Raw genomic sequence first — 72,089 nt, 5'->3', positions numbered from 1 at the left:
CACCCAGGCATCCCTGAACACCATGTGTTTTCAAGAAGTTTAAATTTAGCTCAATATTAGCAAGAGCAAAAGAGCGACATGGAAGTAATTACACTCAAGAAAATGCTCCTCTACAACAGGGTACTTCTTCTTCTAAATCTCATCTTCCTTTAGAAGCAAATTGCTTGCTTTTTAACACTTTATCTTACCAACACAGGATGGTCTTATTGTCAGTTAAGTTTCTCTTTGACTCTTTGACTATAAGAGCACTTTGGGAACAAAGAAAAGACCCTGGTTTTCTTTAGTGGTATGGGGGCATTTCAACAAAGTACACTGACACCCTGAGAAAAGGGGAAAACAAAACACAGAAGAAGTATGCCAAGAGGATGCTCTGGTTACGAATTGCTGTATAACAAACTACCAGAACCTTAGTGACTTAAAACCACAACCATTTAATTACATTTGACAATTGTGTGGGTGAGGAATTTGGGTTGGACTCAGATAGATGATTCTTTTGTTCCTCATGGGATCAGTAGTAGTTACTTGGTGGTGTTCAGCTGGAGGATAGGCTGGTCGAGTGAGTCCAGGATGGTTTTATTCTCAAATCTGGTTCTTTAGAGGAAAGGATTGGAAGGCTGGACCCAGGAGCGTCAACTGGAGCATCTAACCATAGCACCTCCAGTACGGCAGGTTGAGGGTATTTGAAATTCCCCGTGGCAGCTCAGGTTTCCAGAGAGTGTTTCAAGAAACAGAAAGAAGAAATTGCCTGTTCCTTAAGGACTGGGACTGGAAACTGGCCCACTGTCTCTTCTATTCTATTGCTCAAAGCCTGACAGATTCAAGCAGAGAGGACAGAGCCTACTTCTCAAGGAGAAGAGTGTCAAGGAATTTGTACCTAGACATCTTAAATCTACCACAGAGAATGTTGCAGAAATGCATGTAATGCATTTCTTTCTTTGCTAGCACATCAAGGGTGGCAGATCATGTGATCATTAATTCCTTTATTCCCACTGCCCAAGGTAAAAAGGTCTTCAAAGGATAAACTAACAGAATCAGGATTCATATGATTCACTCTCTGGCCTTGCTGATATGGTATGGAGTTCTCTAAAGCAAGGATATGAAATTTTGCTTGGCATAGTGACCAATTGGTATATATTAATTTGTTTTGTAGTATATCACAAAGAGCTATATTGCTAGTAGTAACTAAAAGTGACTTTTCAAATAATTTGCTGATTTTTAAAAATAGAGTTGAGTTCAATGTCACCCTCACATGTGGAGTTACATGTAGTTCCTAGAAATCTCCTCCAGAATGGGATAAGCCTGTGTGAATGTTCCAAGCAGGTAGAAATCACTAGGCATTACTGGTGATAAGGAAAAAATTCCTTGAAGATTTAGCTTTGCACCTGAGACCCAACAGATGAGTGGGAGTTAACTGTGCTGAGTGGGAAGAGTATTTCAGGCAGAGGGATCATGTGTAAAGGTCTTGAGACTGAAACAGGATTGTCTTAAACATCATGGAAGAACATCAAGACCAAGCAGAGCTAGGGGCACCTGGCTGGCTCAATCAGTGGAGCATGTGACTCTTGATCTCAAGGTTGTGAGTTCATGCCCCACATTGGGTGTGGAGCCTACTTAAAAAAAAAAAAAAAGAAAGAAGAAAGAAAGAAAGAAAGAAAGACAGACCAAGGATAGGTAAGTCAAGTTAGGCAGTGACTTAGAGCCACCTGGAATCACTGGGGTAGGGACTGAATACTCAAAACCAAAACACAACAAAAACACAAGAAATTGACTTTGGTAATTACTAATGACAACCTTCTCCAATGAAATCTTATCATATTTGCAAATAATTGGCAGAACTGGCTAGGTTTAGTCTAATTTTCCTTCATGTCTCCTGTGTACCTTTTAAAGACCTGCATGAACACGCAGAAACAGCTAACGCCCAGTGAGTGTTCCAAGGGAAGACAAGATCTTGAGACCGTTAACAAAAAGATAAGCTGGATTTCAGTTCCTTTTAATTTCTAATGAGTTTTATCATAGAGTTGTAAATTTTTTCTTCTGGAATATCTCATTTGATTAAGTCTCTCCTTACTGTATAGATGATTGAATTGAGAACCCCAGAGTAGTTAAGTGATTGTGTCCCATGGCCAGTTAAGAAGCAGGGCCCGGGAGAGACTCATCATTACCTGATGTTTCTAGACCATCACGACCCACGACAGGTCATTGGATGAGAGGATGAAATTCCTGAAGTACAACTTTCAATTTTAGACAGATGAAGAAAGAAATCAACTTCTATTGCAAAGCATTGTAGATTGGGTTCTTCAGGAAGCAGATTCTGGGACAGAAATTAGCATTTATTAGGGAGTGATTTTAAGATCAATGCCTGAATGGGGAACGGGGGAGAAGTAGATCCACAGAGAGAGAAGTTGCCGGGCAGTCACGAGGCCTTAGCCAAACTTGCAGGGAGCTGTAAGACTGGAATGACCCTTCAGAGTTGTCCTGTGTTCAGTTCCAGGAGCCAGGCCTTTATACCCCTGCATCAACCTATCATTGGTTTGGGCTGCCCCCAAAAAAGGAGCAAGGGGCTTTTTTGGGAGATACAGTTCCCAAAGATGGCTGACAGCTGAGTGCTGGCAAACAAACTTTCCCTGCAGTGAAGGGTACAAGTCCCTTCCGCCCCCCCGGGGGGGGGGGGTACATCTGAGGTAGCACATCACATGGCCCAGGTCAGAAGTAGCACCACTTCTCATCACTTCCACTGTGATCACCTCCACCAAGTCAACATGGATTGGGTCATTCCTTGACTATCGCAGTCACCCCCTGGGTGGTCTCCCTGTTTCAGGTGAGCTACAACACATTGGCCATATCTCAGACAGAGTCCAGAAAACAGAACTGAGATCATGTCACTCCATGGCTAGAAAATCTTCAATGAATGTGCTTCTCAGATACAGTGAAATCCAAATCCTTTGCTACAGCCTATGAGGTCCTACTTGACTTGGCACCTCATACTTAATTGTTTTCTCTTTTAAAAACACAATTTACAGTTAGAAATCTAACGAAGACAGAAAATTTTTCGTCACTGCAGAAACTCTCTTGCATACTTTTGCAGGGGCCTGTCCCCCACCTGCCACACCTATGACAGAGGTAGCCACCATGTTCTTACTTTAAAAGTCTTGCAGCAATTTCAAACAATAATAAATAGAATTGATTAAGGATGTCTAATTTTTCTAGTAGCAAACTGAATGATTGAGCTCTCTGAGAAGGGAGAGAGGGAGGGCAAATCACCAGTATTCCGAACCACCTCACAAAGAGCACATGTTAGACCTCTGTCACCCTACAAGCCAGTATTTCGAGTAAGGTGGCATAATAGTCATAATTAGCATTTTGCAATGGTTACAAAAGATTCAGGTTTCATTTCCTGGTGTGAGCATGTATGCTTACATTTGTGCCTAATAAGCATCTTCTGGTTTGAGTTTGCTTTGCTCGTAGGAATGTAAATGTAAAAGAATTGAATGTATTCCTTTAATGAGAATCATGCCGCAGCCAGTAAACAAAATGGATGCCACTGTGCTTAATTTTGAGCAAAAAGAATAACTTTGGAGTGAATTACACTCGAGCCAGTACAAAAATAATGGTTTTAAATAGGTGCAGATGTTTAAGGAGCTTGTTGTTGTAGTTCTTGTTGGTGATCCCTCAGCATGCACTAAAATATATTCTTTCATAAGACTTATTTTGGCAAAGGTATTTCCCTTTAGCTTTTGAGACTTTTTTGGTTGTTGTTGTTATATGGGATAGGTTACAACTTAAAGCTAAGAGATTTCAAATGCTTCAAACTCTGGATGTTTTCTACATAACAAATCTTCTTAAAATAACTTTGATTCCAACCCAGGGTATGCCTTAGCCAATCTTACTGGCACTCATCCAAAGATTCCCAAAGGAGCTTGGACAGGTTGGGGAGAAGAACCAAGAAGGGGAGGATGATAGGGCCACTGGTGGTGGTGCTGAATTCTTGGTGCTCCAGCACCTTGTTTAGGAAGTCACTGAGCTTGCAGTCGGGGAGGAGTTGAGTTGCCAACTATCTAAGAAATGGAGGACCATAGGTGGTTCTTCCTGGCAGACTCCTTCCTCCAGCTCTTTCCGATGACTGCTCCATTTTGATGGCCCCTTCCGTGGGGAATTCTGGGACATTAAATAGCATCTTATTATTGATAGGCAAAGTTGTACCAAATCCACAGAGGAAACAGATCAAGTTTACCTATTTCAAATGCAAACTCCTGTGAAAAATTAAATTTGTTGTATTTGAATATTCAAACAGTTCCCACCAATATGAAGTTCAATCCCGCACTTGATAGAAACATGTTTACAAGGATCAAAGCTGCTAAGGAACTCCTGAAGCCATCACTCGGGAAGAATTACATACTCAGTTCCTTCTTGGGAGCATAATGGGACTCGGTATATTTCTCAGTATTGTCCAATGGCACGGTCCTGAAAACAAAAATGCCTAATGTAATGAATATGCTAATATTTAAATGTAGTTACTGTGCAAGTTGAGTGCACAGCCATTAACCTAGTGACACTGAGGTCTCATGTCAAATTTGTATTCAGCTAGAGAATGTTCAGATAGAGTTTGGGGATGAGGTCTGGAGGACAATACAGGAACAAACCCTCCAGTTTTAAGATGATTGAGGTTTACATTGTTTTTACTTTTATTTCATAAGTTTCATGACCCAGTATTTAAATTTTCAGCAATAGGAAGTTTCCGAATTTCCACACAAAATATAAAAAAAAAATTATACAATATTGTTTGGAGATATACTTCATGCTATGTAGAGTATCATATAGCTTTTGCTGCAGACCAAACTTAGTGGCTTGACCGTTTTATTAGTTGACTTTTCTACTGGGTGGATCTTTTTCTGGTTCAGGCCAGACTCCTGATCTCATCTGCATTCACTCATGTGTCTGTGGTCATTTGGCAGGTTGTCTGGGGCCAGCTGGTGTCAGATGACCTCACTCACAGGTCCGGTAGTTGTGTTGCAACATGTCAGCTGGAACAATGAAAGTCTCTTGGCTATCTGATTCGGTTCACACGATAAGTTAGGCCAGGTCTATTCATATGGTGACACTGGCTGGGGCTCCAAAACCCAGTGTGAAAATAAACTTTAAGTCTCATTGTCAAGTTCGATTGGTCAAAATATTTGTGGTGAAGCTCAAAGTAATTGTGGGTGGGGCCATACAAGGTTATGGATATAAGAACAAGTGAAGGGGCGCCTGGGTGGCTCAGTAGGTTAAGCGTCTAACTCTTGGTTTCGGCTCAGGTCGTGGGATCCAGCCCTGCACAGGTTCTGCGCTCAGCATAGAATCTGCTCAGGATTCTCTCTCCCCTCTCCTCACCTCCCTCCTCTAAAATAAATAAATAAATCTTAAAAATAAAAAGAACAAGTGAAAACTTGAGGACCATTATTTTATTAATCTACCACACATAAAAAGTATGAATTCAATGTTGATAAAATATTGGGAAACATAGAATTGAAAAACTGAAGCATTAATTAGAAGAGCTTTTGAATGATAGAGCTGCCTTTAAGGGGGAACATTCTTTGAATAATGCCATAGTATTTTCTCATATCCTCCTATATCTTTAGGGGTTCAACCCTTCCCTATTCCAAGATGTTTCTTCCGCTGTGGAAAGAACTCCACTAGGATAACACTCTTGGCCTCTCTACAGACCCTCACTTACTGCTCCTCATGGAAGGTGGAACAAATTTTCTTTGGTATGTTCAAGAGGAATATACTGGGAAGCTCTTTTCTCTCACCATGGGGGTGAAATTGATTGAAGACAGCACCTGTTTTTTGCCATGAGGTAAAAGCAGAGATCTGTTCAGTGTGACTGGGTAGGTGAGTGTTTAATTTTGTAACTTAATATCGTGAAATTCACCTATCCACAGACCTAAGCCACACCTTCCAGTATCAGCTTTATTACCTATGTATATGTAATTATATGATACTGTTATCTCCCATTCACCTTAGTCTTTGGTTTTATGTCTCATTTGGATCAGAACTTGGGCCCTTTCAAATCCTAACACTGGTTGAGGGATGGACGTATGCAATTAACATTTTTCCCGCTCAGAAAAGTAAGTAATATATGGAACACAGCTTGAAAACTTATTTATTAGCTTTCGGTTTCTTGAGGGCAATGTCTGATGTGCCATATTAGAACCATCCAGAGCACTTGTTAAAAATTCTTATTTCTGGACCCACTCCAGACCTACTAAATTTCTGACGGTAAAGGTCAAAGAATGGACCATCTTCAACAAACACACAAGATGGTTATTTATTTTAAATTGCTTGTAAATTATATAAGGACTAAAAATATATTATTTCCAAGTACAGCTGCTCCCTTCTTCTCTCCATATAGCCACATATCACATTTTCCACCTTGTCTGCTAACCAAGACAACTACCATTTTTGCTTTAATATGAATCCTTGTAGACCTTTTTCTTTGATATTAACATATCATATGTGTATGACCTAGATAGTATTTGCCAGATTGTTCCACCGTAAAGTTCCATCATTCCCTCCTTTCCATATTCTGTTCTTTTGAGGCAAGTCACATGGAGGCTGGGGGAGGGGGAACAGTGAAGTCCCGCCTCCTGGGGGAGGGGTACGATTTACATCAAGTGGAATTCTTCTCTCCTATTTATTTATTTATTCAATCATTTATATCAGCATGGACTCCTGTATATTTATTTTACGCTTTGGGTTATAATCCAGTAATATGTTATTTTATTGTTTATAACATACTGTTAAAACATGTTTATTTTATTGCTCAAATTGTTCCAGCTTTGCCACTGGAAGCTCCTTTATGTTGGTTCCTCTGGCCCTTTGACAATGCTATCCTCATTTGGTTTCTGAGCTTTTCCTTATTTTCAGACACCACAAGATGCTCCAGACTCATTTTGCGTTTTCCCTCTTTTCTTTTATATTTAATCAATTTCCTTATAAATTTCAGGTGACTTTTTATTATATATTTTAGATGGGTGTTGTGTAAACATTCACAAGTGCTTTTTCCAGTCTTTTGCTTGTCATATAATTTTGATATCGGGATAATTATTCATATCTTTCTTTTAGTTTTTTTGTGTGTTTTAAGAAGATGTCCTTTACTCTTTCATAAAAACACGCTCCTATTTTCTAGTAAATTTACAGTCATGTTTTTACTTTTGCATTTTTAATCCATTCAGAATTTATCCCTGGGTATGATATGAGAAAAAGACATGGCTTTATTTTTTCTCCACATAGATAACTACCTTCACGTCATTCTGCCTTGTGTGGGATTGTTGCTTCTAGCATCCTCCACATTCAGAAAAAGTGAATTCGTTTTGAGGTTCCCTTTTTTGTTCCATTGATCTATTTGTCTATTCCTTCACCAATAACACACAGTTTCCATTACCAGAGCTTTAAAATATGTCTTAATTTGTCTGGGCATGGACTTTCTTATGGACGCCAGTATTGAGAAACCCAGTAATCTAATGCAGGGTTTCTCAGTCTCAGCACTAGTGACATTTTGGACCAATTAATTCTTTGCTATGGGGGTTGTCCTGTGCCTTGTAAGGTGTTTAGCAGCATTCCTGGCCTCTAACCACTAGATGACAGTACCACCCTCTCCACAGTGGGACAATCGAAACTGTCTCCAGACATTGCCAAGTGTTTTCTGGGGGGCAAATTTGCCCCAGTTGAGAGCCACCGGCCTATGTGATGAACAGGACTTTTGGGAATCTTGATGTAGATTATTATGTTCCTGGGTATGGTAATGCTGGATACATGGGGGAATTGCACTTCCCTGTCCCCTGGAAATTAGCTTAGATACATGCCTTACTCGAACAATGACAAGGAAGAAGACGTTTTATGTGTCCCCACTAAGTGGAAGCATTTAAAAGTCAGTTTTGACATTTCCACGTTCCCCTTTCTCCTGTCACGGAGAGTTTGAAAGCAAGTGTTAAATGTTAATGTTATCTTCCAGTGACTTCGTTGAGCAGGGCCCCTACTAAGCCATGTTGACTATACAGTGGAAGATAGAGATAAAATGAACATTTTAAGCCAGTGGGGTTTTTGAATTTTTGTTATCATAGCATAATTCAGACTATCCTGACTGATACACTGAAGTCTGCAGGATAAAAGAAATAATGGTGTTGCCTCTGTATTGTGACTTAATTAGAAAATTATTGCTCTCCTCTCTTTGCCTTCTGTCACTCAATGCTGGCGGGGGTGGGGGGCGGGGGATGTGAGCAAACAAGCTATCTAGGCAAGCGAGGTTGGCAGAAACTTTTGTTCTTCTCTATTAGTACTTCCAGATACCAATTAAAGAACTGGGAACTAAAGGCTCTGGTGACATGAAGAGAGGGTCCTATTCCAATCTCCATCAGAAGCAAGAGCATGGGTTTTCCTGCATCTATTTGATGGTTTCACTTCTGCAAAGATGCTTCATATTACTGGATATTCTTTTAAATACCGTATCCCTAGGAAAATCCCCAAAACAACAAAACGGGGTCAAAGCAAAATATATAAATGCCTTCATAATCTTGGGGAAAAAAAATCAACAGAGAACAGCATTTAAACTTGAAATTCAGTCTAGTCTTGGGCTTGCTTTTACCTGTATTTGCTTTTATCAGTACATCTAAAAACATTTCGTGATTTAGTCGTTAGATGCATCGAATTCGAGGCCTTGCTTAGTGACCATTATTCTCCAAGTCTAAGGAATAAGTCACATTCAACAAAACAGTGCAATGACCTCTTCAGGTTATTTATGGTGGAGGCTCACATTATTTTACCATGTTCTCTGCAGAGCACTTCTTTCATACTGTCATCAAAGGCTTGTATAATACAGTGTCTATATTTAAATGTTCTGTGTTCTCTGCAAATCACTCCTAATGCCAGTGAAACAAATTCTAAGGAGTTGCTCTGTGGAGAGTTTGGATTATTTAAAGAGCCTCCAGCTCTCCACACACCCTTTGGAGCCATTTCCCCGGAACGGAAACTCTCTCTCTCTAATTTTCTAAATTGGGAGGTGTGCACCATTACTCACCAAGCAAATTTATTGCCTGAGAAAGTGGAAATAAATATCATTGGCTCATGCCACGTATAACTCCAACAGGTGTACAGTTCTCCTCCCCAGCGACACCAACCCATGTCCCTTCTTTTGGCACCCATTTGCCAGAGACTACTTATTTATGTTACAATTGTTTGCACCCCAGTTCCAGGGGATCCTGCCAAGCCATGTCATTCTCACTTTAAGTGACTTTTGTAAACAAATGAAGTCAGTTCTCTAAAGGGAGGGTTAATGGCACTGAAATTCAACTCCTCGAATGTCAACATTGGCACTTTTGATCACCAATATTGAATGGGTCCTTCATGGATCAAAACATTGGGAGCATTTACACTCAGGAGCAAGGTCGTTTCTTTGAAGTTGTTCTGGGAACAATCTGAGAACAAAAAAGATGTTAATAATGGGAAAAGTCTTTCCAGACTCCCCCTAGTGCAAGTCTGGCACCTCATTGGTTCTCAATCCCTCAGTGAAAACCCCTGAATGCACCATCATCTTTGATTGCCAAAACAAAGACTTGATGGTTTTACAAAAGTATCTGCACCGAGAAAGCGGGTAGTCAAATTTCTAAACTATGCTTGTCTGGAGAGTGTCATACCGTTGTTTAAAATAACCCTTCTGTTGCTCTTCTAGATGACAGCATGGAATATCTTCAATGGGAAGTGTGGAAATGCGACTCCGCATACTTTTACTACAGTAATTATGATGATAATAGCCAATTTACGGTGTGTTTACTATGTGCCAAGCACTGTATGCTAAATGCTTTCCTGGATTGATCGCTGTAGGCTCCATGAAAGCAAGATACCAGCGCTCTATCCCTGACAGCTAGCGACACACGCAGTGCCTGGTACATGGACCTGTTTCCTAAGCACTTGTTGAATGAATGAATGATTACAGGATCCCATTCAGTCTTCATTATTATCACCAGTTTGCCAATGAGGAAATGAAGCTCAAAGGTCACCCCTCTCCATAGATGGAGGAGTAGGATTTGAACCCAGGTTATCCGTCCATAAAGCCTATGCTCACGACCCCTATTGTGTCCGTTTACTCTTTCAATTTTAACCTGCACAAGAACAGAAGATTCAAGGGAGTTTCACAAGGATTCACTGTCTCCTAGTTTCCCCCCGACTTATTACAGTAATTATAGAGGGGCCAGGGCAAGTCTAGTTTCCCTGCTCATTCTGGAAAGAAGTAGAAGTGCAGGGTGAATAAAGGGTGTCATGCCTGAGGAACTAGGACGTGAGGGATTAGAAAATGATAGACATCTTGTGCAACTTTGATGCGATTTTCCTCGTAGTATCACACCAATTATACAGGTCCTTCTATTCACATAAAGTGCTCATGTAATCACTGACACCTACAACTGACCTCTTCTTGGAAGATGACAAAGAATTCATTGTGTGGGGCTTTATTAGACAATTACAACAGGTGAAGACTTCTGCATTCCTTTTTCATTATGCCTTTGGCATTTCTGGGAACAGGAAAGGCACTGGGTTGCTTACATACCTGACCAGGGCCATGCAATTTTGAGCCGGCCAGGGTAGGTACTCTCGGGTGAAGCAGTAGAGAATAATGCCTTCATTGTCAAGTGAGCAGGAAAGCCTGCGGCTGCCCAGCTGAAAGGTAAATAGGAGGGGAGATTCTCTTCACCGAAAAACCAATTCTAATGCACCCTACATTCCTTGGACCATCACATCAAACCACACGCAGCATGAAAAAGTACAGATTTCAATTTAGGTAATGTACTCGCCGTTGAAGGTTAGTAGAGGACCATGACCAGGCCAATTCATCTTCAGTAGATTAATGTCTGGGTTAGGCAGGTATGTCATAAAACATGGCCAATGCAGGGAGACGCTCAGGGCTTGCCTCCTTTCTCTCTAATGCACTGCGATGCTTGCCTGTAAGAGAGCTTTGGTCCTAGTAGGGCTATTGCTTTTAAATGTTGCCTCTGACCCAGATAATGTCAAGATGTCTGAATGCATGTGATCCTCTTTTTCCAAAAGAGCATCTCTAATGTAATGCAAATGCACATTGTAGGGGAAATTCCAGCTGAGAAAATGAGGCCTTATATTTCTAAAACCATATACATGTCAATAGCCCATTATTCTCCTGTTTTAAATGTAATTGCAGCCCGGCTTTGAATGAATTCCTGAAATAATAAAATATATTGAGTAGCAGTCACTGACTCTTGCAGTTATTTTATGCCTGGTCTTCCTCCCCTCGGTCCCTCCCCGGCCTCAGAAAGCAAGAAGAGGCGGTGGGGAAGGAAGGGGAGGAGAGAAAAAAGCGAAAGTCAGATTCCTTGTCTCGACTGTGTTATCGGAACGCTCTGCGCAGAGAAACTCTGCGCATTACAACATGGGTTCCTCCGAGCCATTTCTGTAAATGTATCGCGCCCGGTCCGATTTCGCATGACAAATTATTTCCAGGCAATTAAGAATACTTATAATTGTTTTCTTGGGTAGGAACTTCCTTCAATTTCCAATTTTCATTTAAAGCTAATGTTTCCTGTAAAGCCTCGACAGCCATGGTTTTGAAAGAACACTTCGAAATGGCTTTCTTTCTAAGCCTCTTCTTGATGAATTTAACAGGTGTGTAGTACAGCCTTTATCGCCAGAACCGGCGAATTTAAAGGGACCAGTAGTTCATTCACACGCCTTCTGATCTCCTCTCCGCTCTTCCCACCCTCGCCTTGTCTCACAGATTGTCTACGAAATACTTATGTGGTTAAAGGGAACGTGAATTAATTTTACATCTGGGGGACTCACAGTGATCTTGCTCATGCTGTTCTCTCTTCAGAAGGTAATTGAGACCATGTCTCATTTTAATAAGTAAAATTCAGATATCTCAACTTCCTGGAATGCAGGTGTGAAACTTACCAAAGATATTTCCCAAAAGAGCAAGCGAGACCATTTTCGAAAACTAAATAGAATGTTAAGGCAGCGCATCCTACACGTTTGCGGGAATTCTGACTTCTCAGTTACTTTTCCCTTCCAAAATATCAGAGCGAAATATGATTCTCTTATCTGAAAAAGTTATTGAACTCAACTGTTCCTTTACCTGTGAGTTGGGTTAATTTTTATAAGGGGAAGATTGCTCCGGTTTAAATTCTTCTCATAATTGCCTGTAGGGAAACACCTTGGCCCCAGGCTCTCAGATCTGTTTTCTAATCTTTGATTTCTGAGTTCCATGATGGAGCATGGTGTCGCCCAATGGAAGAGAGTCTATTGAGTTTATCATCTAGAATGCTTTTTGCTGACTGCAGCAAAATACTCCACCGAAAGCTGCTTAAAATAGAAAACATTTTTTGTTTCCAGAATAAGAAGGCCAAAGGAGGTGATTCCTGGGTTGCATTTGGGACTTACTGATTGCTGAGGGCCCTTCTCTTTCTGCTCTGTGTATCCTCAGTCCTGTGCGGAGGTCTCCCCTGATGATCTCAGAATGGCTGCCGATGTACCAATCATCACGACTTTTTGGAACCGCGTCCTAAACAGAAGGGGGCTAAGGAATGATGGCAGCAAAAAAGTCTTCTTCATGCTTTTTATATCATCTCATTGACAAGAGCTGCTCTTATACCTACTCCTATAACCAATAACTAACAGAGAGGAAAGGGTTATCTATGACTCATTTATTACAGCAGGAGGCCCCTCCTGGGACTGAGCACATGACTACCCAACAAAACTGGGGTTTTCTTAAATAAGGAAGAAAGGTGGAATGGTGAACAAACACCTCATAACATTTGTCCCATTAAGGTATAAAAAAAGTAAAGCGCTGTCTTCTTCCAATTAGCCATTCGATCCTTACCATGAAATCTACTGCCCTCTCAGGTAAATGTAATGACTCTCAATCATATTGGGAAAACTTGACAATGCAGTCTGGTTAACGGGTATTTCAGTCTTCGGTCAGAATCAACTTTCCAGTCCAGTGAAAAAAATCGGATCATATACTTGCATCAAGTAAGACACTAGTTTGTTTCCTCCGGACAAGTCTGGCATTGCAAAACACAGATCGCTTGGAAAAGCTAGTTTGTAAGTTGGCTGTATAGCACTGTGATCATATGTTTCAATAGAAATTATCAAAAATTGTGGTTGGTCTTCTAGCCAGCCCCCCAAACCCTATACGTCCCAGGAGCTCCCCGGAGTATACTGCTGACTTGTACCCCTGCACTTACATCTTAATTGTTTCCTGAACAATAGTTACAAGTTAAGCAGCTGTAAGTCTTGGGTCACCTGTATAAGTACTTGGAATTTACCCCTAAACTCTGGTGTTATGCCAAACAATTTGTGTCCTAAAGCAATCAAATCAACCCTTTGCTATAGCTACAACTTATGTCTTTGATGTCTCTATGAGATCATCCTTAAATATTTGAAAGAGATGCAGTGCCCTTCCTGCAATTGTCACTTGGCTTGGAGCCATATGGATTTGCTGCTTCTGATCGTGTAATCCGCATAATCAAAAGTTTTTCCACCTCAAGAGTCAGCCCATTCCATCTTATTATTCCATGCTGATTGCATCAGCCTAGGAACAATCGATGCCATGTGGCACCCCTTGCTTCAGTAGCAGCCTTTAGATGGTCAAAATAGGAATTTTACGTCTCTGGGGGCCTTACATATTTTAAGTAATTTTAAAGATAAGGGTTAAAAGATTTAAGAATATTTGCAAGGTCCTTTCTATCATTAAAAAATCTTGATTGTATAATGGGATGCCTTGATAATCAGTTAGAAGGGTTGGGCTACCAGTAATAAGCACCTGAAAACTAGTGGCCCTAATGTCTTATTCTCTGTCATCAATGAGGTCTGGCAAAAGAGTCCAAGACCAGTATCACAGGCATCCAGTGCACGTGATTTTCTTCTCTTTCCTGCCTTTGCTTCAGGATCACCAATTCCGTCCTCTGGTATGCAGTTAGAGGTGGGATATGATGACAATGGAGGATGAAGAGGTGCTAGAAATAGGGAAAGGGGTCGGAGAAGAGAAAAATCCTCCTGGGGACAGCAGGAAGGAATGGGGAGACATTAGCTCCTAGAGGTAGCTAGAGGATGTAAAAATATATTAACAAGAACTGTCTATAGCGGAATCCCCAAACATTATTTACCAAGGTGTTACCAAGAACCTCAGAGATTTCATCTTTCTTTAATTTGTGTCACAGATTGGATTCATATAAATTCCACCTCTTATCTGTTTCTCATCAAGCTGAATTTCTATCAATGTTTGTAACCCTGAGGATAGACAAAACTAAAATTAGCTCCACTTCAGTCTGAAGGGGGAATTTTTTGCAGATAAAAACAGTCTCTTTAGGTCTTTAAGTCTATAGTAGTTGATTAGTCCCTGCAGTAGGGAAAATTAAATTTTGTGGTTGAGACCCAGCGTGCTTGGATGGTTTAATAATACGATGGCCATCATCCAATGGCTAACAACCAAGAACTAAGGTACACTCTGTACTTTACTCCCTCATGCAACACCTGAAAATCCTGGGGCGAATCAAACAGCAAATTAAAGCTCAGACAACCCTCACCTGCAAACCATGTACGGTATAAGGAACTCATTTTAATGTTTTTTGGCTGAAGTCATAGGGGAGAGGGATACAAAAGAATGGCCATGAAGGAATCCTGGTAAGTTCTTAAAGCACCTTGGTTTGTGATGTTTTTCCCCTTTCCAGTTTCTTGTTATTTTATGCTTAAAAGTTAGTGATTTTTTTTTTCTCCAAATTCCAGGAAGTACAAGGGCCAAGTTGAACACTGGGTAGAAAAAAAAAAAAGTCTTCTGAATAGATGTGTATGCGAAGGGTTGGAACCATTTGGAAAGAGCAGTATTTGAAAATTAACTTTGTGTCTGTGGAGCCCCCCTGGTCCTAAGCTGAAACTCCTTGGTATGGACAATTCAGGGACTCCCTTGACTCCAAGTAGTGTCAAGTTGATGAGAAAAACCAAACAGGCAAAAGTACTACTTGCAGATGGATCTTGGATTTTTTTTAAAGATCAAATCTGAACCTCTTTACAGGTACTAAAATGTTTAGTTTGACAATATGCATTTATATTCTCAAAGAAATCCCAGGAGAAAAATTTGGGTATTTTAATATATTTAAAATGGGTGTGGGTAGTGGGTTAGGGACAGAGATTGAAAATACGCTAAAAACAACAGTGATGGAGGACAGGTGTTAGTTTCCTATCATCGATGTAACAAATTACTGCAAACTGAATGGCTTATAACAATACAAGCTTATTACCCGACAGTTCCGGAGGTCAGAAGTCCTAAGATCAAGGTGTTGGCAAGGCTGCGTTTCTCTTGGAGGTTCTAGGGTGAATCCTGTCCTTCTTCAGCTTCCAGAAGCTACATTCCTTGACTGGTGGCCCCTTCCTCCATCTTCAAAGCACTTCACTCCAATTTCTGCTGCATACCTCTCTTCTCTCTGATTTTGATGCTCCTGCCTTTTTCTTATAGACACTTGTGATTACACTGGGCCCACCTGGATCATCTAGGACACTATTCCCATCTCAAGATCTTTAATCGCACCTGCAAAATCCTCTTTTTCCACATGAGGTAACATATTCACAACTTTTGGGGATTAAAATGTGAACATCGATGTGGGGGGTTGTTATTTAAGACTTCCACAGAATATTTTTAGTCAACCTCCAATTCAATTGTTGATTCTGGGATGTGTGCTCTAAATTCCTTCTCAACAGGGGAGGGAGAGTGTGCAGTTTCTATACCACTGTGAGAATTCTTTTCTAAGACTCCATTCTGAGAGGAGAGAGATGAGGGTGCTTTTGCTTCCAGTTGAAAAAACTGTAAGAACTTCCCATGATGTAAAATAAAATGTAAATACATGCTGAGCAAACCATCCATCCAGTTTTTCCCATATGGTCCCAACCCATTTTTCACTATTATTTCTACTTAAACTCATTCACCCTATGGTGCATTTTCTTTCCCGTGAAACTTCACTTAAGCTACTCCCTCAGCCAATTCTTATAATACGTGGTCAACATCCAATCCATTCCCTAACAGCTATTTCATATCCCACTACCTCCACAAAGGGTTTCCAGCTAGTTAAATTTGGAATTATCATTAGTGAAATAACTAACAAATGCAAAGGATGTTAGAGCCCAAAGAGATTTCATATACATGATGTCATTTGTTTCAAAACTCTATTAATATTAATTGACTTCCTTCATTTCTCGATGAAGAAATTTAGTCCCAAAGAAGTTTGGTGACTTGTGAAACCCGGAATCTCTGAATCGAGATCCAAGTTCATGTTCACTATTTTACATCCCCTCTTTAGACGATCTCCATTGTCTCTCCTTGATCTTTCCTTTCAAACTTTGTTTCTCTTTGATGGTATTTGTCACAGACCTTTGTATCATAGGTCCTAGTATTTACCTGCTCATATCTGCTATTCTGTAGGCTCTGAGAGCAGGAACCCTGTCCTGCAATTTTGTATTCCATCTAGACCTCAAGAAAAAGAAGTAACATTTATTGAGTGCCTATTGTCTACCAAGAACTTCCTATTTTTTATATTGTTGGTACTTCATAATTTGTGAGAGAGGTATTATTATTTTCATTTAATAAATGAGGGCATTGGGATTTAGAGAAATTACACACAGTTTTCCTGAATACATAGCAGGTCAGCATGATTCTCAAGCCATATTCTTTCCATACGCCCTGCTACGTACACACTCAATAAATTTTTGTTGAAGTGAAAGAAATACCACTGTAGTATAACTATTGTGAAATGTGTTTTCCTTGGGGAAACGGTAAGGGAAGTGTGGAATTTGCCTTAAGGTGAAGCTCCAGGATTACATCCTGAATGCCAAAAACCATGGGAAGAAGGAAAAGGGAGAGAGAGCTTTGTGAGTCCACCTTACATTTTGAGGCCATCAAAATACCCTCCCCTATCAGAAAAGTGACACTTGAAACCAAAGCTTGCTTGAAAGGCATGATTTCACCCTTCAGTAAATAAAAAGTACCTTACACTCAGTTAGCCAGGAGAAGTGATTTAAGTTTTATTTCTGGATAATAATTGAGTAACACTTTGGTATGTGATTCACTGCCAAGTGGACGCTGTTGGTTTCACACAGCTGTAGTTAGGGATGACAAGAGCTATTTACTGGGAAAATGATAATGCAATTGGATGTTGTACTGAACCCAAGGGCAAGATAATTTCTGTTATGCTGTATCACAGCCTTGCAGTTAGAGTCTGTTTGGTCAGCCTGTTGGTAGGGCCTTTGTGGTTGATGTTAATTCATAGGATTCAGTTATAGAAAAAGAAAGCTTACCTTTATTTCAAATTAAATCAAATGGGGCAGAGATTCAGACCCAGCCAATTGGTATTTTCCAGATTCATAGTTTACTTTTCGAGCATATAGAAAGTGTTTTTCCCTTTGGACTTGTTTAACTAAAATGTTTACACTTTTGACTCACTAATCTCACTCTTGGGAATGTACACTAAGGAAATGATTTAAAATGAGAAAAGAAGCAATAGGCATATTTTTGCAACATTATTTGTAATCATGAAACATTGGAAAAAACCTAAATGTCCAGCAATCAATGAATGCCTCACAAATTATGGCACATCCTCTTAAGGGAAACATTATGCTGCAATCAAATCGTAATTATGAAGGCCATTCACTAAACAAATATTCAAAACCATGTTGCAATATGGGAAATGTTTGTGATGTACAAGTAAGTGAAAAAGTGGACTGCAAGCCTCGTTAAGATATCCCATTGTATGATTCGGGATGCGATTCACGTATCCCGGTCAGGTCCCTCTGGCCAGTAGTGTTATAAAGTCCAGGCTAGTCTACACAGTCCTCAACACCTCCCCATTATAGGACCAGAGGTTCCCAAGTGCTTTCCAGTGACTGAGAGATGGGAGAAATCTGGTCTATTTCAGTCATCTCTCCATGTGCTGCCTGTGGCTGAAGGTTTCTGGCTACAGAATAGAACATTGTCTTTTCTGGACATGTCCAAAAGAAAGTAGCCAAGGAGAAGTCTCCTGCTCCAGTAGGTGTCAGAGGGGCCAAGGTGACAGCTGCTCTCCAGTAACACTTGACAATGGGGATTCCCCAGCAAAATGGACAGAGTCCTTGGTCTCCATGTTCTGTCCATTACCTCACCCACCTATCCCCCACGGGACCCAAAGATGCCCAGAGAAGTGGCGTTGTAAAAGTTTATAGTCTCAATTCCCTCATGAGCCAATGTTGGTGGAGAAAGGGGCTATAGCGGAATTATAGCAATGCCTACTGGAAACTATGTAGCCAAATGGTCCCCAGTAGAAAATTCAGGCTATAGGAACCAGTGCTACTTCTGAGCAGAGATGATGGAAATTGCCAAATACCAAGGAAACTGAAGGGGGACCTAGGCGGGAGGTGAACATTGTTCTCAGGATATAGCTGATTTCCCCTGCTCTGTTCCTGACCACGAAGGTCACATTACAGCCCTGTTCTAATCACAGCAAGTTCTTCAAGGGAAGACAAATACCTGATGTCATGCTCATTTAAGAGAACGCATTCATTAGTAGCCTGAACCCCAAGCATACAAGTCCATGGTACACTTAGTTCTTTCTTCACCCAGACACACAGTTCTCTCCTATGGAACAAGACTGGGACAGAATAAGGTCCTCGCTGATATAGAACCAATGTGCCCTCTTCTGTCTCCCTCTTTGCTTAGGCCAGGCGTAGTCTTTTGGTTTCAATTCTCCGACGTTTTCATCTGTTTTTATCCTCACGGAAATGAGATTTTAGGAATTTATGGCCTTTAGGCTTTGGTTGTGGCCAACTTAACCCACCTAATCTAACTTCTTCCTTACAAATCTCAGGATACACTTGTTAATCTGTTTCTCCTGTCCCCACCTCCAAATCCCTGATCATCACAGGCAGATTTGTACATGAGAAAGGATCAATTTTGATTTGTTGAAAAGTTCCTCTTACTCCCTTTGTTCAAAAAGAAGGGAAACCCAGAAGACAGACAGACCTTGGTTGCTTCAAACCCCTTGCCGGCATGGTGTGCTGTCAACTGAGTCTTGAGTGAAGGGGGAGGAAGAGAAAAAGAAGGATGAAAAAAAAGAAGGGGAGGAAATAAAGAAGAGAAAGAAATGGGAGATGAGAAGAAAAAGAAGGAAATGGCAGAAAGGGGAGGTAGAGGTCTCTCTTGCAAAAATTATGACTATTAAAAAAGTACTTGTGTATGAAAGAGGTTATGGAGAGGATATAGAAAAAGGAAGATAGTAGATGTGTTAGACCTTTGGGTTGGATCTTATTTTTCCTTTTAATATTTCTTTCACTTTGGTACTATTTGTCTAATGGGGTGGGAAAACAACACTTGGTGAATAATTTTAAATTCACTTGGTGAAATGTAAAGGGCTTAAAATGGAACGCTGGAAAATTTTGCCTAAGAGAATGAAGACCCTGTATTCAGCCCAACTCTGCCATTTAATTATGTGACAGACAAGTCATTTAATCTCTCTGTGTCCAAACTCATTACAAAATTTGAGTATCTCTAAGAGAAATTGTTAGAACATTTTCATCAGTAACTGCTATGATATTCATGATGAATGTTTATGATTCGAAGTGAACAGAATAGGCAGCAAACTTGGTTAGCATCTCATTAGATTTGTTGACATGAAGTTGTAACCAAAACCCAAAATTTAGTTATTCCGAGATACCAAAAGAGCAAAGAGATTTCCAAAGGGATGCAAAGTAGGGTTTTGGTACATAGGGAATAAAGGACCAAGAAGGGTTAATAAATGGTACAGAAGCAAAGCCTGGAGAAGCAAAGAACTCACCAGTTTCAACCCCCCATCCAATGTTTCGGTGGCTTCTGTAGGACCTTTATCATGTAGTTACTTTGAACAGTGACTTATAAATACTGCTCTGTGGAGAATTAAGATTCCTCCAACTTGCTCCAGAAGCCACTGTAAGGGAGCTTCTTTAGAGGAGAGAAAGAGGAAATAGGAGACAAGGTAAAAGAGGTCCCTGCTACCCAAATTATGAACTACACAAAGGAAGGAAAAAGGAAATCCACCAACCAGAGGAATTTCATATACAGCCTTATTATATATAGGAATTCTACCCTCCTCCTGACCAAACACCCAAAAAAGTCTGGAACAAAAAGAGAGTTCCTTTACTTTAAAATAGTTTTGCAAATCCCTGGTCTGTATTATGCTTGTGTATTTTCACTACTTGTTTATGTTTCATATTAAATTATGGTATCATAAAACAGAAGACTCCTCCAATGTGACCCATTAGAGGACAATAATGGCCCTACAGACCCTTCAATGTTTCACTCAGAGTGAGTGTTTGGTTTTTTTCTTCTTGTTAATTTGCTTGTTTGTTTGGTAGCCACAAAACTTGTCCTCCTACCCCTGTACAAACCTGTTATTGAATTAAACTGCACTTTGGAAAGAGTTGTAAATTGGGGGGAAGCAGTTACTTTCAGCCTAGGGCAAGCCTGAGAAGAGCCTCAGCTCTGACCCTTCAGCAGGAACAGTCCTGGTGGCTGGAGAATGGGAATCTTGTTCCTGAAAGGGGTTATGCCACACAGCATGGACTACAGCCTACCCCTTGCATCACATAGGTCACTTTGTTTCCTAGAATGAATTCACTCCATCCGGGGTTAGCTCTTCCAGGATTCTAGTTGGTCTCTTCTCCTGGGAAAACTTACAAGAAAAAGGACAGTGAACTAACTGGGCCTAATCCTCAGCTTTTTCCACCCTCCAGCTATAGGAGGTGAGAGCCTTTTTATATGTTGCCAAAGGCCCCTGGTTTTCACATTCAGCCTTCAATTGGTGGTTAACCACTCCCAGGCATTTCTCATACTTTCCCCAATGGATTGGTTGTCCCAAGAAATAGCCATCTAATTTCTTAGTTCTTGTAAGAACTACCTCTCTCCATTCCATCCCCACATACCGAGTGTTAAATACTAGTAATATTGCACCAGCCCTGCATTTCCCTCCACAGTATCCCTCCTGGTTCAGCACTGGTAAAATTTTTAAAATTCTATTGTACCATATCCCAGGGGCTATTAAGACTGCCCCTATCATCAGCGATGGTGTACTCATTGCCAGCCAGAGAAGCACAGATCCAACTCCAAAATCTCATTCAGAATATGCTTTAAAAAAACAGTCCTCGTACCAACTGTGAGAGAATGGGAGCCCTAGGAGACAGACTCTATGATGGAGATTCGCATATAAGAATTTTCTTGAGAGGGGCACCTGGGTGTCTCCATTGGTTAAGTGTCTGCCTTCAGCTCAGGTCACGATCTCTGAGTCAGTCTCCCTCTCTGTTTCTCCCTCTCCCTCTGCTCCCCCCCTGACTTGTGTGCACTCTCTCTCTCTCTCTCAAATAAATAAATAAAATCTTTTTTAAAAAAGAAGTTTATTGAGGAAATAATGTTCTTGGTAACTACAACTGTAAGGAAGTCAGGGGAGCAGGACTGGACACAGGGACAAGTTGAACCATGACACAGTTTCAACTAAGATTTTAGCCAGTTCCACAGGGAATGCTGAAGTGGGGTTGGCCCTGCAGAGAGGTCCCAAGTTAGACAATCGTAGCCCCGCATGAGCAGTCATTGGATGTGCCTGCCCCATGAGAGAGAGCATAACTTTTACCAGCCCCCCTCAGCAGAGAGCAAAGCTTAGGGAACTGCCCAGCTGTGAGACATTCGCCATCACTCCCTGCAGCTGGGGGAACGAGCGGCTCCATCCTCATTGGGGAAATTCAGGTAGAACAGGACTGTAGCTACTACAGCATCCCTGTCATACTTGCATGTTTCTAAAAGGGTATCACGAGTGACCTAAGTCATTGGGAACCTCCTCCAGTTGAAAAGTCAGAGCTGTAAACTTTTCTGATCACATGCAACCTGATTTCCACCTCCAGTAAATGTTTAGTAAATGCCTATTGGTATTCTGCAAAATACGTTTTCATCTTAAAATGTCCTTTTCCTCCCCTTTTTAGTAAGTGCTTCAAACTTCTTTGTTTTCTATTTCCAGTTTTGCTGCTAGAAATACCGTCTCTAATATCTCTACTAATGAAAATAATTAAAATAATCACATTAATAGAGTATAAAATTCAAGAATTTCCTGTGGTTACCTTTAAGTAGAGAGGAAGTTTAAATTTCTCCTCCAATATTTAATGAAACACATGTGCGTGTGCAAACGCATGCATGCAAGGATTTTTTCCCCCAGTGTTCTTAATGATATGCTCTAATTATTGAAATAAATCAACTGTCTTGAAAGGGAGATCCAGTTGTGAACTGAAATTCTCAGAAAAGAATCACAAAATTATAATTTCAACAACTGTCACTGCATGAAGGCTAATTTACTAAATTATGTGTAGGAAATAATTGGCAAGTTGAAAATTAAAATACTGAAATTTCAGGAAACAACCAATATCTTTGTTGAATACCTTTTTTTCCCTGGTTCTCTGTGTAAAGGAAATACTAAAGACAAATAAAAATGAAGTCAGATGCTTGGTAAGTAGAAGTAGTAAAGTTTAAAAGTTGAAAGACCATAAAACCAAAGTATAATAGACATCTGTTTTATCTGACTGCCCAAAGCTCCTTGGTGGGATCATTTGTCTCCTTTCTCAGTCCATGTAGTTCTGGTGGAGTCGAAGCTGCCAGGCCAGGTCAAAGTATTCACTCATCCTAATCATAGTGACAGGTTCAAGGATGGACACTTGACTCTAGCCAGACCATTGAAACACTCCTTCTAGAACAAATTCCTGACTTTCTTTGGACATCTGAGCCTAGCTATGCTGGAAGTCAGGCTAATGAGAAGTCAGCGAGTGAGGGTCCTCCTGACGACTATCCCACAATTGCTTTGTGAACACTCATGCCATAGATTTTGCTTCTTTTGTCTTCTAGTTGTAGAATTGACAGATCACAATCAAAAAGAATAATAATCTCTACACTTTACTTTCCATGCATTTCTCAAACTCTCAGCCACATCTGGAGGCTCCTTCACAAAGGTAATTTGCATATTGGTTGGAATGATGTCTACTACGTGACTCCAACTTAAGATGTGCTTGTTCTGAATAAAGAATCTTCTCAGCCTCTTAAGAATTTATCCAGAGTAATTAGATACACCCTGATTCATCCAAATATTATCCAAAGGCTAAATATCTGTGGCTTTAATTGTAAAAGCTCATTAACTTTAAATACAGCTAAAGTTATTGAGGGGAAAAAAATCTCAGTAGAAATACTCTAATAGATGGTCTAGTAAGACTGAAAAGGAAAGGTTTGTATATCTTAAGCCAATTAATCTTGACGTTGTCTACATCATTCCACTTACTTTGGAACTGAATCTAAGTACTTCAGAAAGAAAACATATGCAGGCATGCTGGCGGAATTCTCTCTTGCAAGATATTCAACAGACTTTAATATTTTCAATCATCTCTCTGGGTGACCAAATAAAAGATGAAGGGAAATTTCTCTTTATAGAATTTTTCCAGCTAATAAATGAAGAAGAAATGATACAGTTAGAATATTACCCTTTTGGGGCGCCTGGGGGGCTCAGTTGGTTAAGCGACTGCCTTCGGCTCAGGTTATGATCCTGGAGTCCCGGGATCGAGTCCCACATCGGACTCCCTGCTCAGCGGGGGGTCTGCTTCTCCCTTTGACCCTCTTCCCTCTCGTGCTCTCTGTCTCTCATTCTCTCTCTTTCAAATAAGTAAATAAAATCTTAAAAAAAAAAAAAAGAATATTACCCTTTTGCAACTCCTAATGAATTTGTGCTTCTGAATTAGTGCTTCTGGTTGTTGATTATCAATAGATCCTTGTATCACTAACAACCAGAAGGAAGCACTCAACACGGCTAGAGTAGTCTTGCTGGAAAAATGTGAACCTTAATCTGACCAAGCCTCTAGATCAGGGTTTCTCAACCTCTATATGACACTTTGAGCCAGATCATTCGTTGTTGTGTATGTGTGCGTGTTGGGGGGGGGGGTTTCCCCACGACATTCGCCTGCATTCTCAGATGGTTAGCATCATCTCTGGTTTCTACTCACTAGATGCCAGAATCATCCCTGTTTTATGAAATCCAAAAGTCTCTGAAGACACTGCCCAATGTCCCCTGAAGAGGCTAACAAAATCACCCCCTGTTGAGAATCACTGTTCTAGATTCAACTACCAATTTACAGGAAACACATAAGATAACCAGACACGGAGGAATTATAAAAGACAAATAGCTTTTCTGGTTGCCTGCAAGGGGAAAAAAAAAAAGGAAATGGAAGGAAACCCCATAGATTTAAAAGTGATTTAAGAGATATATCAACTAATTGCAATGTGTGGACCTTATTTGGATTTGACTGAAAAAGTAAAACAATACAGTGAAACAGTAAAAACAAATAAATAATTTGAATACTTATTATTTTTAAGAATTATTGTTAATATTTAGGTGTACAGATGCTGCAGTTATTTTTTTAAGAGTTCTTAGCTTTTAGAGAAACGTATAGAAATAGCCAAAGATGGAAGAAGATGATGTCTAGGGTTTGCTTCAAAATAATATGCTAGCGGGGTAAAGTGGGTCATGGGGGAATCAGTGATACAGATTGGCCATTAATAGATAATTTTAAAACCTGGGTGGTGGACAACTGAGAGATCTTTATACAATTCTGCCTATATTTGTACAAATTTTAAAAACTCTGTAATAAAAGATAAAGTGAAATATTTCTAGGAAAGATGGTTTCTTTGGAGAAAGGATGATGCAAAACATTACAAGAACAAGAAAATACATATATGCATAACATTCATAGACCTGGGGGGGGTGAACAACTCTAGAAATTTTTTTTTCATCTTTAAGACCAGGTTTTTTGTTTTGGGGGGGTTATTGTTTTGTTTTTGTTTTTGTTTTCCTTTTGAGAATGCCCTCCTTGTAATGACCCCTCTTATGGTCAAAAATATCAAAGATTATAAACTCGTTTAACCAGATATGCATTAGGGCCAAATGCATTTTCACTTCCTCACAACGAGGTTGTGTTAAGACCACTGTCTAATGAATTTAGCTACAAACGTTTGCTAATCAGCTTTCCATTTCTCCTGCCCAAATTCCCAAAATAATTTTTAAGTTTTCTTATGGTCTCCTCTTTGTCGATTCATATGCTGGCACTTACATTGCCACAGCAGTAAATCAGCAGCAGCTGAATTGCTGCCTTAAGCTCTTAATGGCTCTTTGTGCCTGCAGACTCTTCCCTCACCAGTTCATCATGCACCCAGTTATCTTTCTAAAGCACAGACGTGACTATATCACCTCCTTACCTAAGCACCTCAGTGTCTTCCAAATTCATCCACCCTACTTCTTACATCCTCAGTCTGGCAGCAGCAACTGTCCATGAGCTACATGTTGGATATTTCTAGTCATTACTCACTGTATTAAGTCTGACCACCTCACAACACATTCGCACGTGAACTCCAGGCTCCAAGGGTCCCCTTTCCTTGAATCCACTCTGCAATTCCTTCTTTACTTACATTTATTCATTCTATACCTACATTGCACATCTCTTCCACTTTTATCTTTTGTATTCACACACCTGTTGCAATGCTTAACCAATCACCATCTACTCTACAAATCATTACCCTTTTTGACCAGTTGGGGTTAATCACTCTCCCACCTTCCCATTGCTCTGTATTTGTCCCACTACTAGCCAGTGTTTCGGTCATTTTGGATTAAAGGATATCTGTCCAGGGGTGCCTGTGTGGCTCAGTCAGGTAAGTGTCTGACTCCTGATTTCAGCAGGTCATGATCTCAGGTTTGCGAGATCAAGGCCCATGTTGGGTTCCGTGCTCAGTGGGGAGTCTGCTTGAGATTCTCTCCCTCTCTGTCTCTCTCCCTTTCCCCCCATGCTCCTCTCTTTCAAATAAATAAATAAATAAATCTTAAAAAAATAAGCTATATCTATCCAGTTTTACCACTGCACTGGAGTTCCCAGCAAGACAGAAACCGTATTTTATCTAACCTTTATGGTTATGAAACTGGTTGCATACAAGTTGCACAAAATATTTGCTGAATTAAGTATGGTGATTATTTTGACCCAAAAAAATCACTAAATCGATCACCCAAAGTAGAAATGCATGCGAAAAGATCACATAATTCACAACTGTCATTTTGAAATAAATAGAGCAGAAATCCCTGTAAGATGATCCAATCATCAGAGGAAAGCATTCATGATAAGTTAGAAGTACAGGATGAGGTTTGGTTCCTAAATCCTGCCATTCTCACCTCTCCAAGAAAACTCAGCAACAAATGACTAGAACAGAACTGCCACTAGAATATTCCCTTATCAATAGCTAGATAAACACTGACAATCTTTATCTTAGCCCAGTTTCTCTAGAAAACAGGAGTTGAAGCAAGACCTAAGGATTAATGCTTTATTGACAGTTAAAATATTTGGGGCAGGGGAGGAAGTGAGGAAAAAGAAGGGAGACAGAGAAGCATGAGAGGTAAATACAAGATAAAGGTGCCCCACAAAGACTCCCAGCTGGTCACTTGGCTGGAAATCTCTGGATAACCTATTGAGCTTTGCAACAGTACACGGAATGAGATGTAAAGGGAATATTTCTTCCTTTCCTTCCCATATGCTGTTCCCACTGATCAAACTTTGCTCCAGGTTATGTCACCTGGCTACTTCCGCAGCTTCTGGAAAAGCCATATTCAATTGAAAGTAATAACAATAATAATATACATACCCTATGGAGTTGTGGCTCTTTATTTGTGTCTAGAAGTGGTAAGATGAGGTAATATTTAAAATATTATGAATCTGTCTGTAACACGTGGCTCCATGATACCCTCAGACTGACCAATACAATGAGCACTCCTCCTACATTTCTCTAAGATAGCTGGGAGGTCTATGTGTAGGGAAAGTATGTGTGGAGGGAGGGGGGATGACAGTCCTTGATTCTAACAGTCAGAAATTCCCCAAAGTTTCTAGCAGTAGTGAGAACAGCAATCTCTCTACTGAATCAGTCAAAACTGAGTTGGAGATCTGCAATTTATAACCAACGTCAGCAAATTCCCCAAACCCCTCTCCCAGACCGAGACAACCATTAATCTATCTCCTGTTTATATAGGGCTTGTCTATTCTGGACATTTCATATAAATGGAATTATACAATGTGTGGTCTTTGGTGAGTGGTATATTTTACCAAGCATACTGTTTTCAAGGTTCACCCATGTTGTGCCACATGTTAGTACTTCATTTCCCTTAATTGCTGAGTAATATTCCATTATATCAATATACCACACTTTATTTATCCATCAGTTTGTTGGTATTGGGTGGTTTCCACTTTTGACCCTTTTGAATAGAGTTGCTATGAGCATTCATGTACAAGTTTTTGTGTGAACATATGTTTGCATATGTCTATACTAAGTAGTGGAATTGCTTGGTCATATGGTAGCTTAACTTATCATTGAGGAATAGCCAGGCTGTGTTTCAAAGTTGCTGCACCATTTCACGTTTCAACACCTATGTATAAGATTCCAATTTCTTGTTACTTGTTATTATCTGTCTTTTTTATTATAGCCAGTCTAGTGAATTTCATAAAGTGAAATCTCATTATGGTTTTGATTTACATTTCCCTAATTACTAAAGATGTTAAACATCTTTTCATGTGCATATTGGCTATTTGTATAATTTCTTTGGAGAAAGTCTATTCAGATTCTCTGCCCATTTTTTTTTTTTAATTGGGTGAGAGTTCCTCATATATTCTAGATTCATGTCTCTTACCAAATATATAATTTTCAAATATTTTCTCCCATTTTGTGAAATTGGGAAATGTGAGTCCTCCAACTTCACTCTTTTTTTTTCAGTATTGTCTGGCCATTCTGGTTCCTTTCCATATCAATATGAATTTTAGAATCAGTTTGTTAGTTCCTGCAAGAAAGACAGCAAGGATTTTGATAGAGATTTCATTAAATTTGCAGACCAATTTGGGGAGTATTGTCATCTTAACAATTTAAGTCTTTCAATCCATGAACATGGGATTCCTTGTCATTTATTTGGGTGTCCTTAAAATTTTTAAAGAAGATTTTATAGTTTTCAGAGTATAAATTTATTTCTAATTCTCTTGTTATTTCTAATTCCAAACTATTTTTATTAAAACCAAACCTCCAAACATCCACTTTCTAGTTTGTTTTTGTTTTTCCCTTATAATCTCTGCATATTGGTATAGCAATATGTAAAGCAATTGAACCAGTAGTAATATACGTAATCCTCCCCAAAACCCATGAAGGCTATAGTGGGGAACTGGTGTGGTAGAAAAAGCCTGAGCTTTCAAGTTCAATTTCCTATTTTTCTCCCATTCTTAACTAACCTTGGGTTAGTTATGTAATTTCTGGGCCTTGGTTTTCTTATCAGCAAAATAGTAATAGCTGACATTTATAATATCTTTCTTATATTTAAGCACTCTTCTGAGTGTCTTACACATAGTAAGTAATTTAATTTTTCAACTCAGTGAATTAGGCACTAAAATTGATCTGCATTTCATAGTTGAGGACACTGACATTCCAATTGGCTAAGTGGTTTGTGCAGTCACATGGTAGATTAGCAAAACCACATGTCTGACTAAGACAGTTTGGCCTCTGAGGAGATGCTCTTAACCACAATAGTAGATTAATACCTTCCTCATTGGTAGCAAAGGAAATTAAATGAGAAAAAAAATGCTTAATATCTCTGACACATGGTAGACATTGTATAAAAATTGTTCTTTATTAGACAACATTTTCCCTAATTAATCATGGAAGCCTGTTGATCTTTTCATTAGATAAACATGATTTACATGAGTAAATTCCCTCTACTTGTATTAAAATAGTCAATACAAAGGTGGATTAATAATGAAACCAACAAAATATAGGCTTCAGTTTCCCCCATTTGCACCAGCCCATTTCCAAGTCCCTGTATCTGATTTGTAAGTTTACAATCTTTGAAAAACAAATTTTCCTCGGCCTGCATAAGCTTTAGATCTCAGAAAAGCTAGAACTGCTCCTGAATATATATTATCAAGAAAATTAGAGAATAACCCAGAGATTTTTAGTTTGGCAAAGTGAAGGTTGAGGGTCACCTATAACTAAGATGACAAAGGAGAAGGAGGAAGAGGAGGAGGTGGGGATGAAGATGAGAGGGAGATTTGGGGAAAGAAGAAAGTTCAGTTTTAGGTAGGTTCAATTATGTGTGTAAAAGGAACAGTCAGATGGAGATGTCCTGTTGGAGGAGTGCTGAGACAAAGATACAGATTTGAGAGCCATCAGCAAGGATGATAGTTAAAGCCACTGTTATGAATTACATCACCTCAGGAAGGTATGTAGCATTAGGCCAGTAGCCCTCAACTAGAGGCAATTTTGCCCCCCAGATACCTGGGGATGCTACTGGCATCTAGTGGGCAGAGGCCAGAGATGTTGCTAAACATCCTACAATGAACAGAACTGTCCTCCACAACAAAGCATTACCTGTTCCAAAATGTCAATAATGCCGATGTTGAAAAACATCTGTATTAGATGAAGACCAAGGAGGAGAATGAAGAAAACCTTGTTGAAAAAAGGATGAGAAAAACTAGAGTTTCTGAGACAGAGGGAGGGTCGAAATGCATTCTGAAGAAACTATACAGACATGCAAGAAATACAAAATGCCTCTTATTATTCCCCCTTTTTTAAGCCACCCCAAAAAGGCCATCATACTGTTGTCAATGGTATCCACCATCTTCCCTCTGTAACTGGCTTGTCAGGGTGATGATTCTCAGATGAAGTAATGCAACTTAATTATGTCCAGGATAATAAGGGTGTGAATAGCATGCAGATGCTCAACATCTGCTAATCCCAAATTGAATAACTCTTCAAGTTAATGCCTTTTCATGGGCCCTGGAAGAGTTGCTGACATATAGAGTCCCAAATGTCTACTCTGCAGCTTCAGTTTTGCATCGAGTGTTAGGGTGTGTCTGGATTGGTATCATTCCATGATACTTATGGTTTATATTAGTTGTTTAGTTAAGGAAAAACTGAAAATAAATGATCACTGTGCTAATATGCACAGATAATAGCCCGGATTATTCATGTGACTTTTGTGAATGAGTAATTTCTGGGGAAAGATGCATATGCTTACAAAAAAGTAAATCATATATCACTTTTTGTCGATCCCTGAATAGTTCCTTTAAGCCTCCAGTGGTCTGCATTAAGCACTGTCCAAGAATTCATGTATGGGGTAGAAGAGGGGTAGGGGTGGGGAGTGGGCAGGGAATCATGACACATTCTGTCTGTACATAATCTTAGTCATGATCATACCTTACAGTCCTTTCAACTCTCCCCTTTTCTCTGTAATTTCTCAAATTAGCTTGTTAACATCTTGTCTGCCATATTTGACTCATGCTATTGCCTTTCTTCCAACTGTGATCTTGGATATTCTCAACCACATTTCTGATTCCCCACTGTATGGGGATATCTAGTTGTCTTTATTTGTTTTGTTTTTTGTTTGATTGGTTGTTTGGTTAGTTGTTTGGTTTTGTTTTCTGCCCATCATTCATTACCCTTTATTCTGTTAACACCACCTTGATTTTCTTTTGGGGAATCGCCTGTTTAATCCATATGATTTAGCTAGGGCAGCCCATACTCTACACTCCAGAAGGGGACCTTGGACCTAGCCTAGCTAGTTTGTGTATTATATTTCTCTGTTCATAGTGATTCCTCTGGTCATGGCTGAGCTTATGACCCAGGATAGCCTGGAAAGATTCAAATCCAGGGCATTTTCTGAACATTTGAGGAGATGCTTTCTTTCTTATAGATTTGTTCAACTATAAGGATTTCACTCCGAGGATTTCAGCAGCTATTTTTCTTGGAAAAGTCTGGTTGGAAATGAAGCTGCCAACAGAGAGCAGATCCCCAGAATGGTGGGAAGGTGAGAAGGAAGAGTGAGGGGAAGTAACAGAGAAAAAGACAAAGACAAAACGATAGAGAGAGTAATATGGAATTCTGATAACATAAATTGAGCTCCAAGATCTAGATGGACCTGACAATCCATCTCCAGATTTTTTTGTTACTACACAAATGGTTAAGTTTCTACTAATTGCATACAAAACCAATTGAACTTAAAGGCTTTACTTATTTAATTAATAATTCTCAAAGGCATTGGGAATAGAGCATAAGAAGGAGGGTAGTGGTCCTCATAGAGCTTGTAGTCTAGTTAGGAAGGCAAATTTTAAACAACAGAACACAAGGATAGTAAGTGCTAAGGAAGATGTACAGGGTGCCCCGGGTGCAGAAAGCATGAGGGCTAAGTCTGATAAAAAGATAAGAGAAAGAGTCTCTCAAATAAAACCCTAATAGCACTGATTTACACCATTGTCTCAGATTGTGTACTAGTTATCTATCACTGTATAAAAATTATCCTAAGACTTGGCAGCTGAAAATATAGATTATTTCTGATCTAACAGTTGACCCTGTGTGGGTCAGGAATCCACAAGCATCTTAGTTGCATGGTCCCTGGCTCAGGTTCTCTCATGAGGCTGCAATCAAGGCTTGTTTGGGTGGGGTGCAGTCATCCCAAGGCTCAGCTGGAGAAGGGTCTGCTTGCAAGCAGCTTTACAAGATTTGCTTCCAAACTCACTCACCTAAACTTCTCCGCAGAGCTGCCTCCTAACATAGCAGTCGGTTTCCCTTAGTGTGAGGAATCCAAAAGAGAGTATAAGAGAGCTCCCAAGACAAAACCCACAGTCTTTTTATAACCTAAGCTCAGGAGTCACATATCCTTACTTCCACCGTGTTCTATTCATTAGAAGCAAACTACTAAGTCACGTTTACACTCGAGGGGAAGGGTTACACAAGAACATGAGTACCAGGAAACAGGGATCATTGGGGCCATCTTAGAGGTTGCCTACCACAGTTTGGGTTCTTCTAAAAGCAGGTTCTAAGATAAGGATTTAGGTGCAGTTTATTAGAAAATTGATCCCCAAAAATACTGTGAAGAAGCATAGATACAAGACAGGAAAGGGAAGACAACCAGTAAATGGTTGCCATTGACTGAATCTTTGTGTCTCCCCAAAATTCATATGTTAGAATCTAATCTCTGATGTGATGATATCTGGAGGTAGGGCCCTTGGGAGCTGATTAGGACATGAGGGCTCTGTTGTCATGAATGGGATTAGTGTTCTTATGAAAGAGGCATAAGAAAGATCCCTTCTCCCTTCTGCCATTTGAGGAAGCAGTGATAAGAAGGCTGTCTGTGAAACAGGAAGTGGGTCCTCATCAAACACTGAATCTGCCTAAACCTTGATCTTGGACTTCCCAGCCTCTGGGACTGTGAAAAATAATTATTTATTGTTTATATGTCCTCCGATCTATGGCATTTTCCTTCAGCAGCCCAAATGAACTAAGATAATGAGTGTGTGTGATAATAAGTGTGTGTCACTGGCTTTATCCCACTAGGATCACTCCGAGAGACTGTGTGGAACACTGCCCAGACATATCCCACTAGAAGTAAGAAAGCCGGGGTATTTATTCACCATCTGTCTCACCTTGCTTCAGGGTTACCTGGAGTGGTCTGCAAGGATATGGGCAGACACCAGCAGCACCTGCCACAGCACCTTAGTGACTACCCTTGTCTATTTGACCTAGCTCCTGGGACTTTCTCTCCTTGGTGCTTTCACCTCACTCACATGAGCTTGGTTGAGATCCAGTCAGTTTTGACATACAAATCATTTTATTCAATTCATAAATATCCACAATGCATTACCTACATGTATTTGGTCCATTCAAAATTACAAAATGGATCAAAATACAACCCCAGCTTTTAACACGTGTCTACTTTATTGGAGGAGATAAAGTAGATACAAAGTAGCCATTACATTAAAAAGTTTATGGGCGCCTGGGTGGCGCAGTTGGTTAGGCATCTGTCTTCGGCTCAGGTCATGATCCCGGGGTCCTGGGATTGAGTCGCACATCAGGCTCCCTGGCTTCTCCCTCTGCCTGCTACTGCCCCCATTCATCCTCTCTCTCTCTCTCTCTCTCTCTCCCTGCCTCTCTCCCTCCCTCCCTCAAACAAAAATAAAAATCTTTAAAAAAAAGAAAGTTTAATACTAGTGGTATACATTAAATATCATGGGAGAGAAATGGGAGGTCTTTATGCATGAAGATTTTGTCTGGATTTTGAACAGCAAAAAGATGGTAATGCTTAGATGCCAGAAACAGCCAGAAATATGGTTTGACAAGAGGCATGGTGTGCCAGAGAGGTTAATGGGAGAAGAAGTTGGAAGTTGGGGCCAGATACTAGAAAGTTCTAAATACCATGTTATGAATTAGATTTCATTGGCAGTGGAGGATTGATTAAGGTGTTTGAGATAGATATGATATAGTCATATATTATAAAAATAATATCTCATCCCAATGAGCATTCACATCTCACATTGACAATGAACAGGATACAAAATGGGATTTTTAAGGTTTAAAACAAGTTATGGTTGAAGTGACTTGCTATTGCAATTATTATTGTATATTACATACTATTACTGGTAAGCTCTTTCTTAAGCACACCATGTGCTCTAGATCAGAGGTCAACGAACTGATTCTACAAAGGGTCAGATAGTGAGTATTTTAGGCTTTGTAGGCCATATGGTCTCTGCTGTAATTACTCAGCTCTTCTGCTGAAGCATGAAAGCAGCCACAGACAATGTATAAATAAATGGATGTGACTTTGTTCCAATTAAACCTTATTTACAAAAACAGGCAAGATTTGGCCTTCTGGCCATAATTGCAACTAAAAATATTGTTTCTATATTTGACTTTTGGTATATCTTCTCCAACTTACTCCTAAAAATGTATACCTCCTATAGAGTGGAGATAGATTAAGCCTGCACCCCCAAGCTTGCCCAATTCTGGGAGTCACTGGGGTACTTGCTGTCTGTACAGATCCTCAGACCCCTCTCCCTGGAGATCCCAACTCATCTAGGAGTCTGGGAGGGGGCTCCAGAGTCTGTGCTTTAAAAGCCCCGGATGATTTTATCATCAAGCAAGTTTAGGAAGCCCTGAGTTGACCATCCCAGTGTTGTTCCCCACATCCCACAGGTTTTCATCACTCTCAGGAGGGGCTAAGAGTATTGAGGTCCTGCCATGAATACGGTACAGTGGGAAGCCATGGAAGGAGAGATAAGTTTCTGTCTCTGGCCTAAAGGATCTTTGGTCCAAAGCATCAGGGCTCTACGCAGGACTTGCCCTTAGAGGATTCAAAGGACCAAACCCTTAAAGCATGTATTATTTATGGAAACACAGTCACTCAACCTCCTCCCCAGTGAATGTTGCTTTACTTTCTTCTTCAATTAAAGCCAGTCTAGAAAGAATTGGGAGTGATATTTACACTCCCCTTAGGAAAATAGGGGTAAACACACCTAATACTTTCTCCTTAAGGAAAACACTTAACTAATAGAGCCAGGAATTACTGTACACCCTTGGTACTTGGGGCAAGAGACTTGGTGACCCATGTCCAGAAAAAAACTTTCTTTAGAAAATGCTTCTTTCAGACAAAGAAGTACTTTTTCTGACAAGTCAAAAATTAATATGGAAAAAAATCACAGGTTTTCTTTAAGAGAGATTTTTTTATTCCAAAATGTTAGGGCCTTAAAGAAAAATAAGTGAATTTATTTATCTGAAAAGAAAAAAGAATTTAAAAAATCTATCAATGGTATTTTTCAAACACTATTGGCTCAAAGAAAGCCTAGGAAAAGAAGCATTATTGCTAGAGTGGTTCTGAGCTTTTTGATCTATAATGTTCTCAATTCCTGGGGGAAGGGGGTCCTCTGTTTTTTGCTTGTGATGCCTCTTTAAGGGTCTCTGGTCACTACAGCTCCATCTAGTAATTGCTTGTTTACCTACTCAAAAGGATAGCTCAAAAGTCCACGACTGCCCTCGGAAGACTTTCTCTGACTTTCAGTTCACGTGGTTCCCGTCTACACAATCACCCAGTGACTCACCATCATCCACCTGATAAAATCTAAACTCCATAGAACGGAGCGCAAGCCCCTTCATGATCTCACCCTCCCCAGCTCTTCCAGCCTCATCCGTGACTAACCTCCCTGCCCCAACCACCACCAGTCCTTGACTACACAGCAATACCAACTTCTTTGATCATTCCTCAGCACTTGCGGGTCTCCCTGCTTGGAAAACCTACTCCTATACCATTCCTCCTCTCCCCTCTGTCTGCAAACTCTGAGTATGCTTCAAAATCAGCTCAAGATGACCTTCTCTGTGACGCTATCTTTGACTTAGGAGCATGGTACTCTACACCTCCACTGAGCCTCATACCTACTTCCATCAGGGCATTATCATATCATGTCATTTCTGTTCATTATTTGCTTTAAATCTATTTCCAAACAAAACTAAACTAAACCCTGCTTGAGAACAAGGACTATGCCAACTCATCTTTCTAGCTCCAGTTTTGCTTCAAAATAGAGTACTCAATGCAGAGCAAATGCTCAATGCATGTCTGAAAACGCCCACGACAGTGAAAGAATGAATGAATCAACAGGGTGAAGATAATTTACAGGGAAATAGCTGTCAGAGCTGACCCTAGCTAATTGGATGGTGAACATGTAAGCAATTAGCCTATAGTTCCTATAATACCCCTACTTAGGAACAAGATCTTGTTTCCAGGCTTTTAATCCATTAAATCTATCCTTGTACCAAGCAGCTGGCATCACATAAAAACAGGTTTCCAATACCCTCTGATCAGTCACAATCTTAGTCCTGAGCCACTTGTTCGAACCTATTTCATACACTAAACCCCATGTGTTTCTGATCCTTCTGGCTTATGACCTCATTACACAATCTCCTGTTTACAACCTTATTACATTCTTTAGTCCTGAACTTGGTCTTGCTTTTCTGGCTATGGTCTGAGTTCTTCTCTTTGACTAGAACTTGAATTCTGTCTTTGCATTCATGGTTCCCTATGAGTACGTACCTCTTGGCATCCAGCCTGTCCTGAGAAATCCTTTGGTTAGAACTCTTGCTGGACTCACCGCAGGCTTCTGAGTGGAAGACAAATACAAGGAGTGACCTCAAACCACTAGTTGAGGGAAACTGACCCCTACTGCAAATTATTAGGAAGAAAGGGGAGAAAGTGGAGTCAAAACCAATCTATACATCATGTCAACTGGTACATATTATTCCACTGTAGAGTTATTTGAATTCATCTCATCAAAGATTTAACCTCTGATAGTCAAGTTGTTCAAAAAAAAAGATGCATTGAAATGAGGAAAGATAAACATTTCTTAGAAGAGTGTAGAGACAGGTGATAAAGCGATAAAGGAAAATGGTGAAAGAAAAGCAATTTGGGATAATTACCTATGTTGAGGATTTAAGGTAAAACTGTTTTGCACCTGATGCTGAACCTACCTAGAATCTTACATAGGCTGGCAAGAGTGAAGGAGTTAGGTTTGACGAGTCATTGCGCTAGAAATGGGAAGGAGAGAAGGAGATACTGGTAGTTAAGAGTAAAAATAATTCAAGTCAGGAAGACCTGGGTTTGAATCTGAGATCTGCCCTTTTTAGGCAGTGAGACCTTGGAGAAGTTGCTTAGCTATGCTCTTTGCCAATTTGACATCTATAAAATGAAAATAAATATATTAAACTCATAAGTTGTTTTAGGGGTTAAATATAATAATTAATGGAGAGTAGTTGATGCAATATTATTTGAGAATGTGCCTATTGTGCTGATGTGTGCTATGTCCTAGGAAAAGATGGAGGCTTAATTTCTATTATTCTCGACAGTGTCCATGTATAGTTTATAGGCTCAGAAAAATGTCGGACTCTCCAATGGCCATAGCTATTAGATTATAACTGATGAACCAGAATATAATTTAACTTGTTTGTAGTTTCCTTTTCTTCAACTCAGCTTCCCTCCACTTTGCTCAGGTCTGCTTTCTTGGATGCTGTTATACTTTTCATTGCAACTATTTAGACAAAGAACTTGGGGACATCCTCAATTCCTCTCTCTCACTCCATATCCAATCCAAGAGTCAGTTCTCTCAGTTTATCACCTTCACTGATATCACCAGAGTCCAAGTTGCCTGAATTATGGCAAAAGCCTCCTAACTGGTCTTGCTGTTGATTCTACTATAGTCTTTTCTGGAAAAAGGAGCCAAAGTGAATCTTCCAAGACATCTTTCAGATCCATGTACTTCCTCTGCTCAAAATCCTTCATTGGCTTCCCTTTTCACTCTGAACAAAAGCCAAAGTTCTTTTGATGGCCTACAAGGCCCCACATGGTCAGGCATCCTGCTCCCCCTCGCACCCTATCACCTTCCACTCTCCTTCTCCCCTCCGCCCCCCGCGCTCACTCCACACAAGCCGCACAGGCTTCATGTTGAACTTGGAACATGCCAAACACATTCTGGCCTCACAGAATTTGCTCTTGTCTGGAACACTCTTCATCAGGATATCTGTGTGGCTTCCCTCCTCATGTTTCTGACACCTCTACTGAAATACCACCTTATCATAGAGGTCCACCATCTTAGCCTGGGTTTCCCCAAAAGCAGAGCCTGAGACAAAGGTTTGAATGTGGGTAGTTTGGGGGAAAAATTGATCCCAAGGAATGGAGTCAGGGAGGAAGGAGAGAAAGCTCAACCCAGGGTACATTAGTAACCTGGTCAATGTGGGCAACCAGAGCTCAGTCTGGCTAGGTCCCTCTGGGGATCACGAAGAATGCTCCACAGAATTTTCTGTTCAGAAGAGAAAGAAGAAAGTATTTATCTACCAGGTATCTTTTTAATTGGTCAACTGTTGCTGAATGGAATGTTACTTTCCTTGAGTAAGTGAGCTCATGCATGTCCCGGGATGATGAAAGGGAATAAACTCAGTGGGGCAGAGAAGCCCCTGTACAGAGAGTAGAGATACAAGGTACAACTAAGTTGAGGTGCTGTTAGATGATGCCTATGTGAATCTGGCTATTGCAGCAAAGAGTAAAATAAGAAAGATGATTGAGAACATATGAGACAGGGCTCAAGACTTATCTATACTTCCCTAACCCCCTTATCCAAAATAGCACCCTGCCCCTACCCTGTCACTCTCTATCCCCTTATTACCACCCCACGTATTCACTTGCTTATTGGCTTGAAGTTCTCCTTACTAGACTCTAAACAGCATGTGATCAGGGGCTTAGTGTATTTTGCTTACTAATAGTACTCTCAATTTCTGGGATGGTGTCTGATATGTAGAAACAAATATTATTAAATGAATAAATGGTTTAGAATCTATCAATTGATATGTCTATATCAGAGAGAGAGAGGGAGAGATGTGTCTAAATATCAAGCTATTCATAAATAGTTAAGATGTGTTGATGCTTTTTTGCTGTTGTCTTCTCTGCCCATCCAACTTTCCTTGCAATCCCGGAGTCTGCATTTCCCCTAAGTGAAGTTAAACCAGGCGTAAGCCCGTGAGTGTCAACAGAAAGCTTGTTGATGCACTAGACCAGTGGTTCTCAAATGCTAGCTTGCATCAGAATCAATGGAACAGAGTGCCGGGCCCCGTGTCAGGGCTGGCTGGGACCTGAGAATGTGCATTTCTAACAAGTGCTGCGGCTGCTGCTGGTCCAGGACCATATTTTGGGAACCACCACATTAGACTGTTCTTACAGCCCCTTAAAGTGGGCATCTTGCCCATTACATAGCCTGGCCCACGATTGGTGAGACCCAAGGGAAGAAGCAGGTTTGTTTCATTTAAGCTGCTACAAAGCCCAACAGAGCCCTGCTTTTTGGAGACTTTACAAGGTCACCATTCAACATGGGATTTACTTACTACATTCAGCTAATCCCGATGAAGAGTTCAGGCCTGTTTAAGAGCTCTCTTTACAGTCAGCACTAGGACCATATTTTTCAAATAAACCATATCTTTCTTTAATTGGCATGTCTAAGTAGAAGCAGCAAAACAGGATATGAAGACCAGAGTAACAACAGTGAAAATCTCAGAAATCATGGGGAAAATGCAAAAGGGCAATCGTGATTTGGGGGCAGAGTTCTTTTATGCTTGATAACTTTGGAGGAATCAAACTGACTTCCTTTGAAGAGGGGAAGAAATCTCAAGACAAGTAATTAGCTCTCCATTCTACAGGAAAAGGTAGTTCACTATTGGTAATGGCCGGCTGCTACTATTGCTTTTAATGTCATAGTTCTCAATCAAAACCAGCTGTCAGCTGCACTAATTTCAATGGGTGACTTGGGGATCAAATCAGATGACAGAGACAGAGAGACAGTGTGCCAATAATGGGTCTTTGCCTTTGCTTTCTATGGTGGCCACTTAGGAGGTGGTGGGAGACACAGGATCCTTTTCCAGAAAATTAAACCTCCTGTGATTTGCCCCACCCTCCCACCACCTTAAACAAATTCGGCCAGATTATAATATAGAGTCTATTTCTGGGTTAGATTTCACTGGAGCGAGAATTTTTTTCAACAAATGCCATTTGTGATTCCATGAATAGAAAATCTCTTATGGCACAAGATTAACAAAGCTAATTATTGGAGAAGATAAAATTAATTTACTAGCTGAATTTAACAGACTCGCTGATCTAGAGAGCTGAATCTCTCTCTAGCTGAGGACATTTTTATTCCTATTGGTTATGATGAACTTGGGAAATTTCTTCAAAGCTTATCCTAATTCCAAAAAGTCTTCTGAGCCTTATGCATTCTGAAATTCTGGTGAAATTATACATCATTTTGTTTACTAAGGGTTTGAAATTGCAGTTCTTTACTAAGGCTTTTTAAGTACAAAGGTGCTTAAAGTATAAGATGCATCTATAGAGATATATACAAGCTATAGATATAGATTCTATACAAAGATTCTTATAGTCTAAAGATGAAATTCTCAACCAATGGCTTTTGAGACAAATTTGAACCATTACGAACTGTCCTTACAAGTCACATCTGAAATCTCTGCAAATTCTTAAAATCATACCTCCTTCTCAAAGTTTTACAAATATCATCTTATCTTTAAGTGGGAAGAGGGGCGCCTGGGTGGCTCAGTCATTAAGTGTCTGCCTTCGGCTCAGGTCATGATCCCAGGGTCCTGGGATCGAGTCCCACATCGGGCTCCCTGCTCAGCGGGAGGCCTATTTCTCCCTCTCCCACTCCCCCTGCTTGTGTTCCCTCTCTTGCTGTCTCTCTCTTTCTGTCAAAATAAATAAACAAAATCTTTAAAAAAAAATAAGTGGGAAGAGCAAATAAAATTGTGTAATGGCCCTTTTAAAATAATATCTAGAATTCTTTCTTAGCCCTTCTCATATGGCAACATTTCGGAAAATGTAACCTAAAATTCTACAAAGCTCATAAAGTTATTCCATTTTTCCCTCTCCATTTACATTTCCTGCCAAAAAATTCTCTTGGGAAACTTAACAATACCGCTTTCTTTCATGCCATCAGAGACTTGCCTTCATAGAGTTTGCATATGTGGGTTCTGACCCATCAGTTCCAGTCACTGATGGATCAGACACTCTCACAGCACACCTGAAATCCTGATGTTCCTGTTCTTCTAAGCAGGGAATGGGATGGAACACAAACTTCCTTAGTTCACCACTCACGAATGACTATCTCCCATTTACAGTGATGTTTTAAAATTGGAGACAGGTTGCAAAATTTGAAAACAGGTGTGGATCATCAAGGTAGCATCCCTGGCAGTGCTTCTGAAATTCTGTGATGTGATTGGTTCCCTGAGCAGTCCCTTCTAGGGGATCCAGGGTCAAAGGTGTGGCCCAACGAGCTGCAGGATCCCATTTGGACTCTAAAGCAGATAAAAATATGGACTGTGAACGCTAGCGCAATCCTTTGGCTAAACCCACACAAGAGCTTTTTCAGTATAAAGCAAAATGCGTGGACGTTGAGTCTACTTCATTGTAAACCCCCACATCTCAGCACCATTAACAGTGAAGTGGTGCCTAAGGGCCAATTCAGAGCAACTCCAGAAAATGCTTCTTGTGCAAAAAAGCAACTCTCAGAGCAGGATACCAGGGCTTTTCCATTTCATTGTTGCTGGTGTTGTGCTCATTTTTGCAACAAATAAGAAGCAAATTGCCCACTGAAGACTTCTACTAAGACTCATTTTTTTCCATGTGCTTGAAGAACCTACTAGTTTACAACAAATAAAAGTTCAAGTGTGTGTATGTGTGTGCACGTGCGTGTGTGTGATTTACATATTAGATGCAGAAATGGTTGATGGATTTTTGTTGCACATTTAGAAGCCAAATGGTAATGCTAAGCCACTCCACACTGTAACACGCCATGCGTCCCCCCGTTGCAGGGCACACAGAGCCCTTAAACTCTATCTGATTCTACAAGTGTGGGTCTGGGCCAGAGGGCTTCAGAGCAGCTTCCTTCTATTCCCCAGTGGGGGAAGGACCCTCTGGGGGGCTGACTGTCATCTAATATAAAGGTCTCCGGAGGAGCAGAGGTAGTGAGTAATAAAAGGCTGACATTCAGAAGTGGCTTTTGCCCAGATGCCACAGAATCTTCGTGGAGCCAATCAAAATCTTGAGAATGACTTTGGAAATTTGCCTTTCTTTGGGGGTTCCCCCTTCTTCTTAGAGAATTTCCAGGCTAAACACAAGATTTTTGTAGTGTTTATAGATTGGAGACTTTCAACCATGGACAAAAAGTAAAATTCCTGGAAACCAAAGAGAATTGGGTGGCATCGGGGAGTATGGAAGCAGAAATCAGATGGAAGTTAAGTTTGGAGGTCTGACCCAAAAAAATGATCTGGATAGCAGAACACAACCAAATCTTGGTTTTTATTTAAGAACATATTATTGGCCTTAATGAGACAATGGGGCAGGAAAGGGGCACAAAGCCATGGGAACCTTGGCAGGGATGTCAGACTCTAGTTTCTGGAGATAACGAAGGGTAAATTTTCTAGGTCTTGAGTTTCTCATCTACAGTAAGAGAGGCTGGCTGGAAATCTCCAAGTTTCCTTCTAGCTCTGAAATTTGATCGTTACAACTCAAATAATTTATAATTCTGTTGCTACAATTTCAAAGCACCTGCCCTGATTTCTATGAGAGCCATAGTCAAGGGAATAGAAACTATGTGCTGTATCCCATTTGTCCTTACTCCTTAATATTATGGTAGGCCCAAGGCTCTAAGAATATTTACAGGATCTGCTGTTTCCATTCCTGGCTCATAAGCCAAGATAAGTCTTGCAGAATTCACCATCCATTTTGTTTCTGTGGCTACGTGGAGTCCCTTGTAGCTATGAAAGATCATCTGGTAGATTCATGTCATAAGACAAAATGCAGTAACGAGATCCAAAGTTTCTTTGCCTCTCACTCAAGCCGAATATTTATTATAAAAATAAACATATATGGTTTAAGGTGCTTCAGCCATCCAGGCTGTTGGTACGTAATCTCCCAGATGGACTCCCTCACTGAACAATTCTACGCTTTGTCTAGTCACTAGAAACCTGGTCTCTGAATTTGAATATGAGCTATCTAAAGAGCATTAGCAATGAGCAAAATAAGTCAGAATCACAGGGCTCATTAGTTGCCTATTCTGATCAACTCTGGGCTCTACTATGTGATTTTTATCGCCCTCCTGCTGATTGAAAGTTGGTGGGGGAAATAAACAACTTTATATTTGAGCAGTGCAACCATTATACATTGAAATGTGCATACACAGTGGGTACGTGTTAACTGAATAAATATTAAGTGCTTACTACATCCAAAGAATACCTGAATCTCTTAGAAGGTTACATTTTTCTTCACCTTCCATGAGCCCCAAGCCCCGATGGATTTAAGGAGAAAAGAAATGTCTTTTAATATTATTTAATCAGCCAGCCATGGCTCTATCTTAATTCTAAGCAAAGACCTTCTGACAAACTGCTGTTTCACTGTTCTCAGGATACACATAAAGTGGGCTTTTCCCATGAAGCATACCTAAGCCTCCTGGGCCCATGATATAACTGGTGTTTAAAAGGCCAGATGCTATTATTCTGAAACATGAACACACGCTATTGCAGATTGCTGGTACACACACACACACACACACACACACACACAAGCACAGGAGTCAGCCTCTCACCCTGAACGTTTTTACATTATTGGCATTTTGCAGAACATGTTCTACTTCTCCACATTTTAATTCGGAGCTGCAGCTAATCGAAGCACATGCTTTATCCTTGGCAGCCACACACCCCAGATGTGCAGCCCCTGGAAGGAATCACTCCAACAGTGTCACCTGGCTATCACTTTCCCTTACCTGGTTTCTCCAGTAGATCCCAAAGCGGGCGATGCTGTGAATCCTGCCAGCTTCATCTACTTTCACACTATGCTCTTGTAAATGGGAGAAATTGGTTCACGTTAGATGCTCTGAAACGGAGAGGGAACACATTGCAGAGATGATGAATTTGCACTTTGAAATAATTGAGAAAATGCGCGAGACTTTTCCATGCCTTCACATGAGGTAGAATGTTCTGTTCATAAATAAGGGGCTGGGCTTAGAGACAATAGACAGATGCATGACCTGCTCTGGAACAGAGCTGAATTCTTAATCATTCTGCTATACATTGAAATCACACATGTTGGCGTGTAAAAACCCAACCATGGGCTCTCCTTAGACAAAGAACCATTGTTCGTGGTTTGGGCCCCAGAGTCTCCTGGGCTTCTGTGGTTCTAGGCACAAATGGTAATTCAATCAGTTCAACTACACACAAAATAGGAACTGATTCTGGCAGATTGCTCAGTTTCAAACACATTCAACCCCGATTTGAAACAATTTTGCCTGATTTTCATGGAGGCTCCATGTTAATAGCTTGCATCACTTAGCTATAAGGACAAAGCACTGATTTTCTCTAGTAGTTTTGGTATAAAGAGGAAGCAATTTCTGTCCACTCTTATGAAATCAATTGTCCTACATCCTCATGGTTGTATTAACTAATGGGCACAATTTACTCCAAACATCTTTGAAAGTTCTTTGAAGCAAGAAAATGAAACAGAGATGTTTTAGAACAGATTGGTATGGTAACTGAATCTCACTTTCTTAAAGGAACATCAGTATTACTCTCATGTATCCCAGAACAGTTCCTCCTATACTTTCTCATGTTGTTGGTGGTGTAAAGTCATTGCCCAAAACAGTGCAGTGTTGCTGAAGACAGTTATCTATCCTTGTTTTCCAAAATTCTTCACCATTCAGATACATGGTAATATTTAGTCAACACTGAAGATGTCTGGTGTGGTGGATGGATTCCACGGTGTGCTACGCCTCAGCTCTTCTATTTCTATGTGATTTTGATAAGATACTGACTCTCCAACCAGTGGAAATGACACAGATGTCGCTAGGTGATTTGAGTTCTCATTTCAACCCTGTCAACTGGGGGGTCTCAAGCAAGGCACTTAATTTCTCTGGCCCTCAGTATCCTTGTCTATAAAAGAGATTAGCAATTTTCCAAGTTCTTGAGCACAAAAATTAATTTATTAGACAAAAATTCTGATATATAAAACAGATGAAAGTCATTCAGATATTAGCTTTCATTTTTCTAAGTTCAAATTCATACGATGTTGACTAGCCCTCCAGTAACCCCTGAGACCAGATAGATGAGAGAACCTCACTCTAGGTATAATGGAAACTTCAAAGAATGTTGATTCTCTGAAGATTTTATGCAACTGCTTTACCAGCCCTGAATGTCCAACCTCTGGGATTTTTATAAGAGAATAAAGCCTTTAATGTTTAAGCCATAGTTAATTTAGATTTTCTTTCCATGCAGCCGAATCTAATTCTAACTAAGCAAGTTGTGTCCCCCTGCCTACCCCCCTCCCCCCCAAAAAAGTTGAATTACTCTTGCATTGAAAGTACTGGCAACAGAGGAAGTAGGTGATTTTCTGTGCAACCTTACCTTCCCCACACTTTCCTTGACCAACCCCATCACTGAAGGTCTTACTATCTTCGCCACTCTCGCTCCCTTGTCCAGGGCTTAGAGAAGAGAGGGGAAGTTAGAATTGGACAAAGAGAAGGAAGAGGGTGAATGCTTACAAAGGAAATAGACCATCTAAGTTGGGGCAGAATTTTGGAGTTATACATCTTATCCAACGCCCAAGTTCCTATACAGCTTTTACTCCGTAAGCTTTGATGAAGCATTGCTATATAGTGGGTCGTGTTACTCATGTAGAGATGGGTAAGACATTACCCATGCTCAAAATGAATGCATAAATTAATGGGGTAGCCAAGCACAGAAAGAAATAAGGGCTAATGCTCTGCATCCTCCACCACTACCCCCCGCAATTGGTCATCCAGTTTCTACTCATTTTCTGCGACAGGCTCTCATTAGTGCCTGCCTCCCACCTGTTCCCTTCCACGTGCACACAGCACTAACCGACTTCTCTATCTAAAAGAGCACCCCCACCACTTTATCCCCTTTTTCCTTGATAGCACTTTGCACGTTCTGACCTATGTTATAGTTTTGTTTCTCTGCTCACCGACTCCATCCTCCGCGGAATGAAAGCACTATGAAAGCAAGAACTCTCTTTTGTCCACTGCTCTCTTTCCAGTGCCTAGAATAGTTACCTGGCACATAAGGTTTTCAATATTTATTGCATAGCTGAATTTTAAGAAGGTTCTTTTGCTATTGAGCAAACCATACCATGATTACTTAAATTGATTTTACTTCACTGCATAGCCCAGATTCACTCTGTTGTATTTCACTTTATAATAGTGAAAGAAAGCTATCTACATTGACTGCTAATATCTTGACAGTAAAATGAGGTACTAAATGACAATGTCTTTCAATCAGTCCTTCGTAAGCATTCTGAAATCACATCAAATCACTTTAGTATCTTTTCCACGTGACAGCTCATCCATTACTGGGAGGCAGTTAGCATATCCAACCCTACTGCATCCTCACCAACAGTATCTTATTCAGCCTAAAATTTTGCAATTCCTTAAGGTATTTCTCATGTGGCTTATCATATCGCTTCATCATTCTCATGACTCCCTTTCCATTGTACCCTAATTTGCCAAAACTCTTTTAAGAATGCAGTGTCCCATTTTGAAAGTAATGCCCCTCCCCTAAATTTTGTGTAGCGCGGTGTGGAACAAGACTCTCAAGTCCCTTTTCTAGATACCATGTTCCTAAGAGATATTCGCTTCTCTTCTTGAGCCATATTTTCCTCTTTCTTATATCCTAAATATTATGAAATGTTTAGTGTGAATGTAAAAATGACTATTTAATGGTTGGTTCCGTCCAATCCCTACCAGAGAAGCCCGGAGGAAGCAGCCTGACCCCCGAGGGGCCGAGAAGCACAAGGCTGGGGGAAGCAGGAAATAACTAGCCAGCCCAGAAAGGGCTCCCATTGGGAAGGAGGAAACTTCATCTGCTGCACAAAGTATAATCGTATGCAAATTACTATGGCTTCTACAAACATGTCTCCTAGGAAGTAACTAGCCTGCCTGTTCAATACTGACAAGTGTCTGAGGCTATTTCTGCAGGACACCAAAACATCTGGAAAAGAGGTAAAAATCGCCCAGATGTTTGAGGAATGGGAGAAATTGGTTCAGGGAGGTGGGAGCTGGTTGCAGCTGCCATAGCCCTTTTATGGCATTTTTATAAGACCTCACTGAACTTCTTATGTTTCCCTAGTATCTCAGCTACACACACACACACACACACACACACACACACACACACACAGATCTACAGACCTGTGAAACTGTGAAGGACTTCCATAGCTTTTCTAAGGGAAGGGAAAGGATTTAGGTTTTTATCTTCAAGGTCCACATCAATGAAATGCCTCAGTTTGAGATGAAAGTCGAAATGGAATTTGGATTTTAATTTTTCAGTGGCTTTGAACCTTCACAACTTTTTTTGGCCTTAGACCAGAAACATGTTGGTTCCCATGGTGACAACCATCAAGTGCCTGTTTCTAGCCCTCTTAACTTGTATTCTGTCAGTTGTCTCATCTGCGGCTACCTGATCTCTGAGATTCTCTTGTGCTCTGGGATTCTGGGAGCCCGTGATAACACAGTCGTGGTCTCATGATACTGTGGTCATTGCTTTTTACCCAAATCTAACACTTTAACATAGTTCATAGAGTGAAATATTAAATTAAACATTAAAATGATGTTCCTCCATGGCATTCCCATTAGTGGAAGGACTTGAGGAAGAAAAACTATAGAGAATTATATATGGGTATGTCTCCATAGATATATACTTTCCTGCCAAAAATTGTATAGATTCCCTTCACTTTAGTTTACACTCGGTTATAATTGATTTTCCAATGGGAAAGAGACCTATCACAGTGGCTAACTGAGTGGGAAAGTCAATTCAGTCTTTTTTCTTCCTTTCTTTATTTTTTTGGGGGGGGTCATGAAGAATCCTACTGTGATAATTAAGGAAATCTCTAATGCCACTGAGGATGGGAAACTAAAATAGCCTATTACAAAATATAGAAATTTATAGCACCACCTATTGGTTTCAAAATAAATATTGAATTTTTTCCCTACTTTTAATAATTATAAAGAATAGTATACAGTGACATGATTATTTTAAGTCTATGAAGATTAATTTTTTTTTTTTTTTACTTTCTAATGAATGATGCTGTGGAAATTTCTTAAGCAAAATTCATAGTCCCGACTACTGCAAACTAAAGCTTTTCTATAGTAGGGAAATAAAGTAGAATTGAGATTTTTATTTATGCATGACTTGTGTTGAGTTGTATTAAATTTCTTAAGTCACGCTTTAAGTATTATTTCTAAACTGACGAAGTGTGTTGGGCTGCATTTTCTCTATTGGCTAACTAGAACAGAGGAGTTAAATAATGTCTGGCTTTTAGTTTCACCTATCATGTCTCTCCCTAAAAGCTGGAGGAGATGCTGAAATCTCTGAAAAGAATAAATTCTCGGGGCTCCTGGGTGGCTCAGTCATTAAGCGTCTGCCTTTGGCTCAGGTCATGATCCCAGGGTCCTGGGATTGAGCCCTGCATGGGGCTCCCTGCTCCATGGGAAGCCTGCTTCTCCCTCTTCCACTCCCCCTGCTTGTGTTCCCTCTCTTGCTGTGTCTCTCTCTGTCAAATAAATAAATAAAATCTTTAAAAAAAATAAAAAAGAATAAATTCTCAGAGCATCGGCTCTTCCAGACTCTCCCTCAGATGATCTTTATTACCCAGTCCAGCTTCTGTAACAATGAGGGGGCCTTCACGGTAATCTCAGAAATGCTCCCTTTCCACTCTGCTTTAGCGTGCACCAGTCTGCCTCCTTTTCCAGAATGCATGATCCTTGCTAGGAACCACTCTGGAAAGAACCACTCTGTCCCTTTCCCAAACGTTAGGAAGCATATGGACAACTCTCTATGGAAACACCCATTCCCACCCTTGGGACGACTTGAGTATCTAAAAGGATCACTGTCAGAGCTTATGAACATATTTCTCTCTCTGACCTCATTTTTTTACATAGATTATTTTAAAAATCAGATTTCTCTTTTTAAGACTTAAAGTGAAGTAAAGGCCTTTTAGGTATCAAACATGACATCCTGCCCCTACTCTTCGCTGTGGACGAATAATCTGGAAAACCAAACTTCATACAGAGCGCCTCCGCATAGAACTGCAGGAAAAACAAGCCCATTTAGACCTCACATTAAACACAGGTTTTAAATAGTTTCTCCCCATCTAACCAAATATTCACTTCTCCAAAATTGCAACAGGCATTAAAATATGAAAACTGACAAAATTTGAAAGCAGAGGAAAAGAAACCAAACAATGCAAAAATAATACCAGATTTTAAGATGAGATGATCGAAGAAAATAGAAGCATTATCTTCAGGGAAGGGATGATTAGGCTGAAGTATATAAAATTACATTTTTGTAAAAGTCAAAATTGTCAAATCATCTAAAATTCACATGATTCAGTCTAGTATGAAGTGAAGGGAAAAAAAAAAAACAATTCGAACATGTTTGGAAACAAAAATGAAAGAGAAGAAAAGAGCCAATAATGTGTCACATAATTCGGATCGGAAGAATTGGTGTTTTGGGCTTTCTTAGCCAACACTGCGAGGCGGCTGCCCTGAGCTCCCTCCAGCACTGGTCTCCTGCTCTTTTCTTCACCATCATTTGCTGGTATTTTCATTCAAAGGCATTGCTTCTCACCAGGTTTCTAACAGGTAGTTGCAACTTGCCCACCTTTGAAAGACTAGCAGTCTTTAATGTCAGAGAATTCAAAATGAGAGCCATGATCTTACTGGAGGATTTTTTTTTTTAATTGTTATTTTACCTTGTTTTTGAGATTTTACCAAGGTGGTGCATGGCCACAGCTTGATTAGACTCCGAATCCTTCAAGACCCATCTCATTTCATACTCCTCCACTATTCTAAACAGGCTTCACGCTAGGCAGCCTTCACACCCTCCCTGCGGGTCTCACTCGCAGAGCAAACCATAATAACACGCTTCCATGCCCTGGCTGGCTTTTTGGCTCAATGGGACCATTCTGTTGCCAAATCCTGCTTTGAGAGCTTCACGGGTTTATCCTTACATGCACCTCAGTGACGTCCGGCAGTTTGTCTCGTCCGACCTCAGGTTCGTTTTCCGTGTCCTCTTACTGCTATTCGGGTGACAAAATGTCTACATCTGGAGGGAAAGAACCCCTACTGTATTTTTTTTTTTTTTTTTGCCTTTTCCTCTGGAAAATATCATCCTGTTGTACACGTGGGGAGAAAAATGTTAGTAATAAGAGAAGGAAATGAGGGGGTCAGCTGGGGCTGTTAGAGATAGTCCAGACAAAATTTAAAGAGGGAACTGTGGGGACAATTTTTGAGAAAACTGGGTGATCCAAACTTTGAAACCTACAGCCCATAATCTGGACTCGGCTAAAACATACCAAAAAGCTTAGCTCAGACCTGCAAGGTTCACTTCTTCTAAACATAAAATGAAGAAATGTGGAAGGTTTGCTCTTTCTCTTTAATAAAGCACATTAACAACCTGCTTTTGGGAACACAAATCTTTTTATGGAGTAAGAACTAGCTCTTTAAAAACGGGAAATATGTGTGGGGATGGTGTTTATTTATGCACACATAAATATACACACGCAATGATTATTAATATTTACATACACATACACGTATGGAAATAATTGTCTCAGAAAGTGGTTTAAATCTAGAAACAATTGGCAGACAAAGAAATGAAAACTGGGAATGGTCCAGTCTACAAAACCTACGAAACCATCCCAAAGGACAGTATTCCCAACAAGGGGGAGACTGATAGCATAATAATCCCCATCACGGGGGTGGAGGGAATGGAGGATTTTTCAGTATTTTTATGGATTCGTAAGAAAAGTTTTAGAACTGAAATTCTTTCCAAATCAACTTTTATTTACATGTGCAAAAATAGATTGACAACTTTGAATGAAGGGTAGGTAAGTGGGTGTCAGAGTCTTGGCAACTCATGAGAACTTAACTCTTGGGTGAGTGTTTGCCGGATGGAGGAAGAAAAAGACAGAAAGAAAGCCTTCCCTTCTGCAAAGATATTCCCACCAGGAACATGCCACCGTCCACTAACAGAGTCTGTGTTCTGTTCTCTCTGTGCAGGATTCGGGTTGATTTTTATCCCCATGCAACACATGCCATGGAATATTTACATGTTTGGGTACATCAACAAAGAGGAAAAAACAAAACAAAACAAAACAAAACAAAAAGACTCACACCACACACACACACACGTACACGCGTGCGTGTGTGCGCGCACACGCACACACACACACACAAAATGGGATTGTGCTCCTTTGTTTTGCATTTTCTCTAACCCAGATTGCGGTAATTATCTTCCTGGCTTTACAAGCCTTTTCTTTCATTCTAAAGGCAGTTTTTGGAATCATGTTACACTTAACTCAGTTTAACAAATAAGAGTAGTCTGGCAAAATGGCACCATGTGCTTTCCACAAATATTTGTGGTATAGGCAAGCTCTCAATGTTTTTATTATGCCCAAGGTTCTTTGGTTTTAAAGCAAGTGGAACAACGTAAAGGAGGGAGAGAAGCACGGATTTGGGAACTGGGTGTGTGTTGGATGCACTTTGCAGATCCTTCTGTGCCAGAGAGCGAACGAGGAAAAAGATACATTTTAAAAATAACCGGGGGAAGAAAAAGAGGGAAAAAGGTTTGGAGGCATTTAGCAGAGCACAATTTACCCTGGCGTGAGCTACAGGCTAATGATGGAATCATAACACTGGGAGCTCGCGGCCCCAGGAGGCTGACAATGCGCGCACTGTAGCTGGTGCGCGTCCCACGTTTGCCGGGCTCTGCAGTCTGGACAAAGAATTGTGGAAGAGAGGCAAAGTAGGGAAGGGCTGAGAGAGAGAGACTGCACACAAGTTTGCAGTAATATAAATACACATAACGCTGCGCTGCAGATGTTCCTCATTGGCGAAAGCTGGCACGTAATTACGCTCTGTGCTTCATAATATTTTAATGAGCTTTTTCTCCAAATAGCAACGAAAATGAACAATAAGAAGCTCTTAGGGAGGGAAAGTTGGTGTTGTTTTTGTCCCTGAGAAAAAAAAAAACAACTCTCATAATAGGTTATATTAGAATGGCAGAAAAAACACTGCTCTGGGTTTAATAAAACTGAATTGAGTCTAAAATATGGTTCTTGAAGCTGGTTTCCTTTTTTTCCCCCTTCATCTTTAACAGTTCATTCAGGCTAAAGAAGTAACAAAACAGTGGTTATAGCGTAATTCTGGTTGATTGTTTCTCTCTCTCTCCCTCTCTCCCCCTTTCTCTCTCCCTCTCTTCCTCTTTTTAGGGGAAAAAAATCTTAAGTGGAACTGTTGCAACAATGTTGTTAATATATTGTGCCAATTAAAGTCTTGAAATAAATAACAAACCACTTAGTATGTGTTGTAAATGTGCTGATTTAAGCATTGTTATGCAGAGATTACATCTCTTCAGGGGATGGATGACTGGGTCCTGAACGGAGGTTTTCTCTTTGAGTGTGTGTGTGTGTGTGTGTGTGTGTGTGTGTGTGTGTGTGTGTTCCCTATTATTCTTTTTTTTTTTTTAATCTTGCTATAGGGTAAATTCCAAATAAAAAATAAAGAGCCCACGTTTGTTATCTGCAATAAGGCAGCCAGGTTTTAGCATTGCTAACCCTACAAAGAAAATAATTATTTTTGGCTGTGTTCAGTATCTCATTAAAAACAAAAACAAAAACAAATCTACAGCAAAATTAGAGTGTGTACCTTATTTTGAGACGTAATCCTTTGGATGGGTTCTTTGCACACAACTTTTTTATTTTAGGGTGAGCTGAATGAGAGAGTTTAGGATGTGAACATGTGAGTAGTAAAATTATAATAACAGTAAAGATGTAATAACTTCTGAACGTTATTTGGGAAAGGAAAACAAAATTTCTACATATAAAATATTGTGTATGCAGTAGGGAGCACAGATACTGTCTTTTCTAATTTTTGGATTAGAGATCATTCATTTTTATTCAGAAGGACCATTTCTCATGTAAAAATCCTATCATTTACTGAGTTGGATGTTTTTATTACCGACCCAATAATCCTAACCTCCTCCCTCTTTTTATAAAGCAATTGTGGTAGGTGCATAGATGAAGGATGGAAGTAAATCCTCATTTCAGGGGGTGCATCGGACCACTAGGCTTAAGTAACTCAAATTTGTTTTCACTTTTTGCATTTTGACATTAGGAAATGACAAACAAAAATAGTGGACCCCCCAGGGATCTATCCGTAAGAAAGTAACTTTCAGCAAAGTTCCTGAAATATCATTTAGAGACAACTTAATTGCCTCCTCTCTCTTTCTCTCTGCCTTTGGAATGTAAAATGTTGATAGGGAAGACTGGAAGCCCTACAAAACTCGCCATGCCCTCCAAATCAGAATTTAAATGAAACTGAATTGTGATGAGTACAGTTTTAGTGTCAAGTGTATTTTAATTTTTAATTTTTTTTTACAAGTGGATACTGTATACATGACAGTTTTGTTAACTTAATTGGCCAGAATATGTTAACGATCTGAATATCACTCACTGCTATCCTGGATAAATGCCCTGCATGTGGTAGATCTTTATATATATTTATATACATACGTATTTATGTACTGATTTTACAAAGGAGTTTTCTGTGTACATAGATGAACTTACATGAAAGGTACAAAATGGGCGGAGGGGGCTTTTGGTGAATTGTGTCCAATAAAGAGCCTAAAGATTTAGGCATTTTTTAAAGTAAAGCAGTTTGATAAGAATGAGTTAAGCTCCATGTGGGTAAAAGCAGTTAATTAAATAAGATGTAGTATCGCTGTGTGCTTAAAAGCATGGACTCGGATTACATGGAATCAAATCCTCGCTCGGCCACGTGCTAGTTATGCCATTGAGCAAGTTGATTAACTGCATCATTCTTCAGTTTATCCACCTAGAAAATGGGGACGATGGTAACACCTTCTTCCTAGTCTTGTTGTAAGGACAATATGAGTTAATATCTGTAAAATACTTAAAATAGCACCTGGCACACAATAAGTACTGGAAAAGAATTTGCTATTATCATCATCATTATTCTTACTATTTAATGAATCCAGGATGCTACTATTAAATCTCTCTGCTTATCAGTTGAACTGGGAATTAGAAGTCCTGGGTCTCGGCTCGGGCTCCAACATTGAGTGGCTTTGTGCTCTTCACTCAGCCCATCCCAGTCTTCTGTCTACTTTAGCTATAAAATCAGGGCGAGTTGGGAGATGACTCAGGAGTCTAGTTATGTGTTAGAACATAATCCTTTTAAAAGAATTCAAAAGTTCTCCAAGGAAGTCCAATGATGCTACACAGGAAAAAAAAAAAAAAAAGCGGATGTGGATAAGCTCCGTCTAGGCCAGGGGGGTCGGGGAGCATCAAGTCTGTCCCAAGACACTGAGCCCGAGAGAATTTTCCCTCCTACAGGTAATGCCACCAGGTCCTCTGTCCAGACAAGGTGCCACAGTGTAAAATACTGGGGCCACCTTGGACAGCTGAGATCGTTACGGTGTAAGGCTGTGTTTAGAGTCCTAAGTCTCAGCTCCTAATTCTCTCTGGAGAATAATCGTTACTTAAAATTCTGCAGCTCCAAACCTGCTCTGCGACAGACCACAGACCCATCTTCAATGATATATGGCTTCCTCTCTCTGGTCAATCAGGCTCCTTGGATCTCTAGAGTATTTCAATCCCTTCCATAAAATTAAATTAATATTTAAAAACAACAACAAGCTGAGGTGTACGGAATGTCCTCCTAGGAGCTGAAGATGCATTTTCTGTTTCAGTGGGGTCACTCCTGTCCCCACCACTGTCAGTGATACCATTCTGAACAAAGTGCTTCTCAGCTTTCGTCTGTGTGAAAATAAAATACCCAAGCATTACAAAGTTTCACTAGACACCAGCACCAATGGTCTTTACCGGTGAGTGAGTGTTGCAAATGTCTGATATTCTATCTGTCTAATAATAGTGATACCTAACAGGTCCTGAGCACGTACTCTGAGCCAAGCTACTTTCTAAGTGCTTTCCATATTGTTAGCTTGTATGTTCCTCACCAAACCCTCCGAGGGCATTTTTATCCCATGTTCCGGACGGAAAGCAGGACCGAGAGGCAAAGGTCACGACGTGATGGCCTGGCATAGCTGATGCTAGAATCTATGCTTCCTCTGACTACAGCACCCAGGCTCCGAGCAGCCAGGACCCAACCCAGAGATAAAAACAAAACCATGAATCTGGGGCGCCTGGGTGGTTCAGTGGGTTGAGCCTCCGACTCTTGGTTTCCGCTCAGGTCCTGATTTCAGGGTTGTGATCTCAGGGTCATGAGATGGAGCCCCACATGGGGCTCTGTGTTCCTTCAGGAGTCTGCTTGTCCCTCTCCCTCCCCCTCTGCCCCTCCCAATGCACGTGCATGTGCACGAGCTCACACTCTCACTCTCAAATAAATACATGAAATCTTTTAAAAAAGACAAAACGGTGAATCTTAAAAACAAAGTCAAAAAAGCTTCCCAACCAGGTAATAGGATTTAGGACTATGAAATCAAACTAGAAAATACATCTACTTGCCACCTACTAGTTTTAAAAATAATAATGTTTTGCCATCTGAATTGTGATTTCACATCTTGTTCTGATTTGAAATTCCCAGTGCCTTTGAGAAGTGAGGAAAACCGAGGTTATTGAAAAGTATGAGTTGGCACTTCCGTCTCTTGCCCATAATTTCTACTTCAGGTAGTTTCTAAGGGAATACACTCTCCACTACTTACACACTAACAAGCTGTGTAAGAAAACCCACTAGTTCCTCTGAGGGTACCAAGCCTAGATGTATTCAATTTGGTAATAGTGGGGGAATCTCTGGCTGGCATGGGTCTTACGGGTCCTCCTCAAATTGTATTAGGGATGTCTCTAGGATTCTACTACTGCCACCACATCGGTTAGAACCTGCTGGTTCAATTCATAAAACCAAGTCTAGCCCCTTCAACATTATTGGCCAGGGAGCGAGTGATCCCTTCACAGAGGGGACGGGCCCGCTGGACTCGTCACAGCCACCTGGTCTAGCCATCCTGCCTAGGCTTTGATTCTCCCCGTATTTCCAACCTTGGGAGACTGATCTTTTACTTTATTAAGCAAGGCAGAGGAGTACATAGCTCCATTCAAGAAAAAAGAAAGGGAAGCCCATTGGGATTTGACACTGTGGAGGAATTTCGAAATAGTAAATGACTTAAAGCTGGATTGACCCTGAGTATGTACAGCTTCATGTTGTCCTTCCATAAGAAAAGTAAAGAGACATGAGTGTGCGCCTAAGATATATTTTAATATGCATTTTAGTGTCTTTTTTAGCTTTGTTGCAAGAAAACAAATGATAGCAGAATTAACAAAAATTGGGGTTCTCTGTTGCTATCAACTATAGCTCTATGTTTCTTTTTTTTTTTTTTTAAAGATTATTTATTTTAGAGGGAGAAAGAGAGTGCGTGTACACAAGCGTGGTGGGGAGGGGCAGAGGGAAAGAATCTCAAGCAGACTCCCCACTGAACTCAGAGCCAACAAGGGGCTTGAAGTGGGGCTCCACACACGGGGCCCGATGCCAGGCTCCATTTCAAGACCCCGAGATCATGACCTGAGCCGAAATCAAGAGTTGGACGCACAACCCACTAAGCCACCCAGGTGCCCTAATTATAGCTCTATGTTTCAATGGCTTTGTCATCCAATCTGCAATGGCTTAACACAAGACACGTGTTCCCAAAATCTTGATCACTGTTACAATATCTTAGAAGCTCAATATTTAAGGAATTCTGGATTACACTGGAAACAATGTGAGCTATTGTTGTACACTGCATGCCCTCACATCACAAAGTAGTATGCTGGGGAGTCATGCAGGCAAGTCTAGATTGCCTTCGGCCAGGCGTTTCAAGTCTAGGATTTTCCATTCACTTCTTCACTGGTGATATCAACTTTCAAAGTCTGGTGAACCCTAGCTCCACCATTTAAGAGGAGCTTGAATCGGGGAGAGTTACTTAAAAGTGTTGAGCCTCAGTTTCCTTATCTTTAAAATATGAACAATAATTCCTGCCTTACAGCATTGCAAGGATGAAGGAAAATGTCTGTATCATTCCCACCAGAAGGCGTGGCTCATAGTAGGTGTTCCGTAAATCATCTAGCCACTCTTTCTGTAATTATTATACCTTACATTTTCCTGATATTCTATATCTGTTGCTAATGTCATGTCAGTTCCAGTCAAGCTCATCATGATTGCATCGTACAGTTCTACTTTGGCCAGACATCAAATAATCAAGTGGGGAAAATTGTACAAAGAAAACTAGGGTTTAGGGAGTGAGAAAGAGAAGATGAAGGGAAGAAAACTGTATTGTATTCCTGAAACTGATAGTTAAGGGGTAAGGGAGCATGATGGAATGGTTTGATTTTCAGCACTAAGAGGCAGCACATTGCAGGCAACTAAAGAGAAGGAGACATGATATTTGGGATTAAGTTCATGGTCTTGGAAGAGGCCCTTTTTCAATAGGACTCTGGCAAATATCCAAGTACATACAATTCTAATTACCTTTTATTTTTTTTATTTTTTTATTTTTTTTAAAGATTTTATTTATTTATTTGAGAGAGAGAGAATGAGAGAGAGCACATGAGAGGGGGGAGGGTCAGAGGGAGGAGCAGACTCCCCGCCGAGCAGGGAGCCCGATGCGGGACTCGATCCAGGGACTCCAGGATCGTGACCTGAGCCGAAGGCAGTCGCTTAACCAACTGAGCCACCCAGGCGCCCCTAATTACCTTTTAATCAATGAATATTTATACTTATGAAAAGAGCCTCTAGGCATTGACTTGATGCCTTGATCTCCCCACAAACAAAACAAAACATCATTATGAAGACGATCTTGTTGTTATAATTGAGTAGATTAATTTTAGCACAGCCATCCGAATGCACACTACTCCCAACACATTGAAAAAAAAAATCTCACTAAAATTTAGGAAAATCTTGTAAAATAAGGCCTCCCTCGAAAACCTAATGTGCAATGTGCCAATTCTTTCCATTGCCAGGGGAATGGGAAAGAGTGTGTATGGGTGTGTCCCTAGACAAGCAACCCAAGAACAGAGCTTGAGAAAGCTGAGGCATAGATGGCAAATGTCTGGGCTGTCCTTCCTGGCACAAGTGTTTGCGAGCAGCTCTGTCTCTCATGCAATGGAGTCAGCTGGATAGGAGCCTGGTACGTTACATATGATAAAGGGAAAGGAAAAAGTTGTTTCCCATGGAGAGTATGAAGTTCAGAAGGCAAAAGGGATCCGGAGGAGAGACTTTCAGGCCCGTGCCATCCTGTAGGTATAACATAATCCTATTCAGCTCATAGGAGGATCCTCTCAGGCTCTACCCTGTAGTATCTTGTTCTCAAGGTGCTAAAAGGAGCTTCTTTAACGGAAACCTTATATGTATTTTCCCACTGGGATGGGCCCCAATAGCAAAGAAAATTTCCACTGTTGTAGTTAGAGAATATAGTTTGTTTTTGCATGAGGAAGAGAAACAGGCTTAATCTGAGTGACTCCAAAACACCTCTTGGTGAATGTTACTCAGAGGCCAAGTTCAACTCAATAGAAGGAAGAACTTTCTGACAATTAGATCTATCCAAAACCCGAGTGGGCTGGAGGTATTCCAGCAAGGCTGTAGGAGAACTTGTTGGACATGTTCAGGAAATTCATGCCTTGGAAAAGTGTTAGGCTAGACGCCTGAAATTCTCTAAAAATATTTGATAAAAGAATGGAAAAAGTCTTGGTATCAGGACACACTGAAAAGCAAAGTTGCATCAATTCTAAAATAACACATGGAACGCAAAGCTAAACTGCCCTGCTTATTCTCTCTACCATCCCACTCAAAAGCCCTGCCATTAACATATGAGCTTTGTGCCAAGAAGATAGGAGTCTGCATTGGGGACAACGCTCGCTTCCAGTGACTTCAGGCGAAAGCTAACTGGAAGGAAGACTCAGGTGACAGTTAAGCCACAAGTGTCTAGCGGCCTGGAAGGACACAGGTTTATTGGGCTCTGGTAGGATTCTTCCCGTGGCCGGCGCAGGTCCCCTCCACTGCTTGGCAGTGACCCACAGAGAGCATAAGGGGGTCGTTTTCTCCCATCTTGTAATAATTTATTTGCTTTACCACTCTTAAGGGGATGACTTTTAGTTCAAATTATGCCAGAATGGTGTTTAATATCCTGATCATAAGAAACATTGGTGGTTTTTGCTTCTAGGTTTTCATTATCTGAATGCCTTAGCCCCCTTCTCCACTTGGCAAACTCTGACTGATACTTTAATTCTCATCTCTTGAACCCTTTCCTGGCATTTCCGTGAATCCTTACGTGGATATGTTCCCTCCTCCGTGCTTCTACAGAGCTGTGTATAGATCCCTACCATAGGACATATGGCCAGGAACAGCTACAAAATTTGCACAACCCAGGACAAAATGAAGATGTGAGGTCGCTTGTTTATAAATTATTAAGAATTTTAAAATGGTGGCATGGAGCATTAAACCAAATGTAAGGGCTGCTAAGCATGGGGTCCTTTGTGACAGCACAGATTGCATGTCCATTAAGCCAGCCCTACTTAGGACACTGTAATCCAATTCTTCGTTATGTATTTTGGGTTGATTTTGGTCTACTAATCACCCATTATGTATGTGTGTGTGTGTGTGTGTGTGTAGAGTTCCTTCTCCTCTGCTGTATATTGCCTCAGTGCACCTAGAAATCAAGGTAGCCCACCCTCTCCTTCTAAGGGATAGGCCCACGACTAAGCTCATGACCCACAACTGAGCTCATGGCCCACGACTAAGCTCATGCTCCGTTAGCCCGTCTCTCTCCCTCTCCCTCCTCCTCTCCTTCTTTTCCCTCTCTCTTTCCTGCTTCTCAGACTTTGAGTCTTGAGAACAAAGATGAAAGAACAAGGGGGAAAAATGGAATGCATTTGTTCACTTGTGATGCCCTCCAAGACTGTTGGCGAGATCCTGAGACTTAAACTCTTGGTTTTATTAGTTCTTCCTCTGTTTTCAAGCCTGATTTTCCAGCCTTCTAGTTGATCCTGTGAGTATCCCAATAGCTTTCCAATGAACTTCTCACTTGCTTAGGCAGCCAGAATTTGTTTCTGTCGCCTGCACTCAAAGAACCCTGTAAGTGATAGATCTCATTCACTCACTGGACCGTGAGTTCTTTGATCTAATTAAAATTATAGCATGCATGCATTACGTAAATATGGCATAACAGGAAAGTGCGAAGTGCTTCACATATCATTGTTCATTTAATCTTCACAATGAATATTCAAGGTAGGTGTTCTTGTCCTCACTTTTCTCATGACAGAAATCAGGTTCTAAAAGACGAAATGATATTCCGAAATCTCTCAGTTACTTCGTTGTGGAATCAAAATTTTCAGACTGCGTTTTCTCCTGACTCCTAAGACCAAACTTTCCTACAATAATATCTTGTTCCCTTTGTGTCCCCATTTTCTAGCACACTGCTTGGCCCACCATGTTCTTTATGACTATTCAGTGAGTGAGAGAATAAATAAAAGGGGCAATATTCATACCCATGCCTTCATCCAGTTTCAGTTTATAACCAGTACATAATGGCCTATAATTATAAAGTCAAATTTTTATCTTTTGCCTCTCTCATCATAAAATTTTATTTGCCATTTACTACTATGAAAACATTGGCAGATCCATCACTTTTTCTAAAATGGCTTCCCATACCTACAGTATCAGTTTATTTCATGATTTCTTTAGCCATTAACCGTGACTGCCACTTGCAGATCAAAGCACAATTATAGGCACAAATATAAACCAATTAAAGATGCCCAAGGAACAAAGGAAGCGACTTTAACTCTCTTGACCTTGACTTGAATAGAGACATTCACAAAGTATTGCCCTTTAACCAGAAGTAGTTTCAAAATCAATAATGCAGATGATATAAAGGTACATGGAGGCTGAAAAAATATTTGCCTAAAAATGTAATTGTGCCACAGTATGCAACTGCATTGAGGAGAACCAGAAAGACAAGGAAGAGAAGTTTCATATTCTACATGGGATCTCTCTCACTATCGTCAAACCAAAGGAAATCTATTGGGCAGGTAAAAACAAAAGCCATTATTTTCCCTCTTATGTATGTCTACATATTCAATGTAAATAAGATGTTACTGAGCAAAGGACTGATCTTTATTGTTCCGCGTACAGGTTCAGAGGTAAAAAAAAAAAAAAAAAAAATCAATTACAAAAGCTTCCAAACAATGCAAACAGCATTAAGCACAGTAATTATAAGATAAGCATGGAAGCAATTTTCAGTTGATTGGGTGTGGGTGTGCAGAAGTAAACCTACAGTTTGCCTGCTGGTGCAAGAATAGCTTACATGCCAATTAGTGGTTATTGCTACTAATTATTAAAAACATTTTTAAGAGTAATTAAAAATTAAATGCACCTGTATGATGGCTCATAACTGTGTTGTGGTAAATTGCTCAGATTTTCCATATCAATCACACAGGAAATGCTCAGTTAGATGGAGGAGCATTATGACACCCACTCTCAGAAGCCAAGCTACATATGCGTGTGCCCTCCACACAGAAGCATTGCTGGGATTTAGTTTTTCTGCTCAAAAGTTTCTATGAATAAATGCTACCAGGCCAAGCTAATGAAGACAAGAGTTGAGGGTGTAATCCTTTACTTTGGACATTAGTGATATCTTCCTTGCCACAAAATACTGTTGAGACAGGAAAGAAGGAAAGATGGCGCTCAGCCTCATCTGAGACCTCACTTCCGCTCTGAAAAGCTGTGCCAGGGAGGGCAACTTCAGTATTCTAGAATAAACACTGGAACCTCTCTCTCGTTTCCACTAGTAACCAGATGACCATGGACATGTCACTCATCCTCCTGGATTCAGATTCTTTACCTTCAAAGCATGAACATGGATTAACTGGTCTCAAGGATTCCTTTCAGGAATAAAAGAATCTGTGTCCTGACTACGCTAATATTCATATCATGTGAACAAGAAGAATTGAATAATATTTACTGAGTGTTCATTCAGTTTCAGGCTTTTCCACCAGTTGTTCAAATCCTTGGCTCCACACTGGAATCACCAGGGGAGCATTTAAAAACTCTAATGCCAAGGCCTGTTCCCCCGAGGTTCTGACTTATTCGGACAGAGGTAGAGTGGGGCATTGGGAGTTTTGCAAAGCTCTCCAGGTGACTCGGATGTGCTTAGACTGTTAGAAGCTACTGGACACACTTTACATACATTAGGTCTGGTTTTCTAAAAGCAGTCTGTGAGGTATGCGTTTTTGTCCCCATTTTATAGAGGAAATATATTCAGGGAGGTTCAAATGTCTACCATAACACCCATGTGGCAGAGACAGAAATCCAAGTCTCTTTAATTCAGAGATCCTGTTGTGGTTTTTTTGTAACCTTACATATATCATCAATGTTCTAAGTTGTCGATTGACTTCCTGGCATTTCTTCTCTTTGGTTACTATTTGTATTATCTTGGCACGCATCCTTAAGGGTCTTTTATTTAAATTTCCTTCTCGCTCTCAGATATTTAAATGGAATCACATACAACACTAGCGGTATGGATTTGCTTGATATTCCCATAAAGGATTCTTTTATGTACTGGAAGCAAAACGTTGGGAGTCCGGGTGCTGCTGTTCTGGAAAGGCATAGCAATCTGGGCTCCTCCATCGCCGACTGAGCCTGAAGAAGCTTCCAGAAGCTCGGGAAGAGGAGGCATGAGAGACACTAGCACAGAGTGCACAAGGAGGTGGTGGAGAGGACCGAAGCGGTGACTGGGACATGTGGGACATTTCTATTAGACTCTGCCTCTGACCTTGGAGGCTTTGTTTGTGTTTTGTTCATCTCCAGGCTGTCACCTCAGTTTCTAATGATATCTCATTGGCCACAGGACATTGTTACCACTTATCTCATTATTAGCTCCACTGGAAATCTACTTATCTTTACAAAGGTACAAAGCAATTGATGTACCACCATAATTTTGTTTACAGCCTTCATCCTACACCGCCAGAGTAAAGAAACGTAGTCATTACCTGCATGTATATTGTGAATCTCTGCTCTGGTTCATTACTGGAACTTCAGGACACAAACGACAAGAGCAACCACAACCATACACACGCACACACTCACACAGCATCCACTACTCTTCTTCATCTTGGAGGGCTCACCACCTACCCGTTCAAACTCCAACTGCCAACTCCCTCACCTGAAAGCAAGAAGGAATTGTATTTTCACTCCAGCATATAATTGGCAGATCCATATTTTGTTTTCGCTTGTTTTTTTTTTTTTTTCCTTCCAGCGAAATCAATGTGCCTTCTTTCTGACTTTCCCTGCCAAACATATCAGATTGTGTGAGGTTTACGGATGCACAATAATTCCTGGGCAACCTGAAAGCCAGGGAGACTCCAGGAGAGAGTGGGGGGTGGGGGAAAGTGTCACGGAGAAAGCGTGAGTGAATAATAGATGACAGATTTGAGATAATTATTGGAGAGATGACAGAGAACATCACCATGATTTGTTTTGCCAGGTTGTCATTTCAAAGACAATGAAGAACTATTAAATCGATCTCTTTTTTTTTTTTCTCGGGGAAATGAGTACACAGATATTAAAGAATAAATGAAATGAATACACAAATACTAATTATAAATCCTGATTATGATAAGTTTGAGTAGCTGGCTACTTCATACAAAACTGGAACTATTTGTTATGCAAATGCACAAAGTGTGCCCAGTGGCCCTTATAGATCACTGGCATCAGGTCTGTAACTATTGTAACGAAAGAGGATGGTTGGCTCCACTCGGTTGGGGGTCATTTTATTGCCGATTTAACTAGTGTTAAATTAGTGGGTATTTAACTGTCACTAAAACAATTTAGGGCTCAATTCACTGAAGTATCATTTTTACTAATATTTCGGTGAAAGTGAAGAATTGTTCCTCCCGATGCTCTCCTGGGATGCTAAAGGCACCACTGTGTTTTAGTCTACAGTAATGAAACTTGCATTAGCAAGAGTGGGCTGGTTGCCTACTAAAGAAAAAAATAATAATCTCCTCGAGAACCCGGTATCCTGCTGTATTTTATTGCAGTAAAACCATTTTAACATCCCTTTTCACTGAATGAGATTTTTTTAAAATTCCTAAATCACGAGCCAAATTAGTATAATCCGTCCAGTATTTCGTGGAAGACCCTCCCTGTAAGATTATCGCATTGAAGTCCCAACTTTTTGTTTTCGGGGGAAAAAAAAAAAATACCATATTTCCCTACCAACACGAAACATGATCAGCTCCAAATTCAAAAAGATTTACAAATGCCACAACACAGTTATCTACCAGCAAACATATCATTTCTTTGTTTCGTAGGACAGCAAGGATGAATTATTCATGAGACCCCATTTGAGATGCTTATTGTGTCTGGTGGCAAAGTCTCCGCCTGCTCAGCCCCGGGAAATCTATGGCGCTTTGCTGCAAGCACAGTGCTCTGTGCCATCCAGGGACCAGCCGTGTGCTCTCGAGCTACTGCAGCAGCGCAAGCACTTCCAGTGGCCTCAGCTGTGGAGACAGCTGTTTGCCCACCGTCTGTGATGGCAGAAATGTGTGGGAGGCTTCCCCCTAACAGCATGCCCCCCCCACACCACATATACACACACACACACACACACACACACACAACTCCCATGCCATGCATCACACACACACAACCACCAAAGGGGTGCAGAGAAGCCCCACGATTTGAGGACCAGAAGGAGCAATGCACCGCCACTTAGAATAGTTCTTTCTCTTGTATGCAAAATGATTAGCGCAGAGGCCCTAGCCTCCGAATCTAAACCTTTCTTGTCATTTATGTATCAAAAGGTTTGTGCATGCGTGAAATTCAAAATGATTTATTGTTTAGTTATTGCCTTATTTACTTACTTAATGGATTGATTGATGTGCCAGGATCCCACAGACAACAGGGCTATTTTTTCTTTCTTTCTTTTTTTTTTTTTAAGCTGGCTTTAAAGGAAATAGATTGCAAACAGGAGTTTCACTCACACAGCAAGTCAACCTCTCCTTCCTGGTTTGTATTCATAATGAGTTCCTTTTGGCTCTTGCCTGCTACCTGTCTATGGCTATTCGTTGACACAAAATACTGCACCTTGCATTCTGTGGGAAGTGGCAGGGATGAAAGAATAAAATATTAGGTGTGGAAGGGTAAAATATGGGGAGAAAACCTGGATCAAACCCCAGAGTTTCAGCCAATATAAGCACCTATGGTAGGCAAGCTCTTGCATGGTGCTTGGGCTGGAAGCCACAGAGCCACTCAACAACAATGGGAGGTATTAGAATTCCATCTGGCATCATTTCTCCGCAGAGGAGGGAGGTGCAGACAGAGAAGTCCCACAATTTGAACTCCTCCTGGAGACCTCGGATCATCTGTTTATTTTATGGATACTAAACTTACTTTCATTTTCTAAGGACATTACCACACCTGAAATTAGTCAGTGGAATCAAATACAATTCTCTGCAAACCTTGAAAAGATGACTGCAAGGAAAGTTCTACGGACCTCTTCCTCCCATGCCTCTTGAAATTTCTTTATGACTTTATTAGGGGGCCCAAGGTTTTAATTGGTCTTGGTGAACAGGGGCTAAATCGGGAAGGAGGCTGATTTGTTTAGAGAAGTCGGATGTTGACTTTGTGCAGAACTCTCCCTGGACGTTCTACGCATGCGACATTTACGTAAGATCTCTGTAACCTCCTTTCCAAATGAACTCTAATTTGACATAATGCAGCGTAGAATGGCACCAGTCATCGGGCTTGCATCAGAAATGCATTTTATTTGGATTTGATTCAGACTCTTAACGAACTGGTTCCCGTAAATGCAGCAGATGGGAGTGTGGCAAATGGGAGCGGGTGTGCGCCCTCACACCCAGCATCCGCGGCTGCTTCACTGTGCTAAAGCCTTTCCTGAGTTAGCTGGTTAGTTAGCTAGCTAATTAGTTAGGCACATTTCAGCTGAAACTTTTAATTATAATTAACATATTTATCCTACCCATCCTCCAACCGGAGGCCTGAAAAGCTACAGTCCGGCCAAGGCGGGTAGATTCTGTCCTTCGCTTTCTCTCTGCCCTACTGATTAATATGGTGAATGCTGCCAGAAGATGATCCGACGGTTTATAAACCTGGCAAAGCTGTAGCCAGACCTTCTCTTGGAAAGGTCAATTAAAAATGCTAGTTGCACTATAAACAGAAGTCTCCCTAGAAGAATGCCACGCCATGCCCAGAGTGGTCTCTTAATACAAAATATCAATTTGATTTTCCTCAGGAGATTCAGTCTCCTTTTGCAATGCAAATATTTTCAAGTGTACTAAACACGTTTTAGCACCTCAACATAGGCACTAAAACTATTTGCATGCAAAATTACCCAGAGTAGGCAGACAGGCACAAGCTTATGCCAGCACCATATGTGCTAAAGAATTTGAGCCAGGAAACAACTAGTATCTGGACGTTATTTACAATTTAAATTTAATTTTACATTATTATTCAAACGAGAGCTTATATATAAAGTCTCTATTAAAATTAATGTTTCACATGGAACACAATTTCACCTAAAATTATATGTCCAGTGGCGCTTGGGTGTTCTTGTCCCAGCTCTCTGAGCCGCTCAAGAGTGCCATCCAGCACTTTTGTTCCTTGTCTTTCAACTCTACCTGCACGAGTGGCTCATTTTTCCCTCTAACCACTTCTCTCAGAGAGAGCAGCAAAATTAGTGTTGATTGCAAGGCCCAGAAATCAACACAAAACATAGACCAAGCCAGACCCAGGAAAGAGCATGAGCAATTTAAGGAAATACACACTACCTGGAAATAGCCTAGAACGTCGTCCACATTCAGATAAAAACAACAACAACAACAACACTTTTTTTCTTTTCTTTTTTTTTTTTTAAAGATTTTATTTATTTATTTGACAGAGAGAGAGACAGCAAGAGAGGGAACACAAGCAGGGGGAGCGGGAGAGGGAGAAGCAGGCTTCCCGCTGAGCAGGGAGCCTGATGCGGGGCTCGATCCCAGGACCCTGGGATCATGACCTGAGCCGAAGGCAGACGTTTAATGACTGAGCCACCCAGGCGCCAAACAACACTTTTTTTTCTTTCCAAGAAGCTCCACTTGATGTTTTTGTGAACAGGGGAAATGACGTTGGGTTAGCATTCAATGTGCAAACTGCACTGTTTCGTACTGTCCCAAGAAAATGGCATTGCTTTCTGTACTGGGAGCACAACGAACCCTGTATCTCTTGCTTCGCTTTCAGCGCGCCTTCTCCGACAAATCTTACGGCGATCAGCAAAGATTGGGCGGTGTGTTTAGTGATCATTTGCTAATGCCTATCAAGACAAAACATCGCTCTCCTCTTTATCTTTTCAAGTAATTTTCCATTTCAAGTTTGGTACGATTTCATGCCTTTAGTATCATTGGTTTAAATATCTAATAGTTTATGTTTCTGTTCATTTTTAGGAGGAAAAAAAAATTCGGTTGTATCAGAATGATTATTTCCAACACTCTCTCCAATGCTTCTCAACGTTCGAGGGGGACTTGCATACTCTCATCTCTCATGGACTCTTTGAGAAGCGGTACTACCAGAAAGATCACTTCCCCGCTCTCTGTCAGGGTTGCTGAGGTGTTTGGAAATTTTTACATAGTAACCCATTTTAACTAAAAAAAAAAAAAAAAGAACAAAGGAAAAGTATCTTTTCAATACTAGGCTGTGAAACAAGTCTTTAAAAACCCACAGCTATGGAAATGAATCTGGGGTGGAGGGAATATAAGAAAAATCAATATACTCTATTTTATCAAAAGGACACCATCAAATATCCCCAGAACCTTAACTACAGAAAATTCTTCCCCCTGGATTAAAGATCTTCAAATTTATTATAAACCTAGCACATGCTAATTTTCCTTTGGAAACTTCAAGTATTGTCTCTAGGTCAAATATCTTTTGCTTTTCTTTTTCTTTCTTTTTCTTTCTTTCTTTCTAGAGCAAGAGAAAGAAGCTGCTTTCTTTCTTGACTTGCAATCAGTCTTAGAAATGTTGAATCATTGCCTAGGTGCATGAACTCAACTCTGAGCAGCTTTAATTTATAGCAGCCAACATTTCTATAACATAAGCTCTCTAAAAGAGGCCCACAGAAGAACCAGAAATATGTGGTTGTGTAGAAAGTTTAATGGGAATGGAAAATCTCCACGTTTACATGTCTATCCTTGCATATTAATATCATTACATTTAAACGGTGGTTTGATTTCAAACATTGAATTAATTAAGAAGGGAACTTCCAGGTCGAGTTTAAGGCCAAATCAAATGCCAACAGCTCCCTCTACTGGCTGCCAGAGGAAAACATTTGGTCTCGCTCCTTAAAAAAGAAATTTGCTGTTTATTTAAGAAGCATCTTCGCCAAATTAATTTTTTTGAAAAAAAATCTAAGTTTCTTGGGAAGCCTGAGAGATGTTCACTTGTAGTTAGTTATAGGAAGACAACTACAAAGAATTAGAGAAATAGAAATTAACAGTCATGTGAAGATTCCCCCCTCAATAAACAATTCCTACCTCCGCTAAAAGGCATCTGGTCATTCTATTATACAGAGTTTGGGCTTAGGTTAAAATATAATCAAGGTTACTTTTAGAATTGTGTTTTCTCAAATCTGACCAAAAAAAATAATGAATTCATTTTCTGGAAGTTGAGAACTCTTAATGAAAGTATCCATTTTTTTCCTAATACTTCTTTGTCTCTAGCTGAGTTCTAAAAAAGAAAAAAAACCAAGAACATTTAACTTGTATATAGTTTGAGAGCAAAGAAATTGGCTTCTTTCAGTTAAACTCTAGCATTTGGTGTAATGAGTAGTTTAAATAGGGCAATAAACGTTTAAAAATGTAAGAAGTAAAAGAAATAAAATATATTTTCCTCCCAGACTCCTTGCCTCATCCTTCATGGAGACCACTGTCCTCCACCACCTGAAACAATTGATCTATTTAGTTTCATTCATTTAGAGCTGTTTCTCCCTCAAATTCCCCCCAAACCTCCCCCCCCACCACCACGCAACTCTTGACCTCATTTTCACACAGCCGTATTCCCTGAACATAAATGGAAAATGTAGTAGCACACTCAGGAGTTTTCAAATCCCACTCATTTCAACAAGTGAGACTTGACAAGGTTGATATGATAGGCTCTTGTGAGAGGGTTTCGGATTTGACGTAAATGCACTGTGAAGGAAAACCTTTCTCTTTGGAAAGGACAAAATACAGCACTGGAGAGACATCAACATCTCACTCTGTGGATATGGTTTAATGCAGTCTCCCCACCCCCACCAGCTTACAACTTCAAAAACAAACATGTAATTTTTGAAAGATAACCAAAATAAAATAATTCTTTTACTCTTTTTTTCACCAAACCCCAACACACACATACACACACACACACAGCCTCAAAATAGATGTATCCTTCATCTTTAGGAAGTGAGCCATTTCTGTTTAAAAAAAAATCCTGCATCTTGAACTTGATATCTTAATTTAGGAAATCATACTGACTTCCTAAAGCATCCATAATTGGTGTCAAAGCCACTGAGAATCTTTATATGACAAGTTCTTCCTTGTCTAACAATATAATTATTGTTGAATTACAGTACGTATTAGCAGACAACATTTTTAGGAATTTTCTTATTTCACTAATTCTCTTTTAGAGGTTGAATTTTTGAAACATTACATTAACAATGTGGCTTTGGAATCTGGTCTCCTAGACTCAGACCTCACCTCTGTCATTTCTAAACTGTGTGACCTGAGGCCAGTCACTTAAACTCTGTGAGCCTCAACATCCTCATTCGTAAAAAGGGAATAATTGCATGGCTTCGCCTCGTTGGGTGGCTCATTGAGGTGGCCCTGAGATAATGCCAGGGTTGCTACTGCTGCTTAACAAACAAGAAAACAAATCTTACGTGAACGAAAAATATAACTCTATTTCCTGCGGCGCCTGGGTAGCTCAGTCGGTTGGGCATCTGCCTTCGGCTCAGGTCATGACCTCAGGGGTCTAGTATCAATCCCCACATCGGGCTCCCTGCTCAGTGGGGAGCCTCTTCTCCCTCTGACCCTCCCCCTGCTCATGCTCTCTCTCTCTCTCTCTCTCTCTCTCAAATAAATAAATAAAATATAAAAAGAAAAAACAGAAACAAAAACTGTTTCTTTCCTGAAAAAAAAAGTCATCAGTCATCCGAGGGACCTCTGAATACTGATGACTTTGATTAGAAACCTTAAAGTAAATATTGTCTGAAACAAGGATTCCAATTTGATGGGTGAAGCAGTCCTTATCTGAGAGAGCACAGCAGGGTTCTTCCCTGTGGTGGAGGAGGGGCACTGTTTGCGGCTAGACCCTGGAGCCAGGGAGTAAAGTTGTCTTTAAGGGGTCATCCGGAGAGAACATCCACTGGACAGCGTGTCCAAGTAGGACTGTCAATCATTGGGAGCAACAGTGGCAAATCTGGGCTCTAGAAGTGGACAGAAGTCGTTCCAACCCCACCTCGGGCACCAACTTAGCTGTGTGACCTAATGCCCATTCCTCACTTTCTCTGAGCTTCATTTTCCTATTCCACAAAGTGAGGATACAGTCGAACTCACAGAGCTGGGGGAGGATTTGTGATCGTGGATTATGGTAAAGATCCTGCATGATCTGGCTCCTTCCCTCCTCTGCAGCCCCCTCCGCTTCAACCCTCATCCGTGACCCTTCTGCTGCAGCCAAACGGGCCTTCTTGGAAGCCTGGGACCGTCATTCTGGCCCTGTTCCCTCATGCTATGTGATCCAGCTAATGCCTGCTCCTTCATCATATCTTAGCTCAGTCACTCCTTGTAGAAACTTTCCTCCATCTTGCTGGTAGGCCCGGTTCCTTCGATGTGATTCTCCAACTACCTTACACTTCTCCCCCGTCCTGGCACTTATCACATATTTAATTTAATTTGATTGACTGTGTCCCGACTAGACGAAGAGCCACCTAAGGGCGGAGAGTGACTGTTTCGTTCACCATTATAACCCCCACGGTTGGCAAAGAATAGGTACTTAATATTTGTTGAACAAATCCATGAACACCTAACGCATAATAGCTACTTCAGAAATGGTAGTTATTCCTACAAAACCTCAGGATCAATGGGACCTTCAAGATCCTCTAGAGGTGGGTCCAAATCACCTACCTTCAAATCCACATCCAGCAGTTTCACACACACCATCTTAAGATCAGTGAGCAAGGAATCAAGATTTCAAAATAAAATTCACTTATTATCCAATCGCATCCACATTTCCCTCGGTTCGCCTACATAGCCTTCCCTTTCGTAATTAAAACAGCCTCTCCTCTGCAGAGAGCCGTGAGAATGAACCTTGCACTCCAGCGGGCACTTCATGCAGTGACGGAACCGGAAACTATCTACTTCCGGGAGAGAATCCTGCTGGGATGTCTGCTGGGGGTGGGGGCGCCCTGCGCACCGCGAGGCGCGGTGCAGGCCCGTGGGGCTGGGAGGTCCTGAGACCGCATTTTCAGAGGTTGCTTCGTCCTTTCTTTGTACACTGCCACTGCGGCCCACACCCCTTCAAAATGCTGTCCCTGCGTCGAGATGGCGATAATGCCTGGGAAATATTTTAATGCCCTAATAAAAGTCACTGGGAGGGTGGCAGCACAAGAAAGAAAGCGTGGTGGTAAAACTGGAGAAACATTTAAAATTTTTTTCCACTCATTAAAAAAAAAATAACCCTTGGAGACTTGAAGGGCAGGAAATGCTAACACTTTATTGCCTTTTTAGTCAAATGCCTTTACAGGCATATCCCTTGAACCTGTATTATTAATATTGATCCCTCAGGGCTTAACGCAATTTCCACCTCCTCCCTCGGACTACCCCAGGACCCTCTGACCTTTCTTCCTGAATTCCCATTATGCCTCTTTGCGTGCTTTACTCTTGACCCAATTGCTTCTGACGTTTAGTTTTCTCTCTCAACTACCCTGGAAGATAGGGATGATGAGGCTAGGGAATACCCCTTTCGGGAGGGCGTGGTAAAACAACTGGAGAGTTTGAGAACACATGGGGGTTTGGGGAACACCGAGATTCAACTGGAATTCCATTTCCTGACTCTTACCACCAGTGAGAAGCTAGCCCGGGATCTAGGCCAGGGAGAAACAATACTTTATCTTACCAGGTTATTGTTAGATTAAATTAGATTAAAACCTGGTCAGTTAGCGGGGCACCTGGGTGGCTCATTCAGCTAAGCATCCAACTCTTGGTTTCGCTCAGGTCATGATCTTAGGATCATGAGATCGAGCCCCCCTTCAGGCTCCACGCTCAGCACGGAATCTGCTTGGGATTCTGTCTTCCTCTGCTCCTCCCGCAGCTCAGGCTCTCTCTTTCAAGTAAGTAAGTAAATAAATAAATAAATAAAATCTTAAAAAAAAAAAAAAAAAAAAAAAACCTGGTCAACTAGCAACAAGTGCTGGTTACAAATTTAGTTAAATTAATTCCAACACTTTTTGTAAAGTTTCTGCATTTTGTTTTTACTTTCTGATTAGGAGAAATAAAGTC

The 72,089-nt window shown here is 40.6% G+C and overlaps 1 long non-coding RNA gene across 1 annotated transcript; it reads left to right on the top strand.

The window, feature by feature from the left end:
* Positions 1-14,546: 14,546 nt before the first annotated feature.
* Positions 14,547-68,422, top strand: LOC144380093 (uncharacterized). The gene is made up of 3 exons (XR_013443890.1): positions 14,547-14,679; positions 15,509-15,607; positions 67,005-68,422. It is a non-coding gene; the product is annotated as an uncharacterized LOC144380093 (long non-coding RNA).
* Positions 68,423-72,089: the final 3,667 nt, after the last annotated feature.

Source organism: Halichoerus grypus, chromosome 14 (assembly GCF_964656455.1).
Source record: "Halichoerus grypus chromosome 14, mHalGry1.hap1.1, whole genome shotgun sequence".
In the NCBI taxonomy this organism is placed as follows: Eukaryota; Metazoa; Chordata; class Mammalia; order Carnivora; family Phocidae; genus Halichoerus; species Halichoerus grypus.
Note: the sequence above shows the minus strand (reverse complement) of the source record. Positions and strands in the feature narration are given on the sequence as shown.